The 72,089-nt window shown below is 36.5% G+C and overlaps 5 protein-coding genes and 1 long non-coding RNA gene across 6 annotated transcripts in view; 2 read left to right on the forward strand and 4 right to left on the reverse strand.

Moving 5' to 3' along the window:
• Nucleotides 1-1,459: 1,459 nt before the first annotated feature.
• LOC121383955 (snRNA-activating protein complex subunit 4-like) lies at nt 1,460-34,834 on the forward strand. The gene is made up of 20 exons (XM_041514069.1): nt 1,460-1,704; nt 2,623-2,672; nt 5,793-5,972; nt 6,335-6,442; nt 7,730-7,811; nt 8,451-8,532; nt 9,773-9,877; nt 10,626-10,701; nt 10,990-11,154; nt 14,545-14,615; nt 15,367-15,452; nt 18,613-18,716; nt 20,381-20,475; nt 21,768-21,862; nt 23,238-23,353; nt 24,861-25,005; nt 26,340-26,542; nt 30,752-30,992; nt 32,407-32,477; nt 34,250-34,834. The coding sequence occupies exons 1-20, from the start codon at nt 1,518-1,520 to the stop codon at nt 34,832-34,834; spliced, it is 2,847 nt and encodes a 948-aa protein (XP_041370003.1). The 5' UTR covers nt 1,460-1,517.
• A 53-nt stretch (nt 34,835-34,887) lies between these two features.
• Nucleotides 34,888-40,990, forward strand: LOC121383956. The gene is made up of 3 exons (XM_041514070.1): nt 34,888-35,927; nt 36,666-36,721; nt 39,257-40,990. The coding sequence occupies exons 1-3, from the start codon at nt 34,888-34,890 to the stop codon at nt 40,246-40,248; spliced, it is 2,088 nt and encodes a 695-aa protein (XP_041370004.1). The 3' UTR covers nt 40,249-40,990.
• A 449-nt stretch (nt 40,991-41,439) lies between these two features.
• Nucleotides 41,440-44,038, reverse strand: LOC121382581 (5-hydroxytryptamine receptor 3A-like). Its single transcript, XM_041512072.1, has 3 exons — nt 43,904-44,038; nt 43,029-43,386; nt 41,440-42,151 (listed from the first exon to the last, which is right to left on the reverse strand). The coding sequence occupies exons 1-3, from the start codon at nt 43,991-43,993 to the stop codon at nt 41,724-41,726; spliced, it is 876 nt and encodes a 291-aa protein (XP_041368006.1). The 5' UTR covers nt 43,994-44,038; the 3' UTR covers nt 41,440-41,723.
• Nucleotides 44,039-44,761: 723 nt separating this feature from the next.
• Nucleotides 44,762-51,722, reverse strand: LOC121383459. The gene is made up of 3 exons (XR_005959298.1): nt 51,611-51,722; nt 48,559-48,603; nt 44,762-44,871 (listed from the first exon to the last, which is right to left on the reverse strand). It is a non-coding gene; the product is annotated as an uncharacterized LOC121383459 (long non-coding RNA).
• A 7,390-nt stretch (nt 51,723-59,112) lies between these two features.
• Nucleotides 59,113-61,328, reverse strand: LOC121382594 (5-hydroxytryptamine receptor 3A-like). Its single transcript, XM_041512106.1, has 3 exons — nt 60,976-61,328; nt 60,147-60,504; nt 59,113-59,691 (listed from the first exon to the last, which is right to left on the reverse strand). Exons 1-3 carry the CDS (start codon nt 60,979-60,981, stop codon nt 59,252-59,254), a joined length of 804 nt encoding a protein of 267 aa, XP_041368040.1. The 5' UTR covers nt 60,982-61,328; the 3' UTR covers nt 59,113-59,251.
• A 6,442-nt stretch (nt 61,329-67,770) lies between these two features.
• The window catches only part of LOC121383663 (acetylcholine receptor subunit alpha-like 2), a 14,815-nt gene continuing 10,496 nt past the window's right edge, over nt 67,771-72,089 (reverse strand). The window contains exons 5-6 of the mRNA XM_041513757.1: nt 68,543-68,720; nt 67,771-67,848 (exon numbers count right to left, since the gene is read on the reverse strand). Coding sequence (XP_041369691.1) covers nt 67,771-67,848; nt 68,543-68,720 — 256 coding nt within the window. The remainder of the gene's footprint in view (nt 67,849-68,542; nt 68,721-72,089) is intronic.

Raw genomic sequence — 72,089 nt, forward strand, 5'->3', positions numbered from 1 at the left:
GGGATACCCAGAGGTTGGGCCCATGGTGGACGTGTCTGTCTGAACATTCAGTGGATATAGGCACGTTAATAAAGTTCAAGCAAAGTAGTCAAGGGGGTCAGCAGCACCTTGCGGATGTTTCTAAACGAAATTAATTTCCTACCCAATTTCAGCCGTCAATGAAAATATAGCGAAAACACAGAATGGCTGCCTACCACACGGTGGTAGTCCATGAGCCAGGCATAGATTCCCACTCCGATACAACAGAAATCCTATGTTTGACGTTAAATACCAGTTCGCCAATATAATAAGAAATATTTCACATAGTAACCACTACTACACACACTACAGGAAGAAACCCGACAGCACCCCCTTTCAACAATGTCTCGTTTAAATACGTGCGTGCTCACGTGTCTTCCTGTAGTGTATGTATTCATGATTAGGCCTACTATGTGAAATATTTGTCATGCCTCCCCTAATAACACCTTTCCCCTACCACATTTTATATTTACATGTCGCTCCAAACACGACTCATACACAGCTAGTGTCCCATCCCTCCCTATGCCAATGAACATGAATGCCAAAACTTTGTTTTATTTATTTATTTATTTTTAAAGACATTCGAAGGTAGTCACTTCCCATATATGATATACATAATTAATAGTACAGAACTAAGTTTCAACTAGAGGCGACATACGGTGTTTCTAGAAAGCCATTCATTCATTCATTCACTCATTCATTCATTTCCACTTATTTCCGTGCTTATATCCAATTAATGTTCAAGCACGCTACCCGGGGCACACACATCAACTATCTTGGACTACCATTGAGTCGTTAAACTCGCTCTGGGTGGAAACAGGTACCGGGATGCACACCCAGTATGTGTGTGTGTGTGGGGGGGGGGGGGGGGAGCCCAGTGGTAAAGCGTTCACCTGATGCGCGGTCGATTTGGGATCGATCCCCGTCCATTGGACTGTTTCTCGTTCGAGCCAGTGCACCACAACTTATATATCAAAGACCGCGGTATATGCTATCCTGTCTGTGGGATGGTGCATATAAAAGATCCCAAGGTTGCAACTAATGGAAAAATGTAGCCGGATTCCTTTCTAAGACTATACGTCAAAAATTACAAAATGTTTGACATCCCATAGCTAATGATTAATAAATCAATGTACTCTAGTGAGGTCGTTAAACAAAACAAACTTCTAAGACTATATAGGCCCCTATGTAAAAAATACCAAACATTTGACACTCAGTGACCGATAAATCAATGTGTTCTAGTGGTTTCGTAAACAAAACAAACTTTAGCAAACCCATGTAGTACTTTCCAGCCCAGTGCTTAACCAGGACACCACCGAAGCCGGTAGCAATGTACCTTTAAATGATGCTAAATATAACTTGCTCATCTAAGATCGGAAAACCTCGGCCGATTTCGGAATATCCGATGTTGAACGCGCATGGTTTGTTGCAAAATGGCGCACGTTGATGGTTTGCAAGACTTGAATACCAGCGTTTCTTTCTAGTTTTACAATTAGGCTATGGAAGGGCATGCTAAGTCTGATCATGAAGTTGAAAGAGTTCAACTTCAAGAAGATATTGAACGTCTGCAGGATACGCTACAGGTGCACAGCGACGACGAATATGTCTACGACAGCGATGATGATTATTTGTTGATCGACTTGGAACATAGCCAGACTCATGATTTAAATGCGGACGAAGCTGAAGGTTTAACTTTATTGTCATCGACAGTAAATTTACAATTAGATGTCATAAATGTATCTGATTCCAGCCCTTTACCGTAGATGACATACAATATTATTGATATACATAAAATGTTGCCTATGCCTTTGAGAAAATGCATAATAAAGACCCCTTACTGTTTTTTGGAACGAGTAGGCCTAGTTTATGCGGTGGCAACAGGTTTCTTCTCACTTTACTAAAAGTCAAAATAGCTGTTATAACTGTAGATTAAAGTGTGCTTTATTTTCATCAAGCAAATATTCCTTTATTTTCTTACATGTAGTCAATGACAGGGTTAGAACAAATATTTCTGTCAGTATTGGTATTAAATCAACATTTGTCATTTTATATTTATTTTTTAAATTCTTTGTCTATTTTATATTTATATCTTATGTTCAATGATTTTACGGACAGAAAGACAGCCAATCGCAAAGTAAAAGACTGTCAACAGGATGATTGTGCTTGATTTTTCATCTGTTGTCGTGAATTCCCAACCCCCCCCCAACCCGCACTTAATAATTCAATTTGTAATAATTTCACTCCTATTGAATCACTGATTATTTTATAGAAATAACAAAAGACATGCACTTTTTCTTTTCAATCGACCACTTTCAAAGCAACAAACTCCAGGTGGCCTTGTCATAAATTAAGGACCAATTGAAAGCCACGTCTGACTGAATACAAATTTTACCTGAAAGTATAATGTGCAAGATATTTCACTTAAAATTAGTAATTGACCCGTGTCAGTTGTTTGTGGTTATCAGTAAAAAATGTGAGGAATTTTCTTTACAGCTAATGTTGATAAATTGAACAATATATGTGTAAATTTGAAAATTAATGTGATTTAGGCTTATTTATTTATGACAGGGTGAGCCTTGAGTTAAATTTGTTTTTATTTTTCAGATGTATCAACTCGATCAAGTTTTGATGGAAAATCTCCATACACTATTCAGGTATTTTTGTGTTCCTCTCCTCTTTAAGGTTACACACCACCATTAATTACTTCATGCATTTCAATACAGTTTCTATGTCAGAATATATTCTGTGAAAAATACATCACTATCGAGAGGGTCATGTGACTACTCAATTTTTAGTGAATGCTATCAACTGACAAGTAGGGTCCTACCATGTAAAAAGTCAACATAAGTCGACCACAACATTTTTCAGTTAACAGCCCTCATGCCTGATAACTGCCACATGTTGCTGTTACACAAGTGGCACTATACAACTTGCACAGTTGTTATCAGTTAGCAGTGTTCTTGCTGGGTAAAAATTAAAGGAGGGTGGACATAAAAGAAAAATAGGACAGCTTGGTTACCATATATCGTTCTATGTTGCTCAACTTTGTGGAAAGACATACTCCTTATTGTACCCCTCAGTATCTGGTACAAAAAAGTTGGTATGAAATACAAACAGACTCATTTTTTATATTCCGTTAGTTGAACCGGAGATGTTGGTGTGATATTCACGGGCATTCGTTTTGCTGAACCGATCAAAGTTTTAATATTATTATTTTAATAAATATTTCATGATATTTGAAAATCTAAAGATTTTTGTAGTCACCCACCTAATGTGGGATAAAAATTTCCATTCATTTTATTTCCATCTTCATTGAATGAATCGATCGCTTTGATATTGCCAGCTGATAAAAAGTAGTTTAATTTTTGTAAAGGTGGTGTATATATTATCAGGGCTAGCTATGGGGAGCAAAATAATTCGCCAAATTATCTTTAAATATGCAAAATCCACTGTTATTTTTCAACAAAATACCAATTATTACATGAAATGTTTTCGCTAATCAAAATAAAATTTGCCAATTGTTCCTGAAATTCGCAATTGGCGAATTTGGCGAGTGGCAGAGCTAGCCCCGATTATTTGGCACTCAAGATAAATGATTTTAATGATGAACACTACCACTCCGTTGTTTTTGTAAGTGGTGATATCCTGCCCAAAATGAAAAGTTTCTAATATTTTATGAAGAATTGCCGAATAAACAAATGACAGAAAGTAAAAATCATCAGTTACAACCAGATAAATCGGCAATTGAAGACGAAATATCAGACGATAATTAGTGGACACAAAAGACAGATTGAGCGTTCTGAAAACGTGACAAATTTGGCGCCAAATAAGTGGTTTTTCAGTCGGAATAAAATATAACTTTTCTTGTTTGTATCAGTTTGTATCAAACATACAAATGGGACAAAACAGAGGCTGTCAAAAATGCTGTTAAATTACATTATGGTAACTGTCGTAAGCCACTGAAGTTTTTTGTCGGTTGCATTTTTGTACATACCGTGGCTTGTTTTCTTTGATGTTCAGTGTGTACAGACCAATCAATTTTTTTTCTGTGAAAAAGAGTGTGCATTTGGAAATAGCGGAGGTGGGTGCTGTAAAATATAGTATGGTGTGGAAAAATAAAAGTGGTGCAGAAAAATAAAGGAGGACGACAGCGAGAATATGGCTAGTACTACATATAACAAGTAACTTCAACCCAATGGGTTATTTACTAGTAAATACTACAGAGGTCAACCTACCGTTGTGTAAATATCAAAGAAATAGTTCAAAAAGTATATTTTTAATGAGATACTATTTCCTAAACCAGACTATATTAAGCTACTACAACATATAAAAACAGAACAAATGGTGGTGTGTTGCCTGAATATCTTTACAAATTAAAGCGAGACGGTGCCGAAGAATGATGCTTCACAGGGAGGACACTTGTCAGGGTGGATCCAGAATTGTGAAAATGGGGGTCACAAAATTCTGAAAATGGCAATTTGATTTTGTTGAGAGTGAATTAGCTCCTAAAGAAAGCGGGATCCCTAGGGACATTTTGAAATAAAGATGCTCAGAAATGCATTTACAGGGCAATAATAGTGTTTTATCAGGGGCGTAGCTGAAGCAAATGGTCCGCTTTCAGAACTAAAACATACGGGTTTATACATATAGAGTTTTTGGTGGTGCAAAAACAAAATAGAAAAAGGGTCCACTTGGTTCATATTCGAACCCCACCAGGTCCAGATCATGCTACGCCCCTTTTTATAATGTTGATGATGAATTTAAAAAAAAAGGTCATTGACAAGGGCACTTTAAAATGGTGTGTGGGGAGTGTCATATGACCCCTGTAACCCCTTTCTGGATCCACCAATGCTAGTAGTACATACGCTGTCCAACAGAATCTGATAGGCCTACCCAGTATAAAATTCTCTTCTCTGCTTAGAACAGGTAGTTGTGACCCATGTTGATCACATTTGTGCGACATTTAACATGTAAACTAACTGTTTTGTGTCAACTGTGTATGTGAGCACATTATTTTGCTATCTGTGGATTATAAAATGTTTATTGACTTTTTTAAAATATCCAACCAGTGCACCACAACTGGTCAAAGGCTGTGGTATGTGTTTTCCTGTCTGTGGAAAAGTGCATATAAAAGATCCCTTTCTGCTAATGGAAAAATGTAGCAGGTTTCCTCTGATGACTAAGTGTCAGAATTACCAAATGTTTGACATCCAATAGCCGATGATTAATTAATCAATGTGCTCTAGTAGTGTTGTTAAACAAAACAAACTATAATTTTTAAAAATACTTAACTACAATCCATTTAAGTTGTGAAAGTGAATACAGTATGTGTTGCTGACTAAATGGAGAGAAGCTGAATCTGATTGGTTATGTTTAAAAGCAACGAGCAATAAAAAAACAACTAAACTAAACTTTTTGTGAATAGGAAAATTTAAGTTAGCTATCTGAATGAAAAGTAATGGCAGCATTTATTCGCTTTCAGAACAAGAAAGGATCACAAATTAAACATTTTTAAAAATTAAATGAAATTGTCATATTGGTGCCGGAATATTTGCAGGAAAGTAACATTTGGTTGAACCAAAAAGGTGAGTTTGTGTGTTAAATATCGCACAAATGTGATGAAACAAAGTTGGTTAAAACAATAGAATTAAAGTAGTTTTGTACATTAAGTTCAAATAAAAACAATTGAAGCTGAGTCCAATAAAAATGCAGGATATTTTGGGTTGTTTCTGAAAATATAATGTTGAATGACATTTCTGTTTTTCTTCTTTTAGGGAAGTGTGACTCCTGTTAATGATGTGTGTAGCACATTAGAACACCTCAAAGAACTTGGAGGTGCTGATCTGCCCGTTTGTGTTGAAAGTGGGCTGGCATTGAATCGGGCCTACCAGGAAGTCATACTAAACTCACTTCACAAGATACAAGATGCTCTTGCTCAGAACAGACAAAAACAGGTTAACTTCACTTCTCAACAGATCTTTTCCCATTTTTTATAAATGGTGTCCTTAGTCATGATGGTTTAATTGTGTAAATAGAACAGCTCTAGATGCTGTTTCTAAGATTTGACCATAGATGATTTTATTTTATGTTGTCTATCATTGGGTGTTGTTGAGCTTTCGTTCATGTATTGTATGATATATAAACAATTTTTGATGATGAAATTAAAAGTAGGCCTAAATAATGCAAATATGTTGCCATCATGATTTATTTGAATAATTTCGTAATTTTATTAACAGAAGTATATAAATTATATATAATTGGTCTAATGCTATATCTGCAGTAGTTCTATCTTAAAATTATTTTAATATTTTTTTAGACTGCATTGGAAGAAGAGATGGAAGGAGGAGCCCCATCCAGGGGTCCAAAAACAACAAAAACACTCCGGGTTTTCATGACTCCATTTTTCAAAGACTCAAGTGGATCAGTAAGTGGTTACTTCACACGAAAAATATCTATTAAAACATTTTACTTTTTTTACTGTGTATTTTTTAGATTAGCATTGCGGGAAGAAAAAGTCATAGATATCTTATTCAAAGAAATATAACTATAAGTTCAATAATGAAAATATCTGTTTTGTGAAACAAATACACAGCACAAAAAATCATTTTGTTGGTGGTTCAATTCATTTAAGATTCAAAAGGTCACATAATCTATTTCTCTAAGTAGCCCCATTGTTTTGGGAGGGTTTTGGTTGCTTGACTATTATATACAAAAAATTGACATGCTGTCCTGTGTTAGAACATGTTTTAAAGTCTTCTTGCTGTTAATAAAACAGAACAGCACATCAGTATATAAAATGTTTGCGTTTTTCTCATTCACTAGGGTATGTGTGTCATAGTTAACACAACAGTTTTTAATTGGAATAAAAATAACAAATGAAAATGAGATGTATTTTATTGAAAGCACATCAAGTCTTAACCTGCTGGTCTAGCAAGCACATTTTAAGAAGACACCTTGCTGTTCTTTCAAATGATGTAATGTAGTATAAAATGACATACTAAACTGCTATCTGTCTTTGGTGGCTGGTTAATTCAAGAGTGAATGTAACTTATAAAATGAGACAAGTAAGTACAGGCATCGATATTAATTGAGAATAACCGGCCTCTGTGGTGTTGTGGTTAAGCTATCGGACATAAGACTGGTAGGCACAAGGTTCGCACCCTGTTACCAGCTCCCACCCAGAGCGAGTTTTAATGACTCAATGGGTAAGTGTAAGACCACTACACCCTCTTCTCTCTCACTAACAACTAACCCACTGTCCTGAACAGACAGCCCTCATAGCTGAGGTGTGTGCACAGGATAGCATGCTTGAACCTTAATTGGATATAAGCACGAAAATAAGTCCAAATGAAAATTAAGATCAGTTGTTCAGGTTAGCAGGTTACCACATACATGTCAAGAAAGTCGAGAACGGTACTTTGTTCTTCATAAAACCTACACAGACAAGTATCAGTACAGTGAAAAAAGTGATAAGAATGAATAACAAAGAATCAAGGAGTCTGCGAGGGAATTCTTTAAAACCATAATAAAGAATAGCAAGGTGTCTTTTAAAACCATAATAATAATAACGGGACTATACGTTACCATGTTTGTATTCTGTTGTAACCTGCACATGAGCTACCACATACATTGCCTATTTCAGTACCTGTATGTATACAATATTATGGTTGTAAATGCTAATACTATTTTAATTCTGTTTTAACTTTTGTAGTGTCCACGGAGTAATTCAGATGTGTATACGAAGGAAAAAGGCATAAAGGAGCCCAGGGTTGACCCACTGGCTCTGATTCCGTGTAAGTGGTTTACATGTCACTTCACAGAGTGTGTGGCTTATATCTCATTAAGCAGATCTAGTATTTGCATAACCCGAAAAATTATTATGCCAAAAACTGTTGCTTGACCTCTCTTTAGGTTACATAACTTTTTTTTAAACATAAAAAAAACTAAATATGAAATGCTCTGCTAGGCCTAATCATTCAGTAAATTTTACATGAATGGTAAAGGGGTTATGCCAAATAAAATTGCATAATGAAATGATCATTTATATAATATGTTTATTCCATATTGTAAGTATGATTAGTCATTCTTTGCAATACCTCATATGGTTTAATTACTTGAGCTACTGTAACATTAACTGTTGGTAGTTTCTTAGGTGATAATAGGTTTTGCTATACTACACACAGGACCGGATTTAGACCGGTGGGGGGGGGGGGGGGGGGGGGGGGCTGGGCACTTTAGGTTCAGGGACCCCTCATCATAGAAATTAAATTACATGACAAATAAAAAAATGAACTAATTTTATAATTATTAATTTTTTTTATCAAGGAAATCCTTAGTCTGGGGGGCCCCTCTGGCAGGGGGTCCCGGGAAAATTGCCCCCTTATAAATTCGGCACTGACTACACATGCTAAGCGATGAATGTCTTCTTGCAGGGCACAGTAACCACAAAAAGAATTTGATTAAAGGCATCAAAAGGGAGTGTTTGGAAAAAGCATTAAAACCACTGATGGCCAAGTAAGTGTTTGTCTGTGAGTACCAAGGGTAGACCTCAAACTTCCAAAGCAGTTAGTGATTCAGATCCTTTCAGGGATGCTAAATCTTTTTACATTATCATGTATTATGTGTGTTTTTCTCTACCCACCTTGTTTTGACAGGGGTAAAATAGAGGCATAAAATTATTATTACGATGACTCCTGCCCCTACGTACTAGTCTGCTACTGTCATCATTTTAATATTGGATAAAATATTTCATTGTTTCATGCAAAATAATTCAGTTTTAGTTGAGATTATTCTGCCACATATTTAGCTCAGTCTTCGCTTAATCAAACCAGAATACATTGAATTAACCAGAATAGGTCCATTTCTTAATTTGAAAAAAGTAAGTGTTCAGTTCGTCTTTTTTAAAGAACTCTGAGATGGTTCCCAATTAGATATTAGGAATCTTCTCTTACTTGGTTCCTCCTATCCTAATAGAAAGAAATCTTATATTAATTCCCCAAGAAAGTTTAAAGTTTGTTTTGTTTAACAACACCACTAGAGCATATTGATTTATTAATCATTGGCTATTGGATGTGAAACAACTAGGTGTAAGTAATGCTGTTTTGATAGAAAACTATGAAAAAAAGTTTAAAGTTTGTTTTGTTTAACGACATAACTAGAGCACATTGATTTATTAATCATTGGCTATTGGATGTCAAACATTTGGTAATTTTGACATATACTCTCAGAAAGTATATTTTTCCATTAGTAGCAAGATATCTTTTATGTGCACCATCCCCCAGTCAGGATAGTACATACCACTGCCTGTGATACACCAATCGTGGTGCACTTTCTGGAACGAGAAATAGCCTTATGGGAACTTAGTGATAAACTCTAATATTTTGTGTTCTGTATATGGACTGTGTATTATATTTATTTAGGTGATAATACCACTGTGTTTCATTGTTAACTAACAATTTAACACAAAATATGGATTTTGGGAACTGTCAAAATCTATGAGCTAAAGACAGCAGATCGAATGAGGTCTTAAAAATGTCTTGGAAATTAACCAGTGGAAAATACATGTAGGCTTATATGTTATATGCTAGTTGTATTAGAATATGCATTTGACATGAAGTTTTACAGTTTTGTAGTGTTTTACCAAACACATTCTCTTCAGCGTGGATCATTAATTGAGGACAAAGGATATACACACTGATATATCATCACCTTGATGATTAATGTACAATGTCATTCTTTCTTCTATTGTTTGCAGACGTGAGTCTCTAGAAATTCTTCTGAAAGATGGTGAGGGGGGAAAAGAAAAGAAATCGGTCCTTAAGGACATCCTTTCCATTGATTCAAAGATAAATTCTGTGAAGTAAGTACAATTCTGAACTGGCTACAGTTATTTAGTGGTTGATCTAGCAGACTAAGGCTGGTAGGTACTGGCTTTGTATTCAGGGCCCGTGCTTATAAAACTTAGTCCAGACTCAATCTCAAATGACGTCACATGCATGCAGTTTGTATGGCATTGCCATGACGTTGCTATGACGTTACTGTCTCAGACTCTATTAGAGTCTTGAGTCTAGACTCTAAAGATTTTATAAGCACCAGGCCTGGTACTAGCTCCAATCCAGAGCGACTTTTAATGGTTCTATGGGGAAGGTGTAAGGACCATACACCAATTTTTGAGATGTGTGCCAAGGACAGCGTGCTTGAATCTTAATTGGATATTAGCACAAAATTGAAGTTAAAATGAACCATTCTGAGAGACGGAGAATGTATTATTATGTATTTGTTTATCCTCTGCATATAGATATTTTTTTAGCTGTTTAGTAAATGATTAATAAAATAACTAAATATGTGACAAAAATGTTTAAATACTGTAAGATGAAATTGATGTTATCAAGTATGCAGCAAGTTTTACCATGAGTTATTTCTGAATCAATATGGATGGGCCAAAATAAATAAACAGATTCTTGATAACTTAGTTTGAATTTCTGATAGATGGGTTTATACATTGCAATTTCTATTTTTATATTAGCTATTCACTATGACATCTCATAATGTATGAGAGGATTTGAGTTTCATGCATTTCCACATGTTTTTTCTCTTTTTATTTTCAGGAAACTGCCACTGTCTGATTTAATTGACCTTGTTGATGAGAGTACCATTGACTGGATGAAAATCGCCATTCTTGATGTATATTGAAACATTCTTCTACTGTTTGGTGACAAATAATGATCAATTTGATTAAATATATTGCTTTTTTGTATACATATTTAATGTTATGAATATAATTAAATTTGTTCATTAATAGCCTGATTGGCATTCTATCCTGTCATGTGAGTTCTACTTTACTGATGTAAATGTTTCAACCTCCTAGCTGCCTTCATTATGGTTGGTCTTGGTCAATTTGAAAAGCTACTTGAATTTCCACCTTGGACTTTCTGGTTTAAATATCTATGACCTGTATATTTGTTTCCACAGCTGTCGGGAAACCGAAGTTTTGAGTCCTGTAAGCTGATGTGGCAAAATGTCCTTCATCCGAATATCAACCGATCTCCATGGGATAAGGAAGAAGAGAAAAAGCTGTTGAAGCTCGTTAAGACACACAACTTTAAAAACTGGGAGACCATTGCTAAACAACTAGGTGTAAGTCAGGCTGTTGGACTGAAAAGTCCTACAGTAATTGTTAGCTCAAGTCACTTGTAGCCCTCCCCTTATTGATATGTTGATGGGGAGGGCTAGAGGGGACTGTGTATAATACTTCGGCAAGCGCCGACCACCAAATGGTAGCCAGCTACTGTGTCTAACCAGTACCAATGTTACTCGAAGAATCCCGACGTCTCTATGCAAAACAAACCTGCGTGGTACTTACTTGTGGTGACGTAGAGCAAAGTGTGTGCCCAGATGGCACATTGTACTGGTTAACAACATTTAAGTTTAATTGGAATTTTGAGTTCAAAAAGTGTTTTTTGGCAAGTATTTTTGATTGACAACAATGGCGGTCATTTTCAGGGATCGATAGCTGATTGTGACAGCTAATTTGAAAATAAAAATGATCGTTTTATCAACAACGGAAATCACCAAATATTGAGATATGAATCATAGTTATTTTAAAACAAAAACATTTTGGTGAAAAACCCCACTGTTATTGGAACATAATACTGGACAGCTGGCCACAAATACCAGGAAGTAAATGCAACTTTTAAAGATTTTTTTGCCTAATTTTAATCAACATTAACTGATCTAAAATGTCATAAAAATGACAAAAACCCATGAAAATAATATTTACAGATTCAAATATGAACTTTATTTATGTATTTATAAAACATTTAAGTGAATATGTGTGAGTAAAAATTATAAACTTGTACCCACTCAGCTTGGTTTTTGTCAAAAATTAATCCAGTAGTCTAAAGATTAATGTCATGACCGGACTCGAGAATAATTAAACTAAAAGCTCTATGGCATCGGATTCATGAAAAAAATACTACAATTTGGTCGTTGACGATAGCCGATGTATTAAACACAGTCCCGTCTAGTCTATAGGACTACAACATATCAATAAGGGGAGGGGTTAGAGATGACGAGCTAAACAATACTACAATTTGGTCATTGACGATAGCCGATGTATTAAACACAGTCCCGTCTAGTCTATAGGACTACAACATATCAATAAGGGGAGGGGTTAGAGATGACGAGCTAAACAATACTACAATTTGGTCATTGACGATAGCCGATGTATTAAACACAGTCCCGTCTAGTCTATAGGACTACAACATATCAATAAGGGGAGGGGTTAGAGATGACGAGCTAAACAATACTACAATTTGGTCGTTGACGATAGCCGATGTATTAAACACGGTCCCGTCTAGTCTATAGGACTACAACATATCAATAAGGGGAGGGGTTAGAGATGACGAGCTAAACAATACTACAATTTGGTCGTTGACGATAGCCGATGTATTAAACACGGTCCCGTCTAGTCTATAGGACTACAACATATCAATAAGGGGAGGGGTTAGAGATGACGAGCTAAACAATACTACAATTTGGTCATTGACGATAGCCGATGTATTAAACACAGTCCCGTCTAGTCTATAGGACTACAACATATCAATAAGGGGAGGGGTTAGAGATGACGAGCTAAACAATACTACAATTTGGTCATTGACGATAGCCGATGTATTAAACACAGTCCCGTCTAGTCTATAGGACTACAACATATCAATAAGGGGAGGGGTTAGAGATGACGAGCTAAACAATACTACAATTTGGTCGTTGACGATAGCCGATGTATTAAACACGGTCCCGTCTAGTCAATAGGACTACAACATATCAATAAGGGGAGGGGTTAGAGATGACGAGCTAAACAATACTACAATTTGGTCGTTGACGATAGCCGATGTATTAAACACAGTCCCGTCTAGTCTATAGGACTACAACATATCAATAAGGGGAGGGGTTAGAGATGACGAGCTAAACAATACTACAATTTGGTCATTGACGATAGCCGATGTATTAAACACGGTCCCGTCTAGTCTATAGGACTACAACATATCAATAAGGGGAGGGGTTAGAGATGACGAGCTAAACAATACTACAATTTGGTCATTGACGATAGCCGATGTATTAAACACAGTCCCGTCTAGTCTATAGGACTACAACATATCAATAAGGGGAGGGGTTAGAGATGACGAGCTAAACAATACTACAATTTGGTCGTTGACGATAGCCGATGTATTAAACACGGTCCCGTCTAGTCTATAGGACTACAACATATCAATAAGGGGAGGGGTTAGAGATGACGAGCTAAACAATACTACAATTTGGTCGTTGACGATAGCCGATGTATTAAACACAGTCCCGTCTAGTCTATAGGACTACAACATATCAATAAGGGGAGGGGTTAGAGATGACGAGCTAAACAATACTACAATTTGGTCATTGACGATAGCCGATGTATTAAACACAGTCCCGTCTAGTCTATAGGACTACAACATATCAATAAGGGGAGGGGTTAGAGATGACGAGCTAAACAATACTACAATTTGGTCGTTGACGATAGCCGATGTATTAAACACAGTCCCGTCTAGTCTTTCACTACAACATATCAATAAGGGAAGGGGTTAGAGATGACTTAAGCTAAATATTTATTTGACAGTTTAATAAGTAAAACAGTTGTGTAAAACATGTAGAGTTGTATATCGGTAAAGCAATTGAACATTTGATTTTGGAGGAAAAGTGCTCGTGGTCTAGCTTTCAAAATGTGTAATGTCAATACTTCGCGCTCATTTGTATTTTGACATTGTAATCCTCACCAGAATAAAATATGCAGTGTATAATATCAGTATCTCTTACAATTGTTCAACTGCAAAGATTCACATGTGATTTATTACACTGTCCCGAGTTTGCAGCCATTGTAAAATGATTCCAAATAACCAAGCCTTTCTGGTGACTAAAATTGCATGTTAAATACATTTTCTTGTTTTGAATACCAGTGGCTGCATATCCAATGTGTTTGTGGTCATGTACTAAAAGTTGTAATATTTTTCTTTGTAACATATATTTTTGTGTGTGTACAAAATTATTGGAAGGTAAAATCTGGTTTGGGCTACTACAAACATTAGGATGACAACAAACATCTTGTTTGTACAGATACTGATATTCTAAATAGGAAAATATCTTTAATATGTAATTTTAGTCATCAAACTGGATTTGTTAGTCATAAACATATTACAGTGGAAGCAAACTCAGATCAGTCCCTTTAAGTAATTGTGGGTTTTTTTCTTGTCAAACATTAGTGAACTTAAAACAAAAGAAATTTTAGACTTGAATATTATACAAGCAATAATAATAACACTGACATAATTGTTTGTGTCAGTTTTAAATATTTTTTCATTTTAAAATATAGCTAGATCTTCGGAGTTAGGTTTATATAAATAATGTTAATAACTTTTTATATTAATCTCTATATTTTGCAATTAATTAAATATTAATTACAGTACGTAATTATTATTATTATTATTTTTTTTTTTTTAGACAAATCGATTACCTTTCCAGTGTCTTCAGCATTATCAAATTAATTTAAACAAGGAAAACAGAGGCAAAAGGTAAGTTGTTGTCATACACATAAATTTTCTCTACATTCAAAACCCATGTAAGCAAACAAATTGTGTGTTACGTCATCTCCAGTATTAGTGGACGGGACGTAGCCCAGTGGTAAAGCGTTCGCTTGATGCGCGGTCAGTCTAGGATCGATCCCCGTTGGTGGACCCATTGGGCTATTTCTCGTTCCAGCCAGTGTTTCACAACTGGTGTAACAGAGGCCGTGGTATGTACTATCCTGTCTGTGGGATGGTGCATATAAAAGATCCCTTGCTGCTAATCGGAAAGAGTAGTCCATGAAGTGGCGACAGCGGGTTTCCTCTCTCAATATATGTGTGGTCCTTAACCATATGTCGGACGCCATATAACCGCAAATAAAATGTGTTGAGTGCGTCGTTAAATAAAACATTTCCTTCTTTCCATCCCCAGTATTATTGTTAAAATGTGTCTTGACCATTAACTACAGAGAAAGGATATTGGTTTTCTTGTAATTAATCCGATATTGGTTTTCTTGTAATTAATCCAACTTATCTCTGTTTAACATTAATTTGAAACAAATATTGTAACTTTTCATAGTCTTTGTTTTCTTTTTTCTCCCCTCTCACCTAGAGCAAGACATGAGCAGTGTTAATGTTATATTTTGAAGGGATATTCCTGTTCAGTCTTCAAGAAACTGTTATTACTGGCACAATTTTGTTTACTGAGTTTTTTTCTCCAATGTGTAACCATGTTGTTTGTATTTCTTTGTACATCTAGTTCATGGACAAAAGAGGAAGATGCTATTCTTAGAGAGGTGGTTGAGGAAATAAAATCAAAAGGTTATAGACTCACATGGGAGAGAGGTAAGCAATGAAGCCTTATTTAATGTTCCGTTCCAACCAGTGGTCCACAACTGGTTCATCAAAGGTTGTGGTATGTGCTGCCCTGTCTGTGGGTGCATATAAAAGACTCCTTGGTGCTTATCGGAAAGAGTAGCCTATGTGGTGGCAGCAGGTTTCCTCTAAAGAAATATGTCAGAATGACCATATGTTTGACATCCAATAGCCGATGATAAGATAAAAATCAATGTGCTCTAGCGGCGTCGATAAGTGAAAAACAAACTTAAAACCTTATTTAAAGGCACTCCAATGTTGGTGAATATTGGGCCTAAATAAAATTTAAAAAACTTGGCAGTACTGATTGATTGAAACATATTTGTTTCTGCATTTAAATAAACAAATGGAATGAGCACACGTTTTCCAGTTTACTAAGTCTTCCTCATAATAAATACAATACCTGTGACATCTATAAATTTGTATTTTTAAATTATTCAGTATACAACTATAATTACACAGACTATTTTCCAGAGTTCGACAAATCCACTAGCCGACAACCGTGGCTTGTGGTTTTTAAGTTCGGGCTAGTGAGAAACGCAAAAACCACTAGCCCGCACCCCCTCCTTATCGCTTGATCGTGTTTTTTTCTTTCTTTTCTTTCTCTCTCGGCTGAAATTTCGTTTAATAAATTTGATTGTGATGTTTGTCATCGAATATATCAACAACACAAACAGTTTATAATAATAATCCACTTGAACTAGGTCTAGAAACCGCAGTAACATGCTATCTCTACATCGCCAGTTACAGCATGCATTGTTTACTTTTCCCTTTCAAGTTTCTGGCACAGGAAATAAGTCTAATGACATGCGTGTTTTGATTCGTTGGACACGTCACGTGGTAGTTAATCTCGCACATGTTTTAGGCTAAGAACTTGGAAATCACCAATTGTGACGACAGGTTAATCTCAATCAAGTAAACCCCAGTCATGCTTTGAATTTCAGTGTTTGTTTTATTTACCTATTGTTTTCTAATTTAACACTTCGCTGACAACAATTTACTTTAATGGTAACCGCACATGCAATGACTCTGCTTGGCCTATTAACGTGTAGCGGTCTGGATAATGTGTCGCAAGATGATACCTTTTTTGTTCATCAATTAACAACGGATTAGATATCGCCGTTATATTCTTTTAATATCGTTCTGACACGGGATAATGCCCTGTATTTGAGCAATTGACATCACCGTTCCTGGCGACATAAATAGTAGAGCCCTAAATGTAGGGCCCTACCGAATACACTGAACCATCTATAAATTTAATTATTTTGATAGTGGTTTTAGATATCAACCATGAGTTTGCTTAATTATTTTGTCCCCGGGGGAAGAGCAAAAGTGAAAACGGAACAATGACGATGGATCACACTTGACAAAAAACCAAACGTACAACACGACAAAAAACTGAAAGTTAAAACATGATTTAAGTGTTTGTTTTATTTTACTGTTATACTCGTAAATGTGTAATGTTAAAAAAGTTATATAAAAATCCAGTTATAAATTGATCAGGAATTTGGTCTAGTGCTTTATCTTGGTGGGCTACTGGTTTTCACAAACCCACTAGCCCTGTGGCTAGTGACTTTTCAACATAATTTTCACACTGGAACTGTTTAGAAAACTGAACAAAATCAGAGATTTTCATTGCAATGTGAACAATGGTTCACAGTCTGATACGACTCGGCTTTGTGATGGATCATTACAATGTCCCAGTCTACATTGCTCTTGGCAAAGTGGGAGTATTATGCAGTGTTCTCGCTGGGTGAAAATTAAAGGAGGGTGGCCGCACGGCACCACACCCTTCAAAAAAAACACCCACACCAATAAACGAAAAGCAAAAAATAAAAATAAAATAAAAAAAAAACAAGGGGGGGGGGGGACGGGGGGAGAGGAGTAGTTTGGTTACCATATTCTTTTGTTTTGGTAGACTTTGAGAAAAGACATACTCCTTATTTTGCCTACAAAAAAGTGCAAAGGGGTTTATAAAAAGACTCGTCTTTTAATTGAACCGAAGATGATATCGGTCTGACATTCACGGGAAGTTCCGGTTTTGCTGGACCGATCACAGTTTTAATATTATTATTTTTAATAAAGATTTCAAGATATACGAAAAACAATAAAGATGTTTGTAAAGTGATCTAATGTCAGATACATTTTTTTTTTTTCCATCTTAATCGAATGAATCGATCGCTGTGATAAAATATCGCCAGCTGATAAAAAGTAGTTTCGTTTTTGTAAAGACGGTGTATACATTATTTGGCACTCAAGATAAATGACTTTAATGATAAACACTACCACTTCCGTTGTTTTTATAAGCGTTCATATCCCCTCAAAATGAAACGTTTACAATATTTTATAAAGAACTACTGAATAAACAGAATAACAGAAAGTAAAAATCATCAGTTTCAAGCAATTATATCTGCAACTGAGGACAAAATATCAAACGATAGTTAGTGGAAACAAAAGACAGAATGACCGTTCTGATCACGTGACAAATTTGGCGCCAAATAAGAGGGTTTTTTTTCAATCGGAGATTGCCGAATCCGTAAAAAATAAAATGTTTTCATTGCTTACATAAAATATAACTTTTATTGTGTCTGTCAAACATACAAATAGATACAGATATTAGACAAAATTAAGGCTGTTAAAAATACTGTTAAATTATGTTACGGTAACTGTCGTAAATGTTTTGTAAATTGCTTTTTCGTGCACAACGCGGCTTGTTTCCTTTGATGTCCAGTGTCACAGTGTGCAGACTGATCGTTGTTTTTTGTGTGAAAAAAAAGTGCATTTGGAAATAGCAGAGATAGGTGCTGGAAAATAAAGAGGGGCGCTCAAAAATAAAGGAGGGCGCTCAAAAATAAAGGAGGGCGGGGAATGTGAAAGGAGGGCGGCAAAATGGAATAGCGGGGCGGGGCGCCCCGCTTAAATGGAGCAGCGAGAACACTGTTATGTTACAATTTGAGCACTAATGTGGTGTGATGTTGTCTTGATGTTGTCTTGATGTTAGATTGACAAACCCGACTCCAGACTTGAACATTTGTTCAAACTAAACACTACTATGGATAGTTCACTGACACAGAGCCTGGCAATATTGTTTGCATGTTGTTTTCCTGTCTGACTGTAATCCATCTTTCAGCTGCCATTTATATGGAGGGTCGAAGTGCTTTACAGTGTATGTCACGCTGGTACCAGATAGATCCAAGCCTAAATCGAGGAGCATGGACAGAAAAAGAAGATGCAGTGAGTTCTGTTAACCTAATGTAGATGTTGTATAGTGCATTAATCCTGTTGAAGGAGTGGGACGTAGTCCAGTGGTAGAGCGCTCACCTGATGCAGTCGGTCTAGGATTGATCCCTATCAGTGGAACCATTGTGCTATTTCTTGTCCCACAACTGGTATATCAAAGACTGTGATATGTTCTATCCTGTCTGTGAGATAGTAAAATATTTCCTTTCTAAGACTATTTGTGAAAATTACCAAATGTTTTACATCCAATAGCCGATGATTAATAAATCAGTGTGCTCTAGTAATGCTGTTAAACAAAACAAACTTCAATCCTCTTGAAATAATGACTTCTCCCTCTAGAAACAAGGGAATGGAATATCTGTTTAACAACACCTTAGCATTTTATAAATGTCTGTTTGGTGTCCAACATGTGATTATTTAAGGCTTGGTCTACCGAGAGAGAAAATGTCTACTATTGCTACATAAGCTAATATAAGCATATTAGACATGACAGCATATACCACAGCCTTTGATATACCAGTTATAGGGCATTGGTTAGGACAGGGATCTTTCACAAGCACATTAATGGGAAAGAACTGTATGGTTCTTAACAGAGGGCATTAGATCTTAATATACCGGTACTCTTTATTAACTGATCAGGGTGCAATTTCACAAGACATCATAAGCCTAGTTTTGCACGTAAACGTAAATCTACGACTAAACCATAGATCTTTTTACTATTAAAAATAAACAAAATATAGTTTAAATTATAAATATTTCGCTTTCTTTTGTCAATAAAATGTTCCATCTTCCTTAATCATGTCATTTTCTGCATGAAATAGATTCCAAACACATGTAAACGTATGACCGGTTTAACTGCAGACATAAATTTATGATGTTTTATGAAATTGGCTCCTGGCTTGCAGATTGTCATAACTGACATGCAGTGACCCACCTAAACAGTTTTAACTGAATTCATCTCTAAGTCTTATTTCAAATAGAATTATTTGACTATGTATTGACTATGTATGGATCCTTCAACTAAAATACAAAATCGTTAAGCATAAATTGTATTTATATTTGGTGCACCTTTAATATACATAATATCTAGAACATCTTGTAATTTGATAAATGGTCTGGTTGTAGTACATGTATATTCACATTGGTGGATTAAAGGGACAAACCCTAGTTTTTAAACACTACGGCATATTTTTCACTACTAAAGCCGTTTATGATCACTGAAATCAAACATAACTTATATTTTATTCTTTATATTATTAATTTCCATAGAACTGAAGTGTTTTTGGTCACCCTGGTGTTTATAATACCACAAAATGCATTTTTTATATTTTTAAAAACACACGTGCGTATGAGAAGTAGCAGTTTATAGATTTGAGTTCTAGTCTATTTTTAAGGATATTTCCTGTTTTAACATTACAGACTCTTCTTTCACTCTATTTATCCAAATGAGTTACAGGTTTGTAAATTAACAAAACTTGGTGTCCATTTTTTATGGGTTAAAACTAGAGTCTGCGCCTTTAACACACACGCAATTGACATGTGCCAAAAACCTTTCAGATGGGTTTTGGAAGAGATACTAGACATTTTTAAAACCCATACATTCACCATTGGTTTCTACTTTTTATTGTAAATAGTTGACAATTTAATTTATTTTTTAGATGCTCCTTACTGCAGTTGAGCTAATGGGGCCTTCGGACTGGGCCAAAATCCAACAGCTGGTGCCCACCAGATCTCCAGGCCAGTGCAGAGAAAGGTAGGTCCTTTACCATTGCAGTATCACTTGAAAACCACTTTCATTGCTTTTCATTGGTCTCTGACAGAGAGTATAGTCGTAATATGACTTCCTTACACACCCATCTATTGTAAAATGTATTGTATCACATTATCTTTTGGGATTGCAGAAGAAGAAGAAGAAGTAAACATATTATGATTGTTAGTATGTTTTGTTTAACAACACCACTAAAGCACATTGATTTATTAATCATCGGCACTTGGATGTCGGAGATTTGGTAATTTTGAAGTATAGTCTTAGAGAGAAACCTGCTAAATTTTTCCATTAGTAGCAAAAAATATTTTATATGCACGATCCCACAGACAGGATAGCACATAACACAGCCTTTGATATACCAGTCATGGTCCACTGGCTGGAATGAGAAATAGCCCAATGGGCCCACCTAGGCCGACTGTGTCAAGCAAGGGCTTTACCACTGAGCTACATCTCGCCCCTTTATGATTGTTAAAAATCAGTTTAAAGTCAGCTGATTGATCTTTGGTAATGGCTAAGATGTCAAATCCAACACTTCCACTGAAATTAACACCATTGATACTACTTACTGTTGGTGATGTGCACATTAAGTGTACAGGTGGAAGTGTCGTAAATTAATTAGTTGGAACAGATGTTTTCCAGAGCTCACACTGGAACAAATGTTTTAGCCAATTTTTAGATATGCAGGAACATGTCCTTCAAACTTATTCAATATTGGTTAATTAAAAATGCATTTTATTAGCCAAACACTAAATGTTGTAGTTACAATTGACTAATTTAGCAATGGACAGGGTGATCCCTGGTTTTTATTTTTAAACCTGGTTTTTGAGGATATGTTGAAAGTAGAATATTACACTGTTTATCTTTTAACTCATTTCAAAATGTATGCAACTCACTTTTGCTTATTTGATAATGTTTGAAACGGTTTGTTATAAGATTGTCTCCATTTTTAAAGTCAAATGTCCATTGGTAAGTTTAAAGAGTAGTTTAATTTCAAGAAAATATAAATGACCAATTCATTTTACACTACATGTGTATACAGCCTGTTGTAAACAGTTCTCCTCAGGTGAGATATCTTCCTACAGTACTGTGCAGAATATGTAGGAGATGACACTGGCTATTTTAAAAATGTTTTCTTAAATTTTGCAGATTTTAATGCAGTGCTGTACAGAATATGTAGGATGTGACACTGGCTATTTTTTAAATGCTTTCTTTACATTTTGCAAATTTTAAGGCAGTATTTAAACAAAATACTATAATAAAATGATATATTTTGCCAGGTACTGGAACTGTCTCGATCCAAGAATTAACTGGGGGCCTTGGCAGTACGAAGAAGACAAAAAACTGCTTCTCCTCGTTGACAAATACGGACATGGTACATAGCTCGTGTTTCAAGTATCAGTGTATTGTTTTGCACTAGTTACTACTAAACCTGAAAATAATAACTTTGGAAGTGATGATGTTATGTTTTTAAAGAATAAGAATATTTACATTCATTGAAAAACTGACGTTTGTATAGTGACTCATATACAAGTATGTTTGTAGCAGTTAGCCCAGCTGTTACATTTGAGTCAGTTTAGTTATTTAAACAGAATGATATGGGTCATGAAAGATATAAAGAAAAAAGTTTTTAAGATAGTTTAATAAGATGGCTTGTTTTGTTCAACAACATCACTAGAGCACATTGATTTATGAATCATCGGCTATTGGATGTCAAACATTTGGTAATTTTGACAATTATAGTCTTAGAGAGACAACCTGCTACATTTTTCCATTAGTAGCAAGGGATCTTGTATATGCACCATCCCACAAACATGATAGCACACACCACAACTTTTGAAATACCACTTGTGGTGCACTGACTGAAACGAGAAATGGGCCCACTGACATGGATTGATCCTAGTCCAACAGCGCCTCAGGCTATGTCCTGCCTCTATCTTTAAAATAAGGTTGTGTTAAAGTACTCGTATAGCGTGAGAAAACATCTCAGTACTGGCAGCCTTTTTGTAGTGCATTATATTTGCTACAGATTTTTGTTTCTCATACTTTAGGTAGCATATCAAATAAAGTAACACAATGTGATATTTTTCAGATCACATACTCTCAGAATTTGATATCTTTGCAAATTAGATGCAAATTAATCAGGTCACAGGACTGTTTTTATTGACATGTAAGCAAATGAACTACAGCAATGCTTCAAAATTAATGGATACATTAATAGTTGTCAAACAAAAACATTTAACAGTGGTGGGAATTCTCCTCGGATCAGTTTTCCTTTCATGGAACATTGCGTTTCCTCGCATTTTAATCTTCCTTTCCTCCAAAATGTGCACAGATTTTAACCTAGGATTTCAAGAATTTCCGGGACCCCTCTAGATTTCCTCTTTTTTTTACATTTCACAAATTCCCACCCCTGATTTAAGTAGCAGTTTTAAAACCAAAAACGTCTTGCACTAGTTTGTTATTATGCAAAATTACTTCATCAATATTAATGTCAGTCCCATTCAAAAAGACTGTGTCATATATTCATTTGAATATCGAGTAATGGTTGACTGAAATTATTGTTGAGTATATTGTTTACAAAAAAAGATGTATTAACTTTAAGATTATATGAAATGGAGATTATTACAGTTATGTTCCGGTATTGTCAGTATCATATATTAAGAGGCTTTGATAATATTCCTTATATATGATAATGACAATACTGAAACACACTCTGGTAATAAACCCAATACTTGTGTATTATGTAGGGAAATGGGCCAATGTGGTGAAAGAGCTGGAAGGGCGAACTGACAACCAGGCTCTGCAGAGATACAATCGCCTTCTCAAGTGGAAGCGTCTCACCGAGTGGTTTGATGTTTTGCCTGTAATTATTCGTTTTGTTTGTTTATTTACACATAATTTTAGTCAAAAGAAGATTTTATCTTGATAATTATTTTCTATAGAATTCTTTGGCTGTATATAGTAATCGAGACAATTTGACCGACTTCGGTGATAGGTTACGGAAGCCACTATTTAATTCAATTCCATTTTTTTTTATAACTATATGTACCAGGCCGCACGCGAGCTCAAAATCATAGAGCGTAGTCACTTCTCTTTCAAACTTTTGAGAGGGAGAAGTTTTTAACAGGAGGGAGACTTAATTTTTAATCTAAAATAATAAAATATGCAAAAAGAAGATATTGACCCAATACCGTCAAACATGTCTTAAGCGGCCACACATAATAGTAGTCAAAAGCAGTTGCTTAAGACAAGTGGCCACTGAATACAGGTGCAACTTTTACAGTCTGTAATTTGAAAAAATTTGTTTTTACCATTTGTACTGCCAATTCGTTGATGTGTGCTCAAAAGATTTCTAAAAAAAAAATCACCTTTCCACATGTCGCCGTCTTCAGAAGTAATTAAATGTGTAACTGAAAAGTACTAATTTAACTGGTTGTAATTCATTCTCTCACAAGTTTGTCTTCTCTTTTCATTTAATTACTACTCCAGGCAGAGTATTGTCCAAGTAGAAGTAGATTAATCTACCAGTGTGAATCTGTTTGTATGCTGAATTTATTAATTGTGAGAAAGTCTGCGTTAAACTACATTTGTAGTTAATCATGTGAAGGTCTGCTTTTACTCAAAATAGAAATTAGATGTAAATCTAGCGACTTTATTTCACATCCTATTTTCATGAAACTTCACATATAAGAATGGGAAGATGACATCTTTACTTCTCTTTGTCAAATATATAAATATAGAAATTAGAATGTAACTGCTCTGCTAACTTCATTTCTCATCCAATTTTCATGAAACTTCATATAGGAATATCTTGAATGAGTTCACATTTCACCTCTTTGCTTCAAAGGTTAAGGTCACTGTTATAAAAACAAAACAAATTATGACTTGACTGCTCTACCAGCTTCATTTCTTATCCAATTTTCTTGAAACTTTGTATAGAAATAGGATCATGAAATAGCTAAAGTATTTGCAGTGTTTTCCATGGAATAAATTTTTTGAGTCGTATTAAGTAATAGAAAATGATAATTGGTTAAACAAAATTCCCATTTTAAATAACATAAGAAGAGAGGCCATTTGTATAAAACATTGTAAATATTATGGATATGCTTAATAACAAAGTGTGTCCTTGTTATTTGATGAAAAGACCACAATAATCATCTATTTTTTAAATATACTGTTAAAAATTTACAGATTGTGTTTTGTCTATCATGCTGTTCTAACTAGAATCTTCATTCAAAGCCAGGTTACAATTTATTACCATGTGTGAGACTTGAAAAACACACTGAGGAGTAATATTTCTTTTCATATTCAAAAGAGCATGGACAAACTGTTATGATTATGGTTATGATTTAAACTCGGTTTGTTTGTAGGAATCAACAAAAAAAGCTATGTTGGGAAAGAATTTACCAACAAGAGAGTTCAAAAGGATGGAAAAGTTAACATGGGAGAAATTTCAGTCCCAGATGGGTGTCTTCAAAGAAGATTATCAAAAACAGCGAAACGATCAAGCTAATGGTATACAGATATTTATTTTATATAGTACTATCAAAAACAGCGAAACGATCAAGCTAATGGTATACAGATATTTATTTTATATAGTACTATCAAAAACAACGAAACGATCAAGCTAATGGTATACAGATATTTATTTTATATAGTACTATCAAAAACAACGAAACGATCAAGCTAATGGTATACAGATGTTTATTTTATATAGTACTATCAAAAACAGCGAAACGATCAAGCTAATGGTATACAGATGTTTATTTTATATAGTACTATCAAAAACAGCGAAACGATCAAGCTAATGGTATACAGATGTTTATTTTATATAGTACTATCAAAAACAGCGAAACGATCAAGCTAATGGTATACAGATGTTTATTTTATATAGTATTATCAAAAACAACGAAACGATCAAGCTAATGGTATACAGATATTTATATAGTATTATCAAAAACAACGAAACGATCAAGCTAATGGTATACAGATATTTATTTTATATAGTATTATCAAAAACAATGAAACGATCAAGCTAATTGTATACAGATATTTATTTTATATATTACTATAAATTTGTTTTTACAAACAACGAAACGATCAAGCTAATGGTATACAGATATTTATTTTATATAGTACTATAAATTTGTTTTTACAAACAACGAAACGATCAAGCTAATGGTATCCAGATATTTATTTTATATAGTACTATAAATTTGTTTTTACAAAAGAACTTGTAATAAAAAGTAGTCAGCATTGGAACAGTAGTAGCCACCAATTTGTGCCTGTTAATGAAAACCCTGTACTTTTATAATAATCTACTTTATGACATACACACTGCATCAGCTCATGCCTGTATTCGACTTCTCATTCAGTCTAATTTCTCAATACAGCTACCAAGGTACATAATTCAGCCAGATGAAAATCCTTCATGAACTTTTATCTATTCTATTAAAAAAGCCCACATGCATTTCGTTAATTTCGTGTTTTTTTGGTGTGTTTTTTTGGGGGGGGGTGGGGTTTGCAGCTAAATGGCTACTTTTTCACACACTAATATTTACCTTTTTTATTCTTATTTAAAATACTTATTGTCCCCTATTACAAATCGTACACAATTACCATTTCATAATACAGTGAAACTGCCTAAACTGAATCACGCTGGGGATTTAATATTTATCCGATTTAGACAGGATCCCGTGTTTAGAGGGTCGCTTTTTAGAATTTAGAAAATTAAAGACTATGAAACGTGACCGGTTTTGACAGGATTCCAGTTTCATCAGTGTCCAGTTTAGACAGGTTTCACTGTACCTTGTGTTAATATTATTATTATTATTTATTTTTGTTTAAAGGTGAAATAGTTGTTCCTCGACCCCCATGTGTCTTGGGTTACACAAAAAGCAGTGCTGCAGCCATCAAAATGTGGCGACGACGCGTAGCCTTGCAGACTGTGATCTCTCTGCATGTGAAGAAGATTCGAAGCCAACACATGTTCAATAACAGAGACCCAAAGGAACTAGCAACAATGATTGCTAAAATGTGCTCGGATGATGTGGTATGATATATATATAATGTTATATACATGTATATGTATATATATTATTAAGACATTTAAAAAAAATATATATTTGAGGTGATCAGAATTATTGGTATAAGATTCTGTGGTTTTCAATTTAATAAGTTGTTAGGATGTATCTCAGTGGTAGAGTGATCACCTGAGGTATGATAGGTTGTAAGATCAATCACCTTCGATGGACTAGAAAGAAAAAAAGAAATGTTTTATTTAACGACGCATTCAACACATTTTATTGACGGTTATATGGCGTCAGACATATGGTTATGGACCACACAGATTTTGAGAGGAAACCCGCTGTCGCCACTACATGGGCTACTCTTTCCGATTAGCAGCAAGGGATCTTTTATTTGCGCTTCCCACAGGCAGGATAGCACAAACCATGGCCTTTGTTGAACCAGTTATGGATCACTGGTCGGTGCAAGTGGTTTACACCTACCCATTGAGCCTTGCGAAGCACTCACTCAGGGTTTGGAGTCGGTATCTGGATTAAAAATCCCATGCCTCGACTGGTACCTACCAGCCTGTAGACCGATGGCCTAACCACGACGCCACCGAGGCCGGTCTCGATGGACTAGATGATTTTTCCATCCCAACCAAAGACCAGGGTACATGTATGTGCTGGTCTGCTTATGGGAAACTACATACACGATGTAACAGCAACAGGGCTGGTGCTTATAAAACTTTTAGAGTCCAGACTCAATCTCTAATGACGTCACACACATACAATTTGTAGGCATTGCTATGACATTCATGTCTCAGACTCTATTAGAGTCATGAGTCTAGACTATAAATGTTTTATAAGCACCAGGCCAGGTTGCCTTTCTGTCCCTCAACCAAGTGTAGAAATAACCATTTGTTAAACACCAAATAGCTGTACTTTAAAATCTGTTAATTTTTTATTAAATAATAATAATAATCAGTACATTGGTACAATGGTACCGTATGATAGTGATGTTCCAGTGGTCGATTATAATTGAACATTTACTGGTTTGGCTCTACCGATGTGATGATCAATTATAAAACTCCATAATCGATTGTGTGAGAAAATGTTAACTGTAATTGTTTCTCCAGTTCAGATGATAGAATTGATGTAAATATGATGGTGCTTGTTTTCATGTGTACATACTGAAAATAGATATTAGATAGTTATTAAAGGAAAAATTTGAAATTTGTATGGTCTAGATCCCATTGAAAATGACAGAAAGTACATGGTCTTTATAATTAAAATCCATCTTATGTTCATATAATTCTAATAGCTTGAGTAATCGAAAGTTGATCGACTGGTGCTAATCGATTATGCCTGATGATCGGTGATGAAATTCCAACCAGATTTCCAACACCACTGTATGAGTTTGTTATTTACGTCATCTTATACTGGTGTAACCAATTGTGTAATCGAAGTAAGCGATTATGACTGATGATCGGTAATAAAATTCCAACCAGATTACAACGCCACTGTAAGAGTTTGTTATTTACGTCATCTTATACTGGTGTAACCAATTGTGTAATTGAATTAAGCGATTATGCCTGATGATCGGTGATGAAATTCCAACCAGATTTCCAACACCACTGTATGAGTTTGTTATTTACGTCATCTTATACTGGTGTAACCAATTGTGTAATCGAAGTAAGCGATTATGACTGATGATCGGTAATAAAATTCCAACCAGATTACAACGCCACTGTAAGAGTTTGTTATTTACGTCATCTTATACTGGTGTAACCAATTGTGTAATTGAATTAAGCGATTATGACTGATGATCGGTGATGAAATTCCAACCAGATTTCCAACGCCACTGTATGAGTTTGTTATTTACGTCATCTTATACTGGTATAACCAATTGTGTAATTGAATTAAGCGATTATGACTGATGATCGGTGATAAAATTCCAACCAGATTACAACGCCACTGTAAGAGTTTGTTATTTACGTCATCTTATACTGGTGTAACCAATTGTGTAATCGAAGTAAGCGATTATGACTGATGATCGGTAATAAAATTCCAACCAGATTACAACGCCACTGTAAGAGTTTGTTATTTACGTCATCTTATACTGGTGTAACCAATTGTGTAATTGAATTAAGCGATTATGCCTGATGATCGGTGATGAAATTCCAACCAGATTTCCAACACCACTGTATGAGTTTGTTATTTACGTCATCTTATACTGGTGTAACCAATTGTGTAATCGAAGTAAGCGATTATGACTGATGATCGGTAATAAAATTCCAACCAGATTACAACGCCACTGTAAGAGTTTGTTATTTACGTCATCTTATACTGGTGTAACCAATTGTGTAATTGAATTAAGCGATTATGACTGATGATCGGTGATGAAATTCCAACCAGATTTCCAACGCCACTGTATGAGTTTGTTATTTACGTCATCTTATACTGGTATAACCAATTGTGTAATTGAATTAAGCGATTATGACTGATGATCGGTGATGAAATTCCAACCAGATTACAACGCCACTGTAAGAGTTTGTTATTTACGTCATCTTATACTGGTGTAACCAATTGTGTAATTGAATTAAGCGATTATGACTGATGATCGGTGATGAAATTCCAACCAGGGGGCGAGACGTAGTCCAGTGGTAATGCGTGGTCGGTTTGGGATCGATCCCCGTCAGTGGGCCCATTGAGCTATTTCTCACTCCAGCAGAGTTCGACAAATCCGCTAGCCCGACGCCCGTAGCTAGTGGTTTTTAAGTTCGGGCTAGTGAGAAACGCAAAACCACTAGCCCCTGCGGGCTAGTGGTTTCCCCCCTCCTCTCGTCATCGCTCGATCGTGGGTTGTTTTCTTTCTTTCTTTTTCTCTCGGCTGAAATTTCGTTTAATAAATTTGATTGTGACGTTTGTCATCGAATAATATCAACAACGCAATCAGTATATAATAATAATCCACTTGAGCTAGGTCTGCAAACTGCAGTAACATGCTATCTCTACATCGTCACAGTTACAGCATGCATTGTTTACCTTTCCCTTTCAAGTTTCTGGCACAGGAAATAAAGTCTAATGACATGCGTGTTTTGATTGGTTAGACACGTCACGTGGTAGTTAATCTCGCACATATGTTTTAGGCTAAGAACTTGGAAATCACCAATCGCGATGACAGGTTAATCTCAATCAAGTAAACCCCAGCCGTGCTTTGAATTTCAGTGTTTGTTTTATTTACCTATTGTTTTCTAATTTAACACTTCGCTAACATGTGGTTATCGGCAATCAGGAAAACAATTTACTTTAATGGTAACAGCATATGCAATGACTCGCCACTCTGCTTGGCCTATTACGTGTAGCGGTTTGGATACAGCTGCCGATACAAGATAATACCTTTTTTGTTCATCAATTAACAACGGATTAGATGTCGCCGTTATATTCTTTTGATATCGGTCTGACACGGGATAATGCCCTGTATTTGGCATCACCGTTCCTGGCGACATAAATAGTAGGCCCTAAATATATAACCAACTACCAAATACACTGAACCATCTATTACCGTGTGTCACACTGTCGTACCCTCATTTAACTTTAATTATTTTGATAGTTTGTTTAGATACCAACCAAGAGTTTGCTCAATTATTTTTCCCCGGGGGGAGGGCAAAAACGAAAACGGGACAATGACGATGGATCACACTTGACAAAAGACAAAACGTACGACACGACAAAAAACTGAAAGTTACAACATGATTTAACTTTTAAGTGTTTGTTTTATTTTACTGTTATACTCGTAAATGTGTAATGTTACAAAAATTATATAAAAATCCAGTTATAATTGATCAGGAATTTGGGCTAGTGCTTTATTTTGGTGGGCTAGTGGTTTTCACAAACCCACTAGCCCTGTGGCTAGTGACTTTTCAAAATATTTGTCATACTCTGACTCCAGCCAATGCACCCATGACTGGTACATCAAAGGACGTGGTATATGTTATCCTGTCTGTAAGATGGTGCATATAAAAGATCCCTTGCTGCTAATCGAAAAGAGTAGCCCATGAAGTGACGACAGCAGGTTTCCTCCCTCAATATCTGTGTGGTCCTTAACCATATGTCTGATGCTATATAACCGTAAATAAAATGTGTTGAGTGCTTTGTAAAATAAACCATTTCCTTCCTTCCTTCCTTCGAACCAGATTTCCAACACGACTGTATGAGTTTGTTATTTATGTCAACTTACTGGTGTATTTCAGCAAGAAGAAGTGGCTAGTCATGTTGTGAAGTCTCTGCCAGGCAGCATTACGGTGAAGTCTCTGATAGACGTGTCACGCAAGATGACTCAGTGGAACAAACCGGGCGTGAAGAAAAAATGCAGTGCTGCACGTGCCTCTGAGCGTAGCAGGGTGAACGAAGCTCTACGCAAAGTTCTGCAAACTTTGTCAACCTCAACAGCTAAAAGAGCCCGTAGACTTGGTCGAGCAAGAAAATATTTCTGTAAGATGTTTGTTTTGTGGTGTTTTATTCAAATAACTTCTACTTGTGCTGTCCGATAGCAGATGTATTTTGGCGTCCTGGGGTATTGTTAAGCATTAATTAATTCATTTATTTACTGTGATGCAGGTTTGGAAACATTCTGTTGTTTTTGTGAACATTTTGAAAACAGCACACATTCTCCCAGCATCTCAAAATTAGTAAAAAAAAATTAATACAGTCGAACCTCGTTAATCCGGACTCCGATTATCCGGAAACCCCACTTTCATGACAGATGAGTGACAAAATGAAATGGCTACTTTGCAAATTTATTCATTAGTCCGGATATTCATCTTCCGGATCCGGATGGTCATAATCCAAAACAAAGTGTCAAGAATAAAGGAAATTTGTTTCATTTAACCGGTTACTGCTAAAGCAACAAATCCCCTGCCTTTAATAAACGCGACCAGTTAAGACCAGTCAGGCAATCCACACGACTTTAATTGCTGCAAGGGGTTTCACACCTCTGTTTGTTATACACACTTATCGGTTCTATGCATTGTGTTAGATATACCGCTCTATGATCCTGTTGTGTTTTATAATCTTTAGAACAGTCAATTAAGGGTAATTAACTTAGAGTTACACAAAGGGAGACTACTCTGGACATGATTCAGTAGTCCGGAAATACGTTTATCCGGTCAGTTTGTGGGAAAACCATTCTGTCCGGAATAACGAGGTTCAACTGTATAAGCAATTGTGATAATGTTTTCAAGTCTAGATGTGTGTTTTTTTTAGTCTGGAATAAATTGTGCCGACAGTTCAGTACTATGGGGATTATTTGGGTGTGGTGCAATTACTTTGTTTACCACATCTCCATACACTGTTTCAGTGTTATGACCATATTTCATTTTGTACCCACCAGTAGGTAATAAATTTAATAGTTTATAATATTCAGAATTTCACAAAATATAGATGAAATAAAAATTGAGAGAGAGAGAGAGAGAGAGAGAGAGAGAGAGAGAGAGAGAGAGAGAGAGAGAGAGAGAGAGAGAGAGAGAGAGAGAGAGAGAGAGAGAGACAGACACAGACACAGAGAAAAAGACAGAGAGAAAAAGACAGAGAGAGAGAGAGAGAGAGAGAGAGAGAGAGAGAGAGAGTGTGTGTGAGGGAAGGAGGGAGAGAGAGAGAGAGTGTGTGTGTGTGTGTGTTTGGGTCCCTGTTTTCCTATGGTTTCAGTCTCTCTAAGATGGCAGGTTGAAAATGCATTGTCATATTTTGGAGATACGGTAGGAGTTAAGATGACACATCCCCAGGATCAGTGTCTGTAACAAATCACATGTGTTGAATATTCCTAGTTATCGTATGTATGTGTGGTTAATAGTTTAATTTTATAAAATGCTAATAAAATTGAAATAATAGTGTTGCATCTTCTCTACAGATGTTTCTGAACCGTTGTCCAAAGAACAAGAACATAAAATATCTGTGGGCACCATGTCCCTGTACTGTAAGGTAAGTGTAGCCCAACATATTTGTTGAAACACAGACTTTGAGTTCTCCAAAACTCAATTTGTTATTCCAATGATTTTGTTTTGGTACAAATATTTGAGTACAGTTTTAACTAATGATGTGATGAGGGTTTTTTTTATTCCAGAAATTTATCAAGAAAATAATGTGTAATATTAAATTGATATTTTTTGTTAATGCATCTGGTAAATGCAGACAGGGGAATTTTTTTTCTAAATCTTGGGTATGTGTGTGGGACTTTTTCTATGCTCATATACACCGAAGGTTTCGAGTAGGTCTGGATAGCCAGAAACCCAACCCGGGACAGAAAATCTTGGGTAACCAATATATGTGATTTTTACGTAGGTAACCAATTGCTTACATGAATTACATCTGTGTAATAGACCTCTGAGAATTGAAACTCAGCGTGATCAGTTACGCATAACCCATTTCCTTTTGGTGAAACCCATTATATCTATATAGATATAAATGATGCTAGAAATTTTACGCAAAAAAAATATAGGTTACACCAAATTAGATTTACGCGACAGAAATGTCCGTTCTCGCAATCAAGGTGTCACTCTCCTAGTGACACCAATAATAAAAGTTCTGACAAAGGTTTTTCTAAATAGTGAATTGCTATGACTGGATTGAGCTGCAGTTGGACACAGTGGGTGGTGGGGGGGGGGGGTGGAATGGGATGCCGGAGGTTATGGTGTTTTGGGCCCATAGGGCATAGGCATTTGGTCTTAGGTTTCTGTGTAGGGTCTGGCCTCCCCTCGCCCCTGCGATTTTCAAAGGCCTGTGTAACCCTTTCATTTCTAACAATCCACCTGTTATGTTGACATTTGTTTTATATTTTGTCGTTTTGTTTTATTTTCTATTCTTGTGAATGTTATTAATTAAACATTTTATGTATCGGATAATTACATAGAGGATAATAGACGAATTACCAGTTATTATCAAATTTATGTCCCTCGTGAAATAATTTTCAGTTGTCACGAGCTTTAGCGAGTGACAAATGAAAATTATTTCACAAGGGACATAAATTTGATAATAACTGGTACCGAGTTTGTTATTCTATTTATTACCTCAGCTATTTTTTCTCTAAAAGCCTTTATTTTCGACGCACATGCACGAAGGCCAACCTGTATAGGAACGATGTAAACCACTTTACGCACTGTTCTGAGAATTACTATAACATTGTAATTTAATCACGTTCATAGATAATTTTAAAAAGCACAAGTTCTTTTTATTCTGCTTCCAAATCTATAATGAATTGCATTAAAATTACATTTTGTTATTAATTTAACACCAAAAACAGAGACCCGTAAAGGCAAACTCTTTAAACTACATGATGTCATTTTGTGTGTTTGTCAAATCGTGATGACGTCATATTTAATACCGACAAAATCATTGGTTTGTAAGCGTCAAATTGTCCAATAGTATTGTTCGTTAGACCAATGCAGAATATTTCTCACTGAGAAAATATGAAAAATATTTTCCCTGTTATGAGTGACCGCCGGGGTAATAATGTGCGGATATATTGGTTGCATTTTTAAAATTACTATTTTGCTCATGTCTTTATTTTTTTAATAACTTTAAATCTTAGTTCAGATTTTAGAAGCTATCTTAGGGCTACGATATTGTAAAACTCAAGGTGAGGGGGAAATGACATGTGTCATAAGTTGTAGTTTATGATGGTTTTATGATATCATAGCACTAACTTAAAGATAGTTTTGAAAATCTATAGCCAGTATTGGGTATTATTTTGATAGGCTCTTGGAGTGAATGAAGAGCAGATTTTGAAAACAGCAGCTAATGTGGCTAATGAACAAAAGAAATCACAGAACCATTCTGACTTTGAAGTGACTAATGATGTGAGCATATTAACCAGTATTTGTCATGGCATCGGTGAACATACAGAAGGAAAAGCTGATGGTGAAGACAACGTTCGAGCCATTGATGTTGATGTTGACGATGGTGGCGATTGTGCTGATGGAGATAAATCTACATCGGAAAATAAAGTTCCATCCATTGACGTTGATTTTGACGATAGTGGTAATGAAAATAAATCAATATCGGAAGACAACGTTCCATCGGTTGATGTTGGCAGTGATGACAATTGTGGTGATGGAAATAAATCAGCATCGGAAAATAAAGATGGAAATGACACCCGAGTTGTGCAGAGGTCTGATGGCATAACTGTGGCTACAGACATTGTTGAAAGTAACCAACCAAACACTGTTGTTGAAAATTGTGTTGAAATGTTAACTATGAACAGGACTGTGGAAACTAGTAGTACAATCATTACATCCCCAAGAACACTAACGTTGCTACAACATCCTCCAGTACAGATGTAGCTGACTTGTCAGATGAAAACTATGTGACAAACACTCCTGATAGTGCTAAAGACATGTCCACTGTTCAGAATACTCAAAATGAAATCATGATTGACAGAGATAATGGAGAAACTGAAATGGTTGAAAGTGATTTGGAAAGTATGACTGTTGGTAGGAACAAAAACACAGATAGTATTGCAGTGACAACTGTTGATAATACCTTGCGTGAAACCATAATAACTAACGGACAAATGACCAAATTTCCAACTACTAACAGCAATGCGAAAAGTTCTGTAATTATTCTGACGTCTCTGAAGACCGGTGACAACACCAAACAAGCCACAGAATGTGCAGAAAACACAGACAGTAATCCTGTTGCTGGACCTCGCAAACAGCAAATCAACAAGCATGTCATCGTAGCCAACAGCATCAGACTCAGCCCACAGGCAAACAAAACCAGTGATGGTTTTCAGAAATCCTTCCTTCCCACGAAGACAATGAAGTTACAGGTTAATTGGGGTCTTCTCCCGAGGAGAAGTGGTCAAAAAATACTTAAGGACCCACAAAGACCTGTTCCCGTTGAGCAGACCTTGATGAATGCGAGATCACTGACCAACGGTCTGACTGCAACTGCTCAAGCAGGGCCCTCTGCTGATAGTATTGACAAAGATATTGCTAAAACAAAGCGTCCAAAGTGGGGAAGAGTTACCTGTCGAACACTTCCACCCAGTGTTTCCACGTTGAGAGGCTACCGAATGTTGTTACTGAAAAACAGACAGATGAAGCTGTTAGCCAATACATTTTACACTCAGTGCAATAGGGAACAGGAGGCTAAGAAGAGGAATGAGATTAGCCAAAGTTTGGAACTTAATGCAGACAGTTCAGCCCCAAAACAGGATGTAGATCCTCTGCAAGGTATTCGTAAAACTGATAAATTCCAGCGCCTGAAGTCACGTTTTGAGTCCATTTTCTTGTGGCCAGCGTTCATTGCTTCTACTTCTGTACCTCATATGGATGACACTGCTGAAACAGCTTCTTCAACAGCTGATGTCAATGCAGTGAATTCCAAAACACCGGTGTTTAAATCACCAAAAAAGACTGCGAAAAAAGGAAGGTAAGGATCAATTATTTACTTTGCCGGACACCTCATGGATATTCAGTGTTGCTGTGTCAAAGAACTATAAAACTACTAGTATGATTCATGCATGTGTGATTTGCTAACTTTTGAATTCTTTGCTTGAATTAAAACAAAAACTTAGCAAGTGTATATTATTTTGATGATGTAAAATATTTGTAAATGTGCTTTTTTTTCACATAAAACTGGAAAGTAATACAGCCAAAATCAGCTGGCAATTAATATAATTATGCATATTCTTTGATATTTTGTTTTCCATTTATTTTTACTTAACATCTATATTGACATCTTAACTGCGCCATATAAAAGGCATTTTCTTTAACACTCTTGTAAGTGTCAAATATTTATAGTCTCACAGATTTGTCATAATTTATATTCAGTGCTTCTCTAAGGTCACACTATTTCTGTTAGTGTAATAGATCGATTTGCTTATTTAATATGGTAACTTTATAAATAGGGTTTTAAATTTTTTTTGGTCAAGGTAAACATTAGAGTTGAGGTTGGAGAATTAATTTTATGTTAAATTTGTCAAACATTTTATTACAATATTTTTTTAAAATTAAAATAATTTTTTGTCAGCTTAAACTTTTTAGTTAGAGTAACTACATTTTACTTGTATAAATGAAACACTTTAAAAAGTTTCTATAATTATAAAAAAAAAAAATCAACACCCAGATTTGCTGTGTTTGTATATTTTTTGTGCGTTGTTTGTTGCAGACCTAAATTGAAAAAGAGAAAACATGATAGCGAGTCAGACCAGAGAGAGAATGAAGGTTTGTTCTACATGTGATCTGTATACACATAATCTAGATTCTTCTTAGAGAGAAATTATCCATGATGTTTTAAGAGTATGGTTAATTCATATTATTGTTAACTGAGCATGATAACTTGAATAATGAGAAACATTATTATGTTTTATGTGGACATCTTGGTTCTGTAACAATCATATGTTGCCCTTTAAAAGTGAGACAACAGGACTATGTGTTTAATGACACTTCAGAAATTCTTTAATGCACTGCTTTTGAGTGTTATACATAATAAAACTGCACCACTGTTTTCCGCAGACTGAATGGCACCGACTAGTGCCTGTGATGCACCTGTCATGGAACTGGGTTAAGTTCAGCCAGCCATTCGTCACCAATGCTTTCTAGACTGATTTTTATGCTTACACATTAATTAAACCAAATGACCACCTTGAGAACCTTTCATAATAGTTTGGAAACTATTTAGCGAAAAACTTTCAACACCTTCAACTAAACACTGAGTTACTTCCCATTCCCTCCTAAGATGTGTGATTAGTGAAGATGAAATTATAGGTGACTGTCTCAATGTTCAAGATTAATAGTATCCCAATATCCCAGGGATACCAGAATTTAATTTTGGATACCAGACTTCAAGAACCCAGTATCCCACCGGGATACCATATAATGTTGTTGATTTTTTTTTAATCCTGCATTTTATTTATGAATTTAATTTAAGTGGGATACTACATTTTCAGATGGGATACCAGATTTTGAAATGTTAATAACTAACTGGGATACTGCAAAACAAATTTAATCTCATAGTCTCCGTAGTCTATGAATGCCATGTGACAGTAACACAATTTTACTTGTGGATCTTAAATATGAACACCATACATTAACCACCAGCTAATATTAACCAGTCAGGGATGAGCTTTCAAATTTATATCACAAGGTTATAAACATGCACACATGAAAAAACCCATCATTTTGTTCTCCCAATAGGCATGTATGCTTTGTAATACAGTACTACAAATGATGAACATTTATTAAATAGGAGGCAGAATATCGCTGGCAGCTGCCTATTAATGATTTCTTTGAAAAAAAATGTTTATGACTAATAGTTCATAAACAATGTTAAAGTTTGTTTTGTTTAATGAAACCATTAGAACACATTAAGTTATTAATTATAGGCTATTGGGTGTCAAACATTTTGTATTTTTTTTTTGTGTCAGAGGAAAATCTGCTACATTTTTCCTTTAGCAGAAAAGGATCTTTTATATGTACTTTGCCACATACAAGTCAGCATGATATACTCATAAACAAAGATGATGAAAAATAAAAAGATTATATAAATAATAATAAAGAAACATCTATAGTTTAGAATTAATCCCTGTTGGTGGGCCCATTGGGCTATTTCTCGTTCCAGCAAGTCCACCACAACTGGTATATCAAAGGCCATGGTATGTGCAATCCTGTCTGTGGGATGGTACATATAAAAGATCCTTTGCTACGATAGGAAAAATGTAGCGGGTTTTCTTTCTAAAACTGTCAAAATGACCAAATGTTAGACATCCAATAGCCGATGATTAATAAAATAATGTGCACTAGTGATGTTGTTAAACAAAACAAACTTTAACTTTCTTGTTTTTATGACATTTATTTAAAAATAGCTTGGATATACAACAAAAGGCACACACAAGTATATATTTTGTTGAATTTTATCAGGTTCATGATTTTAACACAACACTGAAAAAGTATTACATAGTTATAATGTGTTTTTTATCTAATAAGAATATCATACACCTGTATCTTTCAAACTAGATTTGTAGACAGTATAAAATATACATCTCAGAAAAAGTTGAGCAAAGCTAAATTATTTAAAGATTTGCATGATCAAATGCTGATTATATTCAAATAATGGATCAAAAACTTGTGTACAAATCGGTTGACAAGCCACAAGAAGATAAAAATCACACAAAGAATTATTAGGGTTACTAAATTAATTAATTTGACAAGGATTGGGTATGTTTATTTTAACCATTTCATGAAGAAAATTTAACAAAGCTTCCACTTACTACAGTTTACTATTTTTACATTTCTTCAATAATTTGATCATATTTGGCGTGCTGTGATGTCACTACCGCAGAACTTCCATTTTTCATATCTTGTTTAAAGAGACTGTCCTGAGTTTGCTGCATTGTAAGATGTTTCGGACTAGTAGAATATTTTAATGACTAAAATTACATATTAAATATATTTTCTTGTTTAGAATATCAATATGTAGTACATATATTCAATGTGTTTCTGATCATCCTAATACTTGCAAGTAGCAAAACTGGATTTAGTCTTCCAATAATTTTGTACATATGAACAAATATGTATTGGGAAATAAAAGGACATATAATACAAACACTGGGATGATCAGAAAATTTACCTGACAGCCACTAATATTTTATCATTATGCTATGTAATTACACTTGTTAAAACATTTGTTAATCGGAAACATCTTAACAACTGCAGCAAACTTAGATAGTCCCTTTAACAATCTCAGGATTTTATTTTCAGATGTCCAATCGAAGAAACGTTTGGGGAGACCAGTTGGTTCAAAAAGCAATTCACAAAGACCGACTAGTCCAGTGCGTACCTCTGGACGTACACAAACTCAAGAGAAAAAAATATACTCGGACCGAATAAATGGACGTCGAACGACTGCAGACCGAAAAGCTTCAAAATCTAGCATCTTTGATCCAAAAAAGAGAAATTCTGTATTCAAGCTGATGAAAGAATATGTGCAATGCAAGAAAATTCATCAATCCCTGCATACAACGTCCTCACTGACCACAGATGATATTCCAGAAGAACAGATGGAAATTGAGACTCTTTCAGCAGGTCCTGATCCTGGTCTGATGGAAGAGCAGGACACACCAATGGCGGTGTCTTTTCAGCAACCAGCTCAGCAACTTTCTCAGATGGCAGACATCAGTGAAACAGGCTCTTGTGGTGTTGATGTGGATGCCGTGAATAGTCAGAATATAAATGAAGCCAAAATTGAATGTACTACGACCGTTTCAGCAGGCAGTCGGCCCATCCTTCCATGTCAGGCTTTCAATATGGAGTCACTCACAGCACCAGCTCAGAGTGTTGAAGGTTTGGTTCCTATGATACTGTCATTTGATAAAGACATCCATGGAAACATCATCCAGACACTGCGACTGCTAAATGATCCATCTCAGCTTCCACCAAATAGTTTTAAGGGCCCTATTGGAAATGCTACAGTTGGATCAAGTGATAACCTGAATAAAGCTAGTTTTGAGGGTCCTATTGGAAATGCTACAGTTGTATCAAGTGATAACCTGAATAAAGCTAGTTTTGAGGGCCCTGTTGGAAATGCTACAGTTGTATCAAGTGATAACCTGAATAAAGCTAGTTTTGAGGGTCCTATTGGAAATGCTACAGTTGTATCAAGTGATAACCTGAATAAAGCTAGTTTTGAGGGCCCTATTGGAAATGCTACAGTTGTATCAAGTGATAACCTGAATAAAGCAGCAAATGAATGATACACGTTGTTTTCAGTAAACAATATTGTGATAAAAGAACAGTTAACTACCAGTCTTGTGATTTGCTGGGAGTTTCACCAGAATGATCATAACAATATATTGTTCAGAATATTTTTATTTCTAAAGATTAAAGGGAAAAGCAGTCCTACAGACTATGTTTTCACATAATTTCCAACACCATTTCCGAGAGGAAAAAGCTAGTCCACGACATAAAAATATATCTCGTGTCTCTATTCTGTCTGTCTGAAAAGTAAAAACATGCTGGCTGTTGAAATGTATAGCTTATGTTCTAGATGTTGCATGCCCAGAAAATCATATTTTAACTGACTTGGTTATGAACAAATAGGCAAACGTATATCCAATACTTTTGATCAGTGCTTCTAGCTGATTCAGTATGTTTAAAAGGAGAAATCCAGAAAAGATTGTTACATTAAGCTGCATGAACTAACATTTCTATGCGTAATGCTAATTTCAATGCTGACATCTTTATTAATGTGATCCTAGTTATTTCGAAGTGGTGCATTGGAGAAAATCATGGAAACTTGAAAAAATAAAAGATGTTTGAAGTTGTTACCTTGTAGTTCTAATGAGCTAGAAACACTGCTTTAAAATGACCTTAAATTTGTTACTTAAATATTTATTTGTTAATTTGTGGAAATGTTGGCTCAGAATGTGGTGTTATTTGTGTTGCAGATATGATGGAAGTTTTTTTTTAATGTAAAAATTAAATGAACTAAAGGGAGTTTTATCTGATTTTTTAAGGATATTATATGCATTTTTAAATATAATCCAGTAAAATATATGAAATTTTGACTTAGTGTTGAGAACACACACTAAGGTAATTAGTGTGATCTGTACACTCACCAAGCCTTTTCAACACGTGGATTGGAAAACAGCTGCCATCAAAAAAATAGTTTTTGGTCGTAATATGACATTTTAAAAGCAAAGGAATGTTTGAAACATGTCTTGATTCACTAATGAAAGAAAGAAAGAAATGTTTTATTTAACGACGCACTCAACACATTTTATTTACGTTTATATGGCATCAGACATTAAGGACCACACGGATATTGAGAGAGGAAACCCGCTGTCACCACGTCATGGGCTACGCTTTTAAATTAGCAGCAAGGGATCTTTTATATGCACCATTCCACAGACAGGGTAGTACATACCTTTGATATAACAGTCGTGTTACACTGGTGGGAACGAGAAATAACCCAGTGGGCCCACCGATGTGGATCGATCCCAGACTGACGTGCACTGAGCGAGTGCTTTACCACTGGGCTACGTGCCGCCCCTAATAATTCACTGATGAAGTCTCCGAAATGCTTGATGAGGATGGCATGAGGGATGGAGTAACCTTGGTTAATCAAAACTACTCCAGTAATGTACCAAATAATATTGAAATCGATTAGTTGTATGTACTTAAGTGAATAGATTTTGAGAAATCCATCCTCTGTAAAATAATCCTAGGTTTAAGTTACCAAAAAAATCGTAATTGTCAGTGTAAGAAGGAACAAGCTAAACGCAGACACTCTAAAGAGGAAGATGTCGAGCACAATGGCAAATTCTCTGCATGACATTCTGTCGGCTTGTTCAGCACCCAAAACATTCTTTGTTGATGAGGGTATCCTTTGGGAACGTTCGTGATTTTTCATTATGTTTTCTTTATCATCGTTTCTAACAACCGTGTCTTGCAGTTTTATATCGCTGGAAGTAAGATCCGCGACAGTGTTTTTCTTTCGACAAGGTAGGCAAGTAATTGGCGCAATGACGTAGTCTGCAAATTTCTGTAACAAGAAATGTATTCGCTGTGTTTCATCTTTGTTGTAGAGAGTCAAGACCCAAATACTTAGCAGTGTTGTAACTGTGCCGAGAATCATCAGGAACGAGAGGTAGATCTCTGAAAAAACCCCAAAAACACCCACAAAGATTACCGATACCATTAATTTCTGACTAATCATAATAGAAGGGCTGAGATTGAGCATAACCGAGTTGATACATAGTAAAATGCTGGGCATGTACACAAAACAAAGCAGATTCTAAATGATACAAGAATTGCACTAAACGTCCCCATTAACATTTCAGCATTAATGTACATGCCTACAAAGCGCAATAAAGCGTAGTCATGAACTATTATTAATTACAGTCCACACATTCATACGTACGTGGAATGTTATACCTACAAAGCGCAATAAAAGCGTCATGAACTATTATTAATTACAGTCCACATATTCATACGTACGTGGAATGTTATACCTACAAAGCGCAATAAAAGCGTAGTCATGAACTATTATTAATTATAGTCCACATATTCATACGTATGCGAAATGTTATATCTACAAAGCGCAATAAAAGCGTTGTCCTGAACTATTATTAATTATAGTCCACGTATTCATATGTATGTGGAATGTTATACCTACAAAGCGCAATAAAAGCGTAGTCATGAACTACTATTAATTATAGTCCACATATTCATACGTATGTGGAATGTTGTACCTACAAAGCACAATAAAAGCGTAATCATCACGAAGTATAGTTCACATATTCTGATTCATACGCATGTGGAATGTTATACGTACAAAACACAATAAAACCGTAATCATCATACATTATTTTTAATTATAGTCCACATATTCATACGTATGTGACATTCTCCAAAAATTCTAAATTCGTATAAGTGAAACCGTTGACAATTGTGCTGGAAGTTGAATTGTTTCAATATTTTTTTTGTAAAATTCCGGTGGTGATAACCATGAAATAAAATAAGTAATTCTTACGCAGTACTGATGTCTTGGTAGAGATGGGAGGCAGGTTGTCTGTTACTATGGTGAGGAGAACCACGTAGGACAGCAGGACGGTCAAGGAGAAGCCCAGCTTCTCCCCCGAGTCTAGCGGCACGAGGAACACGGAGATCATCAGCACGGAGTTCATCATGATGGGAAGCAGAAGGTACTGGCTGTAGAACAACCAGCGACGCTCGAACTTGAGCTTGAACTGCACGGTGCGGTATGTGTTCATATCGTCCGTAATGTTGTTCAGGATGACCGAGAAGGACACGTAGATCCATTCGCCCGATTGAACATACAGTCGTGTATCTAATTGTGGATCATTTGGCACAATGAGATTTACCTCGTTCTGAAAAGTACAATGCAAGAAATGATTTACACTTTGGGTTCAAAACACACCAAAGCTGGGTCTAGCTATGGCTAGTATGGCAGAGACGTCCGTGTCCATAACTGTTTCATGTCAAATATCTCTAGATTTGTTCTCTTCTGTAAAAATAAACAATAATTATGAAAGAAAGAAAGAAATGTTTTATTTAACGACGCACTTAACACATTTTACAATAATTATGAGAATTCTACATTGATTACTATATACCTTCCACGTTGTGTATTTATGAATTTGAAAAAAGTGAAGGTTCAAAATTGTGCAGCTGTCAGCTGATAGTGTAAAAAATAATGAGTATGTTCTATGTGATATGTTGCCAGATCTGTAATTCGCCATGATGGTTGTCATGTTCGTAAGTAATCGAATTTTAACACTTCTTAAACAACTGTTTGAGCTATGTTCACAGACACATAAATAGCAACATGGGTCCTGTTTTCATAAACGTTGTGTATCTTAATGAACTTAAGGAGTTTGACCTTACCATTGCGTATCCCCATGTAGAGAGTTCCACCAAGCACTCCTGGTCGTCGAATGGGTATCTCTGAACATTCACCTCGCATATCGTGTTCATCGTGATGGGAGCAACCCAAATAACATAGCCGCTGTTGATAATTCTGAGAGGTACCACGGCTTTCGATACCATTCCAATTTTGTTCATTCTGTTAGAAAAAATAATTCGCGTTATCTTCAGTTAAATTCAGTTTGCTGTGCTTGTATCATTTGATGACTACTGAGCTATCTATAATACTTAACTAATCAAACGTGCAGAAAACCCACAATAGGTACATAATACATGTGATATCGGCGAGCAAGGTGACCTTTATGTAGAGAGTGTAAGCTATATATATTTATACATAGGATCTACATGTATAGGAAGTAAATGGTTTATTTAACGACGCGCTCAACACATTTTATTTACGGTTATATGGCGTCAGACATATGGTTGAGGACCACACAGATATTGAGAGACGAAACCCGCTGTCGCCACTTCAGGGGCTACTCTTTTTCGATTAGAAGCAAGGGATCTTTTATATGCACCATCCCATAGACAGGATAACACATACCACGGCCTTTGATGTATCAGTCGTGGTGCACTGGCTGGGCCCACTGACGGGGATCGATCCCAAACCGACCGCGCATCAAGCGAGCGTTGTGCCACTGGGCTACGCCTCGCAACTACGATTTATAATGTAAATTCACCTGTAATCAGCGGCCACCTAAATCGGATCCCAAATCGCTAAAATACCTGTATAAAGCGGCCACAGTAAATGTTTACTCCCATGTGTGACCGCTTAAGACGGGTTTGACTGTATATATAATAGATATATATGATACCCACTCATTTTTCACAATTAGTGGTGGCTTCCAAATCTTGTCTTGGTTTATAACAAGCTGAGTGATGCCACCGTAAGATGCTGGGTTCCACCCGAGACGGCTATCATTCCACGACTACAACATAAAGGTCAATAGTTAAACTATTGTATTACAATTATAATTGTTTTATATGTCATTGCACCAGTTAGTGTATGGTTTGTTTGCTTGGGGTTTTTCTTATAAGCTAAAAGACGAAAATTTATCGGTTAGGCTTTACTAATGTGATGGTCGATTATAAAAAGTCATAATCGATTGTGTGAGGAAATATTAACTACTTGTTCCACCAGTTTAGGTTATGAAATTTATGTCAATATGTTGCGGTTGTTGTTGATGTTGTTTTTCATGTGCACATAAAGAAAAAAGCAATTGAATAGTTTTCGCATGTAACATTTGCAATTTGTAGGGTCTGTCCCCATGGACATAACAGTAATAATGATTATAATAATTCAAATCCTTCGGTCCGTTTAGGATCGATCCCCGTCGGTGGGTCCATTAGGTTATTTCTCGTTTCAGCCAGTGCACCATGACTGGAATATCAAAGACCGTGGTATGTGCTATCCTGTCTGTGGGATGGTGCATATAAAAAAATCCCTTGCTACTAATGGAAAACTGTAGCGGATTTCCTCTCTAAAACTATATGTCAAAATCACCAAATGTTTGACATCAAATAGCTAATGATTAATAAGGTGTTCATATAATTTTAACCGAATCGAAAGTTAATCGGTTGGTGCAAATCGATTATGACTATTGATCGATGATGAAATTCCAATCGATTTCCAACACTTTTGTTTTATATATTTATTTTTTCAAGTTAAATTTTATTGATGTAATGTAATCAATAAGTATATCAGGGTCGTTTTCAATGTTGAAAAGAATTCAAAACCTTGTCCTATGACAAGCGCGTGTGCAAAGGTAGAGTTTTGAAGATCGGAAGCCTTTCCTCCTCCAAGCAAATTTTTCAGGTGTATACAATCTCCCTCCCCCCCCCCCCCCCACACACACACACACACACACAATTTCCTGTACATGCGCCTTTAAGTGAAGGGTTTTATGATTCTTTATTATAATTAGTTTAATGGAACGAAAACAAGTTGAATGTTTTCATATTATTCCAGGGCGACCAACCTAATGGAAATATTTTCCCGGAATTTTCTGATATTTTAATTTTTATGCACGCGAACGCCCTTTTCAAAACTATAATTTACAGTGTCATTTAAAACGTTATTTTCATAAAAGTAATTTTAAACAGTGCGAAAAATGTCATGTTTGAGAGAGAGAGAGAGAGAGAGAGTGAGTTCCTTTAATATGCCCCTATACCACTACGGTTTCAGACAGGTCTCTGGATAGCCAGTGGTCTGGTCCGGGACAGTCATGTTTGACATATATTTGCAAAACGACAATACAAATGAGTATATCGGTAGGTATATTAATGTCATGGATGCGTTATATAATTGATTAGTGGTGACCAAATGTTATTTAGTCAAATGTTGCATGTGAAAGCCAATGGAAAGAAGACGATTGTCTGTTCGTGTTTTTTTTGTTTTGTTTTTGTACGATCATAGCGTTCTTCATGCTTTCATCCACGGTGGCAAAATTGCATACATCGTCATAGAATCGATGCCTGCCCTGTAAGAACATAAGTCTATGATATTTAAAATATCTTTAAAATGAATACATAAACTATTCGAGTATAAAAAATAAGAAAGAAAGTTTCATAATAGAGAGAATTTAAGGGTCAGACGATATTTTCGACATTATTTTCTGAATGTCAATTATATTAGCTAGACCATACTGTCACGCATGGTATTGTTCCATTTTGACGAAAGTGGGTCTAAGCAACCCATAAATGAATTAAAATCCACTGTCATTGACACTGTCGACTAGTTCTAATGGCGAAAACATGCTTACATTTGCACGTAAATTAGGGTGAAAGCGAAAGGTCTGCTAAGTGCCCATAACTTGCTTTTTCACAAAGCGCTTCATTTGCACGCTTTGCACGTGTATTCCATGTTCCCAATGCTGAAATACCGTATAATTGGAGCTTGCGTTCGTGTACGGTGCACACTCCAAATTCGACAATGGTACGACTTCAACTGACTATCGAAGATCGAGGAAGGGCTATTGCTTGGTTTCAGGATGGCAATACGCAAAGAAATGTTGCTCTGAGATTTGGTGTCAGTCAGAGTGTCGTTGGCCGACTGTGGCAACGGTACCAAGCAACGAATTCTGTTCGAAATCGTCCACGTTCGGGAAGACCCCGAAGCACTACAAATAGAGAGGAACGCTACATCACCAATATGGCTCTACGTCAACGCACAACCACTGCACGCCGATTACGTGACAATCTGCAGACTGCGACTGGAACTCGAGTGTCTGATCAAACCATACGCAATCGTCTGAGAGCCAATAATCTACGCTGCCATCGCCAGGCTGTTCGACCACCACTCCTACCACGTCACAGAACGGCCAGACGTCACTGGTGCACGCTTCATCTGGGGTGGCAGCGTGTTCAGTGGGGTCGAGTGATGTTCACTGATGAGTCCAGCTTTAGTCTCCAGTTCAACGACGGTCGGGTTCATGTCTACAGACGTCCTGGGGAGCGCTTCGCTGACGTTAACGTTAGACAACGTCACCGGTTCGGTGGTGGCAGCGTCATGGTGTGGGGCGGCATCTCTATCCACCACAGGACCCCCCTCTATGTGGTGGATGGCAATCTGAATGGAATCCGCTATCTGAATGAGATTATCCGGTCGTTGGTTCTCCCAGGCCTTCAGCAGATTGGCGGCGGGGCAGTTCTGCAGGATGACAATGCCAGACCCCACCGCGCCAGGGTGGTAACGGACTTTCTCAGACAACAAGGTATCGCCAGGATGGATTGGCCAGCATATTCGCCTGACTTGGCCCCAATAGAGCACGCCTGGGACGAATTAGGCAGGAGAGTTCGGGATAACCATGCCCCTCCGGCCAACCTTCATGATCTGGGTCAACTTCTTATGGCAGAGTGGCAGGCCATTCCCCAAGAGTTCTTCAGACGTCTGATCAACAGCACGAGGCAACGATGTGTCGAGTGTATTCGCGCCAGGGGTGGATTCACACACTATTAAACGAATGTTCTAATGCTTAAAATCCATGTTTGACAACCTTCAACTTTGACAGCATGTCATGTGACTTTCTTGTATACAGTGACGTTTATTTGTGGTTTTTTGTAAATATGGAACAATAAATAAAAAAATTGGTGTAGTTTACATCATCAATCTAATACACTCTGAAACTTATTTGGTTATAAATTTTTGACCCTTAAATTCTTTTGAGTAGTATATATGGCTTCAGTTTACTCGACATTTTCATTGGTCGGCTGTTGACAATAGACTCACGCCCGCGGCCTTTGTAATGGCACACGACAAGAAAAAACGGAGCTCAGGTTGAAATGAATGAGAAAGATATTTACTTCTAAGAATGTAGAATTTAATAAGAATTAGTTGCTTAAAGAAATTTTTTCGAGTGAATTTGAAAAACAATCCGGATGTTTAGCATCAATTCCGGAATTCCCAGTACGTGATGAAAATTCCGGAAAGATGGTCGGCCTTTTATTCAGCATTAACAAGTTATTTATTGCAGTTTTGAGATTTTGTTTGAGGTAATATAAGATATTAAATGGAGGCGTATGCAACAGTGTGTGGATCTTGATCTTGAAAGGTTTTAGAAACCTCAGCAAAGTACGCTCCCGCACACATATACCACCATCATCGCCACCCTACTTACCGTGAACCAGAACGCTGTTAGTGACATCTTCTGTTCACCCATGTCCTAAAATATCGAGGAAAGAAAGAAATGTTTTATTTAACGACGCACTCAACACATTTTATTTACGGTTATATGGTTAAGGACCACACAGATTTTGAGAGGAAACCCGCTGTCGCCACTACATGAGCTACTCTTTCCGATTAGCAGCAAGGGATCTTTTATTTGCGCTTCCCACAGGCAGGATAGCACAAACCATGGCCTTTGTTTAACCAGTTATGGATCACTGGTCGGTGCAAGTGGTTTACACCTATCCACTGAGCCTTGCGGAGCACTCACTCAGAGTTTGGAGTCGGTATCTGGATTAAAAATCCCATGCCTCGACTGGGATCCGAACCCAGTACCTACTAGCCTGTATACCGATGGCCTAACCTGCATACCACCGAGGCCGGTAAAAAATATCGAGGAAACCGCATGCTATTAATTACATATTTTGTCATGTCAAATACGAGAAATATTAACTACGCGCAAGTAGAAAAAACCAAAAGTACCTCGAAAATGATGGTTACAGTTTTGTACAATGTGTGTTTGCCAAACCCTCATTTTTGACTGAACTGTTCTTTGTGGTTTTTGCACCACCCCAGAGGTGCAGACATGATACCCTTGAGCATTTTGAATTATTTTAGATGGCTGCCAAAAACACACCTTTCAATATATCGGATATTTTATCACCTATGACAAAACTATTGATGGTTGTTGTGGTGTTTTAGGGTCACGGGATGCTAATTAAGGCATCACAAAATCATTTAAATTCAAGATGGCTGCTACCATAGTAGTTAGAGCACTGAAATTGCAATTATCGCATTTTATGTTCACTGGGAAAATATTTTGATGTTAGCAATTGAGTTTTATGGTCTAATAAATTCATTTTTAATAACACTTTGCTAACTGAGATATTGCATTATCATTTAAATCCAAGATAACCACGAAAACGGCCACCAAGAGTAAAGAATGTCCACATCTTACATCCTCTTTTACCCAAACAATAATTTATACTTCAAATACAGGGTTTTAGTCTGAAAGGAATATAATTCTCATATTCACATTCTAATGCAGATATTTTTATAATTGCTTTAATCAAAGATGGTAACAGCAAAGAAACGTGAACATAGCGTTGGCTGGTCCACGCCGTTTTCAGGCTGTGATATTGCTGCTATGATATGAAGGGTTGCAGAAGCAAACGTCATTAAATTCTGCTTTAAGCGTCTAAACGTAAACATAAGCACTTGGATGCTGATGGCAATTAGTCACCAGAGATGCTACATAATTTGTTGTCGCATTCAGATTCCACAGACGCTGGTTAGTGAAAAAAGAAGCTTCACATTACTTCCACAAGTAATTACTCCATGTGGAGTGAAACCAGCACCGTCTGAAATCGTGCAACCTATTCAGTGCTGATATATTACCAGTGTTACTTCACTTTAAGGTGAAGTTTTTTTTATGGGTGTGCACTGTTTGACTATGTATCATAGCGTGGTGTATTTTAAAAACCGAATATTGTTTGCTGGGCAGCAATCCTTTTGTTAATATTTGCATTTTATGAATATATGTGTACACTTTTAGTGATATTATAGGTATAACCGGATACATATAAAAGTAATTGCAATGCTAAGGTGAAAAAAGTTGATGTTTGATTAATTACAGTGTTGGTGAGACAGTTTATGTTGGTCAACGAAATGCAATGATGAAGCATGTATATAAATTATCAAGAGACAGAAAATGGCAATGATTAAAAACTGATTCCACAGTCTTTGTTATAATATTAAATCATAGGTTGCAACTTGCCCAGTTCTAATAGTAATGTTAAAGATTGGTCTGTATGATGCAACATTATATCTAGATCGTTAAAAATAGATTGGCGCACCCCTAAAACAAAGTGATTGGCGTAAAAAATATTTTACAGGATGTTTCAGATAACTTGTAAATTTTAAAATATTAATGAATTAATCGAACACCCTCAAAACTTAGCAGTTGATTTAAAAATAATTGGTTCAGGTGATGCATATACTATGAACATTTATTTGTTTTTGCAGCCATTTTGGTAGCCATCGCGGATTCAAGCAATTTCTCTGCATTTGAAGTAAATATTATTGTTTGGGGTAAAATATAATGCAAGATAAGGCCACTTCTTACACTTGGCGGCCATTTTCATGACCATCTTGGATTTAAATGATGATACAACATCCCATTTAGCGAGATGCTATTACAAATGAATTCCTTGACCCATAAAACTCAATCAGTAACATCACAGTCGTGCCCTAGTTACTGTAAAATGCAATAAAGTACAACTTATGTTAATAGTGGCGGCAATCTTGTGATTAAATGATGTAGCGATGTGATGATTAGCTGAGGATAGTTCAAAATCGATTACTTGACCGTACAACACTGTAGACATCAACAGTTTCTTCATAAGTTGTAAAGTATCCCAGATATTGCCAGTTCTGTATTTTGGCAGCCGTCTTGAATATTTCAAAATGCCCAAGGGTACCAACTTAAATTTTGCTTATATAGGGAGCCTAGTGCAGGCAACGCAGGTATACAAATATTTTCATATGCAGTACCGTGTTATTGCAATGAACAGAAACATGTGTTTTTTGCTTCAAACATATTTTATTCCATTTTGTTCCGATTTGAACAATATTTGTTTTCATTTAAAATTGTTATCAATACATCATTTGCCCGCATGCTTAAAATATTTGATGCTAAGATATTCCTATAAGAAAATATTCCGTGAAATATACATTGCATTATTTATGTCACTTAGTATATGTTTTATTGTTAACTGATTCAAACACACGCATCCTCACCCATAAGAATTAAAAAATGATACCTTGGACACCCAACAGGCTATATTTTTCTTTTTGCATTCATTTAAAAAATAAGTTTTTAAAACATTTATACAGACATAATCATATATTGTTGATAATATAGTATCGTTAGGTTCAACAAGAGAAACAATTTTGAAAGCAGATGGTACCGTATTAAAATCTGATTGGTGGTTAAAACGTCTTACTAGCGTGTTTAAAGACATCAGACCCAGTATTGTTGTCACCGACGTTGTTGCATACGGGCGAATATCGGTGTCGTATCCAGTCAGAATTGCAGCTCGCAGGCTGGTTTCGCTTGTCACATACTGACACCGTACTTCTGCAAAATTAAACATACATCTGAACGACAGAACCATATTACGATTTCAAAGTCGTATTTCTGCACAAGGCTGAGTCGAAAGGATGTTGGGCAAAGTTGTGATTACTTCCACGATCCGCTATTTAGGTGCTCGTCCCTGGGAGGACCACCACTCCCCTAGGACATCCGTAACAGGATGTTTCATCCCTCCTGTACTGGAATGGCACGACCTCTAGTGGAGGGTGGCCCAGTCTTTAGTGGGTGGGCGTGGGGGTGAGGGTGGGGATGGCACAAGCCAACTTATAATCTTTATTTATACTAGTCACAACATTTATTCATTCATTTCAACTTATTTTTGTGCTTATATCCAATTAAGGTTCAAGCAGGCTGTCCTGGACACACACCTCAACTATCTGGGCTGTCTGTCCAAGCCACTGGGTTAGTTGTTGTTAGTGGTTAGTGGAAGAGAAGAGGGCGTAGTGGCTTTATTCTAAGCTTTCAATAAGAGATGTTATGTTAAGGGCTCAACACAGTACGCTCAGGTCGGTTTTTAATCAACCATTTGCCACGTACTAACATCCACTGAAGGTCCAAACACGTCTGTCTTGGGCACATCATCAACATTTCCCGGCTGATGTGTCCAGGGGCCTTATTCACAAAGGTCTTTTAGGCTCTGCTAGACAACAAAGCATCCTCTTTGCAAGTCTTTTAGCACTGCACTGCGAGATCGCAAAGTTGCGAGAGTTTAGTGAATTAGACCCCTGATCTGTTTTTGTGTTGGAGCGTAACTCCCATAAACGTACGGGGGGGGGGGGGGGGGGGGGGGGGGGGGCAGTCCCGGAGAAAATCCTCGAATTCAGGCAAAAACAATAGAGATATTCGGATATAAAATGAGCTGGCAGTCCCGGAGAAAATCCTCGAATTCAGGCAAAAAATGCGTGGCGGTTGCAATAGAGATATTCAAATAAAATGAGCTGGCCTGAACAATTTTCACTATTCTACCCAAAATATTAATTGTAACCCATGTAAAAATGCGTGGCGGTTGGTTTGCAACCCTATATTGCTGTTTGTCAGTCATGCTAATATGAATAATATGGGCAAAACCTGCAAAAAATAATACAGATATATTCGCGCATATTGTGCTAATAGACCTTTTTACCATGTATTTCCATCATTCTACCCTCAAAATTAGTTGTAATCCATGTAAAAATGTGTAGTGATTCGCTTAACCCTATATAGCTGTTTGGTAGCAATGTTAATATGATTAAATGTTGTTATCCAAATTCGGGCATTTCCGTTTAATTCGGGCAAAAGCCAGCCTGCCCGCTACGCCTATGTCTGTCAATGCCCGAGAACACCACCACAAGCCAGAAGCCCCACCGAATAACATTTTACAGTGCGTGGCTAGTGGTTTTGTAAATTCCACTAGCCCCCCAAAATAAAGCACTAGCCGAAGTTGTAACAAAGTGGTTTTGTAAATTAGCCCACCAAAAAAAAGCACTAGCCGAAGTTGTAACAAATTTATTATATAATTTTATCAAGTTTGATCCCTAGTCATTGTCCCGTTCTCCCTTTTGCCCTCCCCACTCACCCATCCATTCCCGAGAAAAAGGCGATCTGTTTTATTTCACTCCAACAGTTCTCAAGAATGTACATGTAGATCATAATTCTCCGTGTTATTAGAAACTGTTTTGAACCCCCACCAGAGTTGATTATGAACGTTCTAAATTGTTTTAAAACATGTATGTATGTATGTATGTATGTATGTATGTATGTATGTATATATGTATATATGTATATATATATATATATATATATATATATATATATATATATATATAACTATATATAACTCCATTTTATAATTACTGTTTTGTAATAGGCGTCTGGATTGGTTAAAATGCTATCACGTGATCTAAAAAAAAACCCCGTTCATTCTTCTATGAACGTGAAAACTGCACTTTTTTCGGGAAACAAATAAACACAGAATGTTATTACCGCAACTACTTTGTATCAATTATAATGAATCGGAGATTTGACGAAAAAACCCCAACGAATGTAACTTTCTAAGGGAATTCCCTTATTTGTGTATTGCTACAGTTGTAAATCATTGTGGAATAGAAGGAAGGAAGGACATTTTTATTTAACGACGCATTCAAACACATTTTATTTACGGTTATATGGCGTCGAACATATGGTTAAGGACCACACAGCTATTGAGAGAGAAAACCCGCTATCGCCACTTCATGGGATACTCTTTTTGATTAGCAGCAAGAGATCTTTTATATGCACCACCCCACAAACAGGATAGCACATACCACGGCCTTTGATTTACCAGTCGTGGTGCACTGGCTGGAGCGTGAAATAACCACATGGGCCCACTGACGGGGATCGATCCAAAACCGACCGCGCATCAAGCGAACGCTTTACCACTGGGATACGTCTCGCCCCATTTGTGGTATAGAGTTCGATTGGGTTTTTTAATATAGTTTTGTATAACGGCAACACTTTACACACAATATGAATGGCGTAGCGCGTTAGCGCGAAGCCGTTCATACACAAGTTCAATTCCTAAATATACACGAGTTCGATTGGGTTTTTTAATATAGTTTTGTATAACGGCAACACTTTACACACAATATGAATGGCGTAGCGCGTTAGCGCGAAGCCGTTCATACACAAGTTCAATTCTTAAATATACATGAACACGCACATACACATACATATAAATAATAGTGTGTGTGTGTGTGTGTGTGTGTGTGTGTGTGTGTGTGTGTGTGTGTGTGTGTTTGTAAAGTATATGTGTGTGTGTATGTATTGTATGTCAAGGTCACAATGACACGTGTGTGTGTGTGTGTGTGTGTGTGTGTGTGTGTGTGTATTGTGTCAAGGTCACAATGACACACCAAATTAAAAACCTATAATTATGGTAGACCATTTAAAGTAGTTGCTAGATCACTCTTTCTTTGGCATAAATATTCCACGATTGCAGAGTTATAAACATTAAAATAAAAATAGGTTATTCCCGTGGACCTTCGTATACACACACACACACACACAGACACAGACACAAACACACACACACACACACACACACACACACACACACACACACACACACACACACACACACATACATACATACATACATACATACATACATATATATATATATATATATATATATATATATATATATATATATATATATGACCTCAGATATATAATAACCTGTCCAGTGTGATAAAAGATATATAATAGATATTCATACATCTATACATACATAATTATATACATACATACATACAAATAAGTAGGCGCGCGCGCACACAATTTATAATTTGGTACACAGTAAAAATAATCACCTTTTTGAAGCGAGAAAAACAGTAACAACCACAAAATCATCTCCACGCTGTAACGTTACTTTTTACACTAGAGTAGTCGGCAAATCAACACTTAACACCACAATAACACATTTGGTCCAACTTGATCTGTTTATCAATCGTCAGTAACCGTAAATCGATTGGAAACTTTTTAATATAACTTGGCTGACCGAAACTGCATGAACAGAACTAACAGCGACTAACGGCGATGTAATGTAAAGGTACATTATACTTTTTTTTTTTGTTACATAGGTTGATAAATAGAAAATAGCTCCGCATTGACGTAGATTGTGAATTGGGTACACCGCGAGAGAAACCAAGCGGAATTCACCATTGATATGGACATGATATATGTCGTAGGCCTATCCTAAGTTATTGGTTAGTCATTCGTATTATTGTGAAGTCCAGCAAATAATATATATATCTAGTAGTATAGTAGTAGTAGTAGTAGTATTGCGCAGAATCGTTTCTTTAAGTGTGTGATGAGAAAAATCAACTATATCTGGTGATGATGTACAACGTCATTTATAGGCACGAATAGCACGAAACGTGAACCTTGTGGAATTCCCCATTGTTGCCACCACAGGACGAAACGAATTTAAAAAAAAGAAGTTTGTTAAAGTTTGTTTTGTTTAACAACACCACTAAAGCACATTGATAAACAATCATCGGTTACTGGATGTCAAACATTTGGTAATTTTGACATATAGTCTTTGTAGAGGAAGCCCGATACATTTTTCATTAGTAGCAAGGACGTCTTTTATATGCACCATCCCAGAGATAGGATAGCACATAGCACGGCCTTTGATATACCAGTCGTGGTGCAATGTTTGGAACGAAAAAAAAAATTAAAAGTCAAAGTATTGTAAAGGCTCAGTGGTCGTTGAAGGAGAAGCAACAATTGTTTAAAATTAACAGAACTAATGTTACCTTGTCCTTTCTTGTAACCAGGACTACGGCAGCGACTTGAAGATCGTGGAAACAGACTCAACACATTAACATTTGAGGTTAGAGGACTAGAAAGGTTGCCAATGCCCATCAGTTTGTCATTACATCCACATGGCACTGCAGTGCACAACAACTCTCTGATCCAAGGATGTTCTCTTGTCATATACTGAGAGGCATAAATAACGCAATGAGTATTTCACTGAATATTTTTTTATAGAAATGTCAAATCATAAATATTGAGTATGCGGACAAATGTCATATTTGTAACAACTGTAAGTGAAAGAGGATTTTGTTTAAATCAGAAAACTATTGAATAAAACGAGTTTTCAGTAAAAAGCATAACTTGTGTGTTTATTGCAACAACACAGCATTGCATATGAAAATCATTTTGCATGTGCATTGCTTGCTCTCGTCTTCCTATAAAAGCAACACTTTTTTGTGTTTTCTGCCTTTTAAAAAAAAAAAAAATATTGTACGGTAAATAATGTTAAAATATTACTATTTTATTGCCAAAAAACCAAGCTGTGTTTTTTTTTTTTTAAACCACATTTCATTTTTAAAAATTCCCAATTTGAACAATATCTTCTTTCAGTTACAGTTGTTACCAATATGTCATTTGTCTGCAACCTTAATATAGATTAAATAACATTTCTATAAGAAAATATCAGCGAAATACCCATTGCGTTATTTATGCCTCTCAGTACGATATGGTCTACTAAGTATAGGATTATTGGTTGTATGATATATCTTCTCCACTATCCTGACTTTCATGCAGAGGATTGAATGGTTTTCAACTTTTCACTATAGAAATGTTGGTAGACACAGGGTGCCCATTGGTATTTATTGTAAGATAGCTACCAGGTAATATGTTTACATATGACATCCCATACATTTTATCAAATAAACTACCGGTATATCAAGTGACATTGGCTTAAATTTCACAACAAAGTCTCAGTTACATACTACTGGAAAAAAGACTTGGGGTCATTTCTGATGAAGAAAATAAAGAGAGAGAACATGCATCTAAATGTTCTTCACGTTTGTAAACAAGTTACTATTGTCAACAAAACAAAATAAATTAGAATTAAAATGCAACAACAACATACTCTTGACGTTTGTAAACAAGTTGCCATTGTGAACAGAACAAATTAAAATAAAAAGGCAACGAAAAAACCCCCACCCAACAACAAAAAAACAAAACAAAACAAAACACCACAATGTATGTTTATAACGTATATATTTTACATATTAAACAAAGAAATACAATATGTTCGGTGAACAAAACAGTCCATCTCCACTATAATAATAAATTCACAACTATAATAATTTGCTTAAACCGTTTTTAATTTAATTTAATTTCGACTTCTTTTCGTGTTTATATCCAATTAAGGTTCAAGCACGCTATCCTGGGCACACACTAAGTCTTCAGCTGTCTGGGCTGTCTGTTCAGGACAGTGGGTTAATTGTTAGTTGTTAGTGGTTAGTGAGAGAGAAGAGGGTGTAGTGGTCTTACACATATCAATTAAGTCGTTAAAACTCGCCGGTACCGAGCTGCGAACTCTGTACCTACCAGCCTTATGTCCGATGATTTAACCACGACACCACCGAGGCCGTACCATTTTTAAATGACGTGATTGATGATGCATGAAACATTCATGCACGTTCTCTACTTGCAAACATTAATGCTAACACAAAACGGTGAAAGATATATGCGTCATTTTTCACTAGTCCACCAGATAAGTACATTTAGACATCTACTTGTCCACCCATAGTCTCACTTGATCAAATAAGTTGTTAATTGTATTCAAGTGCAAGGACAATGCATTTTATTGCTCAAAATAAAACCGCATTATAAATGTTTAATTGTGTACAGAGGCACAGTTTGCTAGTCAGAGCAAATTTTCACTTGTCAGGACAAAGGGACAAGTGCATAAAACTGTTCTGACTAGTCAAAATAGAACTGAAGCAAAAGTTGATCGTAATACACCAGATATGACTGCAACGGTAGATATTCCGGACGTCTTTTTCACTTCAAACTTTAAAAAACTGAGTGACACCCCTCCCAATCAACCGGACAGTCGCGTGAAAAGACAAACACCACGACCACCGAGTGATCGGTCTCAGCTGCCACCAACTATTTTACAGGGTCCTGAAAATGCCACAGTAATAGCTTTTTTTTTTTTTTTTTTACTTTATCCTGGTTATCGCTTTATAGTATATCAAGTGACAACCATAATAAAGTAGCAACACATATTTCAATAAACACTTTGCGAAATCAAACTTGATATAAGTGGATAATGTGACATTTCTACAGAAATTCATACTCTTAATTAATCAATCTTGGTGATCAGATAATTTACTTTTAAATATCAAAGGACATTTTCCAAACAGTCCACCAAACACACACACACATACACACACACAGAGAGAGAGAGAGAGAGAGAGAGAGAGAGAGAGAGAGAGAGAGAGAGAGAGAGAGAGAGAGAGAGAGAGAGAGAGAGAGAGAGAGAGAGAGAGAGAGAGAGAGAGAGAGAGAGGAGGGGAGGGGTCCTTGGAAATAAAGTAAAAACTACATAGTTTTTGTAGTTGGTATCTTATAGATATCATAGTTGTAAAATCATAGAAAACATTACACAAATGCCCTATGTAACAACAATAACAACATGTCTTAACACTACCCTTGAATACCTCATAAAAGTTTAACATTCATTCCGAAGAGCATAACGACGAGAGTACCTGCAGTCTGCCTAGATTAGATCTCTGGGACGACTAATTTAAATATATCAAAATAATACTGTATTCATTGGGAGGGGGGTGGGAGGGGACGTAGCCCATTAGCAAAGCGCTCGTTTGATGCCCGGTCAGTTTGGGATCGATCCCCGTCGGTGGGCCCATTGGGCTATTTCTCGTTCCAGTTAGTGCACCACGACTGGTATATGAAAAGCCGTGGCATGTGCTATCCTGTCTGTGAAATGCTGCACATAAAAGATCCCTTGCTACTAATGGAAAAATGTAGCGGGATTCCTCTCTAAGACTATATGTCAAAATTACCAAATGTTTGACATCCAATAACCGATGATTAATAATCAATGTGCTATAGTCGTGTCGTTAAACAAAAGAAATACACAGTATTCATTTACTTGGATACCGCTAACTGGACAAATTCAGAAGAATCCATCGCATGCTGCAAAATACTCCTAGGTTTTAATTACAAAGAATGAGATGGTGGTCAGTGTAAGAACAAACAAGCCAAACAAAGACACTCTGAAGAGGAATATGTCGAGAATAGTTGCAAATTCTTTGCACGATCGAGTCTTGTCTCTTTGTGGACTCCAAGCATCCTCTTTTAAAGGAGGAATTACTTGCGGACGTTCGTATTCAAATTTCATATTTTCTTTATCATCATTTCTGATAACATTGTCTTGCGGTTTTAAATCGTTAGGCGTACGATTTCCCACACTAGGCCTAATTTTGCTTTGACAAGACGTGCAAGTGATGGGTTCAATAACGTAGTCTGTAAATTTCTGTAAACAGAACGATATTCGCTGTGTTTCATCTTTGCTGTAGAGAGTCAATACCCAAATGCTTAGCAGTGTTGTAACTGTGCCGAGAATCATCAGGATTGAGAGGTAGATCTCTGAAAAACAGGGAAGTTTGATACTATCGATTTCTAGCTAATTACAATAGAAATGTTTACACAGAGTATTTTTAAAGTTATGGTAATTCAGCAGTATGCCTACCAGAAGATTAAATTTTTTTTTTACAAACCTTTCTGGAAGTCTTCGCTTGATATGAACACAAAATGTAATTCAAAATGCCACAACCCCAGTTTTAAAATGAGAAAAGGGTTTTCAAATAATCTAGTATGTCTCGTAATAATAATAATAATAATAATAATAAAATAAATATGAATAATATGCATAGTTATTAATATGAACATGAATAATATTAATAATCCCTTCTACATAGGTTGTGTGTGTAAATGAGACTGAAACAGTTTTTATTTACACCCCCCCCCAACCCCCCCCCCCCCCACCCCCCCACCCCAAAACAACATAAGAAAATAATTTAAATAATTATAATACTCCTTACGCAGTACTGATGTCTTGGTAGAGATGGGAGGCAGGTTGTCTGTTACTATGGTGAGGAGAACCACGTAGGACAGCAGAACGGTCAAAGAGAAGCCCAGCTTCTCCCCCGAGTCTAGCGGCACGAGGAACACGGAGATCATCAGCACGGAGTTCAACATGATGGGAAGCAGAAGGTACTGGCTGTAGAACAACCAGCGACGCTCGAACTTGAGCTTGAACTTCAGGGTGCGGTGTGTATTCACTGAATCCGAAATGTTGTTCAGAAGGACGGAGTGTGACACATAGCTCCATTCTCCCTGCGGAACATACAGCAATGGATTCACAGCCAACCCATCTTGTGGAAGAAGATCCAGTTCATCCTGGAAAACAACGGGAATGACTACAACTTGTGTAGAATAACCAGCTATTAGCACAGACAAATAATGCTATTTTAAATACACTACGGGATCATTTGAGTGTAAAGGCACAGATTTAACTGCCAGTAACGCGGTTAACCTTCGAACACTATGCAGTCACTTTTTGCCGTTAGTGTTTAGTGATCTCTTATTTTTTCCCCATCAATATACTCAATAAATGATCTTAATGGAGCATGCGTTCTATCATTTCATTTCAACTTATTTTCGTGCTTATATCCAATTCAGGTTCAAGCACGCTGTCCTGGGCACACACCTCAGCTATCTGGGCTGTCTGTCCAGGACAGTGGGTTAGTTGTTAGTTGGTGAATGGTTAATGAGAGAGAAGATGGTGTAGTGGCCTTACACCTACCAATTGAGCCCTTAAGAATTCGCTTTGGGTTGGAGCCTATACCAGGCTGCGAACCCTGTACCTACCAACATGTAGTCCGATGGCTTAACCACGATATCACCGAGGCCGGTCAACCTTTTTAGCTAATTGTTCAACATAACAATGCCATTGCCCATCATTCTGAAACGTTATACGAAGATGAGTGTCGTCTTTGACCTCTTGTTTTTGAACCATCTATTACCTAAATATAAATTTGAGTTTGAAGTTTCCTTTAAAAGGTAATTGAGTCTGTTTTACCAGGTGACGAAATTAATCTACCATTTGTCTACCTAACAGGAGTTAAGCCATAACGAAAATCAAGGCATTACTGATACATTATTACCAATATGGGCAGAGAGAAGTGGGGAAAGAAAAATTATCTTTCCCTAGAGAAAGAGCTGCCCCCCACCCCCCCCCCCAATCTCTTCCCCTAGATACATTTTGACGTCATAATTGACCCCTCCGTATGACGAGTTAACCACGCCCACCGTTACACGTGATGCAAGGTTAGACAAACATTCAATAATGGCTGCCAATTCGCAAAGGTCGATAGCAAAATCAACCTATCTGTCGATTACGTTTTTGCCTTAATTTATTTACAAATATCGTTGTTTAATTAAAACGCCGACAAGAGGAGACATTCAAGTATTTCACTACAGGGTACATTTACGATGACAACGTGATTTAAATCGACGAAACCAGTTTTACTTATTGTCCGAACCAAATTGTTAACAACTACGAAAAATTACTCTCCTACCTTTAATTGCCGTTAGATTTCCTCCAAAGTTTGTCCAGACACAAATCTTGAAAAAACCATTACAATGACACAGATTCCACATACCAGATGATAACCATGTCACCTGTATCGACTTCGCTGAGAGCGCATAGGGAAAAAAACATGTAATTTTGTATCAGCTGCCATTTTGACTTTTTATGGAATATTCTTCAAGAGGGGTGAAAGGATAGGACTTAATCTAACAACGTCATAACATGTTATGATATAAAAGCAAACGTGATGACGTCATATTATTTTTTATTATTATTATTATTATTTTAATGACACCACTAGAGATCATCGATTTCAGATTAATTGTGTCACATACTTTGGAGGCTTTCACCCCTCTTGAAGAGTATTCCATAAACAAGCAACATGGCAGACGGCAAAAAACTACATGTATTTTTCCCTATGCAATCTCAGCAAAGACAATATCGGCGACATCGTTGCAGTCTCGTGTGTGGAATCTGTATATTTGTAGTGGGTTTTTTTGCGATTTGTGTCTGGACAAACTTTGGAGGAAATCTAACGGCAATTAAAGGTAGGAGAGTAATTTTTTGTAGTTGTTAACAATTTGGTTCGGACAATAAGTAAATTTTATCGAAGCACAAGAACCCGGAAGTGAACGTCGAATGCAACCAAAAGAACATTTAAAACATCCTATGCTAGTTTTTCTTGTCAGAACTGATAAATTAAAATGTCTTGTTTCTTTCTTTTTTCTTCTTCTTTTTCATCTTAATTTTTGTTGTTGTTGTTCGACTTTTATATTAATGGAATCCCGATATGCCGAGGAAAGGGAGAATAGAATGCGCAGCGACGACCCGGCCTCGATCCGTTTAAAACCGTCTTTATTTTTGGTCGGGTTGCGTTAAATGTTTTGTTTAAAAAAAAAACTAAAGGGAGGGACGTGAGCAGTAACATTAAAATACAAGGCGTGTGGAAATGCTATCAGTGTACCATAATTTTATGCACGAAAGGTTACAAAACTATAGCAGGATACAGTCGCCTGTGCCAAAATTATGCAGGCAGTGGTTTAGATTGTGGGATTGCGATGTTTATGGGGGTGTATTCTTACATAGCTGCACTGCTTGAATCAACCGATATACGGCACCTTCCCTATTTATGAAACCAAAGCCATACACGAAAAAACCCACACAAAAACAAACAAATTAAAATCACAACTGGCCCTCCAGTTAAGTATACTGACATATTGGCCCGTCTCCGTTCTGACAAGACATATTAGGGCTGTTTACGTCTGGGTGCCCCATCCCTTTATAAAATCGGGCTGTCTAGCACACTCATTTGAAAAAGTTGGACACAATTAGGAATGAAAATAAAGAAAATGTAGGACGAAAGTAGGAAAACGTAGAACAAAAGTAGAAAAACTAAGTATTCTGAAGAAAAAGTAGGAAAAATAGGACGAAGACCAAAAAGTACGAAAAAGTAGCATAGCTGGACAGTCTGTAAAATATTTGCCAATTAAGCCAGTACAACAGTGTTTAAATAAATTATAAACTCGTGTTGTGGCAACAACTGTTGGGAATCAAACTTGAAGCTTCTGCCCCCCCCCCCCCCCCAATCTCACACACCCCGCCCATTAGTTATCCTACTGTCACACAAAATGTACTCACAAAGCTTTATCTGTTCTAGAGGCATAGGCAGATACAAAATAGTAATAAATATACTCTTCAAAAAAAGAAACGCAAAAGGGTACAAATGGGTTATAACTCCGATTTTATGTTTCCTACCGGTTCATGCTTTGTGAATATAAGGTCATTGCATGTCCCAAACACATTCCCACGGTTACATTCGATAAAACGCAGCTACTGTACAATAAAGTTCCAAAATGTGAATATTCGCAAAAACGCAGCCACGTGCAAACCATGTCACCACTGCACGTGCGTTGTCTGCACGTGCAACATGAACACCGACAGTATAAAAGTGCAGGGTGTTCGCTTGCCTGGCCTCTGTATCTGGCCGACAGTTGACAATCCAGGACATGCCACGTCTCAGTGAACCGCAGAGAAACAATGCCATCGGCCGACTAGACGCAGGCGAATCCAGAACGGCCGTTGCCAGGGCATTCCATGTGTCCCCAAGCACCATCTCCAGACTGTGGGACCGTTACCAGCAACATGGATCAACACGTGACCTCCCTAGATCCGGTCGACCACGGGTCACTACCCCCCCCGGCAGGACCGCTACATCCGGGTACGCCACCTTCGGGAACAATTGACTACTGCCACCTCCACAGCCGCAGCAATACCAGGTTTGCGCAGGATATCCGACCAGACCGTACGGAACCGCCTACGTGAGGTAGGAATTCGTGCCAGACGTCCAGTTCGAGGTGTCATCTTAACACCACAACACCGTGGACTCCGACTGCAGTGGTGCCAGATTCATCGACAATGGCCTCAACTGCGATGGAGACAGGCGTGGTTCAGTGACGAGTCCCGATTTCTGCTCCGACGTCATGATGGAAGATGTCGCGTGTATAGGCGTCGTGGTGAACGTTATGCGGCAAACTGCGTGCAGGAAGTGGACAGATTCGGCGGGGGTAGTGTCATGGTGTGGGCAGCCATCTCACACACTGGCAGAACTGACCTGGTCCACGTGCAGGGCAACCTGAATGCACAGGGCTACATTGACCAGATCCTCCGGCCACACATCGTTCCAGTTATGGCCAACGCCAACGCAGTGTTCCAACATGACAACGCCAGGCCTCACACAGCACGTCTCACAACGGCTTTCCTACAGAACAACAACATTAATGTCCTTCCTTGGCCATCGATATCACCGGATTTGAACCCAATTGAGCATCTATGGGACGAGTTGGACCGACGCCTCCGACAGCGACAACCACAGCCCCAGACCCTGCCCGAGCTGGCAGCAGCCTTGCAGGCCGAGTGGGCCACCATCCCCCGGGACGTCATCCGTACTCTGGTTGCTTCAATGGGCAGGCGGTGCCAGGCAGTTGTCAACACACGCGGAGGCCACACCCGGTATTGACTCCAGATGACCTTGACCTTGGTGGTGTGTCCTATCACTTACTCACAATGGACTAGAGTGAATTGTGAACAATCCTGCAACATTTGGTAATTATCGGACTCACCATTCAATAATTAAATCAATTCTCCAAATGTTACGACAATGTGGTTTTGCGTTTCTTCTTTTGAAGAGTATATTATAAGACAACCCATGCCTACAGAACAATAATAATAATACAAAATAAAAATTTAATAAAAAAAATGTATATATATATATATATATATATATATATATATATATATATATATATATATAATGAAACTAAACCACAGATATATATATATATATAATGAAACTAAACCACAGATTGCAGTTTGCACAATTTGTTTAATATTTATTATGAGAATACTTCCTAACATTTTCCTTTTTCTCAAAGAGAGGGTCTTTACATATTAATCCCCATGCAATCTGGTACAGGTAAATATAGGATTATCATTTGATGGGTGGTGTCAAACTGAATCCCAAGTCTTGGAAGTCTGAATTACTCCTTAGCAGCAATATGTCAAACACAAAAAACAAAAAAACAAAAAAACAAAAAAAATATTGTATTAAAGAAATTGTTGAAAGTGTTTAATTTTCAGCAGCAATTTCACCCCCTGCCCCAGTTTTTCTTTCACATATCAGTTGAAACTGTTCTATTATTTCTATCATTCTGTTCTCAATATCAAGATGCAATATAATTTGTTTAATGGTTTGTCTTCAGAATCTCATTTTCAACATCTAATCAATGACTACACATCCATTGGTCCAGTTGCTGAAATATATAAAAACAAACATGTTAAGTATTTCACATCCATTTGAAGAAGTATATTAGTCTGTAACTTAATTATATATCGTTGTATTAATTTAAAGTTTAATTTAATTTTAAGAAAACATTTTTTTAACAGGAAACAAAATCAATGTGACTAAACAAAGTATAAAATTAAAACGTATTGCAGTAAATTAAAAAAAGTAGTGAACAATGTATTTAACTTTGATGATGTTATTTGATTTCTATTAGAAAGTTGCACAAAGCTACATATAAGAATGACATGTGGAAGAAGAACAATGCCTATGCTTTGCTAAAATTTGGGGTATAAAATAATGATGAAAAACAAAACTACCGTCTCCAAAAGAAAATCATATTTAGGGTAGGTAATAAAAACAAAACAGATGTAAGTGCCTCATCTAGGTGGTTATGGGTTTGAAATGTTTTGAAATTAGGGTTAGGACATTATATTTCTAGCACATGACCATTTATAAACAGTAGTTCTTTTACTATCATTTATCTAAACATTAAGAAATATATCTATTAATTTCCAAGATTTTAGGGTATATAAGTTTAACCTCAGTAGCCTCTGGCAGAAACCATTAAGTTGAACATTCTAAGAATAACAATAAAGGAATAATAAAATGTCTTACCAGTATGTATTATAAATTACCCAAGATTGGTAATTGATCTGCTGTTAGGTGAGTAATTGTTTTAATATATATTATGGTAAAATTGGGTTGTTTTAATTGAGGGGTGGGGTGGAGGGGGACTAATGGATAAGTTAAAGTTTGTTTTGTTTAAAGACATCACTAGAGCATACGGAATTATTAATCATCAGCTATTGGATGTCAAACATTTTGTCCTTTTGACATGTATAGTCTAGAGTGCAAACCTACTACATTAGTAGCCAGGTATCTTTTATATATATACACCACCCAACAGACAGCCTTTGATATACTAGTCGTGATGCACTAGCTTAAATCGAATCAAACCGAGAAACCGTAACCGGCAGATCTGTTCCGATTGCAAAAAATCACAATTATAATTAAAAATGTTTTTGCTTCAAAACATTTCAGGGTCCCTACATAGAATTTGCCTAATTTATAACTTTCCAGACAATACTTCCTTATCCCCCTAAAGCTCACAACCATATAGGTTACTCACTCACTCCCCCCCCCCCCCCCCAAAAAAAAAATTATATACACACTATCACGCCTACACACATGCAAACAAAAAGAAAAGGAAAAAAAGCTAAGACTTCCAAACGTTCCAGCATGCTTGTTAATACTATCACTAACCCTAAACCTAACTTAAGCCTAAATTAACTGAATGCTGGAACGATCGGAAGTCTTGCCAAAACTTTTATTTTGGCCATTCGTCTGACTGTGCAGTTTAACGACGGATTCTTAACGACAATATATACATCGAGGACTGATTAAATGAGTCAGTAAATTCCATTACATTGGAGGTAAAGTGATTCTTAAACTCTTACCTTCGTAGAATTTATATATCAGTTGAATTTTGATGGATTTCGGCAAAACTTCACTTTCAATACCATGTGACGGTTTCGCAGAAAAACACTAATTTTACGTCAATCGTAGGCTCCGCATAGTTGTCATCGCTGTTAACACTTGTTAGCAGAAGTATATGTTTACTATGATTATAATTCTTTTGGAGGAGACAATTATTTTAACTAATTTTAATGCTAACTATACAAAAACGTTACACATGGAAACAAATTATGTTGTCTAACCTAATGGCGTCCAAGCAAATTTGGGCCCGCGGTTTTTGAACCGCGAAACATGATTGGTCCAGCGCGGTTGTCAATCATGCCGTACGGAGGGGTCAATTAGTGCTTAACTATGGGCTTTGACGTTACAACTGTTGGGCAACAACAAACAACCGTAACTCTTTTTTTTTATATATATATATTCATGTCAACCACTTACATCATCAGCGATACGTAGGTCACATCTATGACGCAACGCTGTCTCATGTTCTCAACTTAAAAACTTGTTTTCAATAACAGTATTGTTTAAACATATTTTATAAAATGATAAAGATTGATAATGGGTAATAAATAGAATACCCAACTCGCTACTCGGCAATACCGTTTATCTTACACTTGTGATTTTATGTTGTCCCTCCTGAGCCTTTGTCGAGGAAAGAACATCAATTCACGAGTATTGCCGAGTAGCTCGTTGAGTACCGGTATTCTCTAAATCACACAGTGGCATCAAAACCATATTTTCTTTTGCACAAGGCAGTCTAGGACTTTTTGATAAGGTCGTCACTGCTATTGGGATTCATTGCCAGATGCTTCATATCCACAGGAGGACGGTCACACTAAAACATAACGTAATTATATAGCAATGAAATATATAAATCTACGGAAACCATAACAGTGATATCCGGTGAAAAGTCATATTTTCACTGTATTTTGGCAACTGTGAAAAAAATAGAAATGTTATTTACTTAATGGTAAAAGTGCATGATTAAATTATCTCCCTTTGTCTCATTTCTTCGTTTAAGTTTAATGCTTACCAATGCATCTGATCGTATTTGAAAAAAAAAAAAAAAGTGCAATTATGAATACGAACTGAATACGAAGCTAAATAATGATGACACAATGTAGTGTCATTGAGTGTAAGTATAATAATTTATCGGCGTTTGATTCGTTTTGTTTTTGGAGGATCGCTTTGTCAAGTATGTTTGCACAGCAGTATTATTAAATAAATGTTAATTTTTATTCAAATTTATTTTAAAATGTCTATGGTCAAGTACAATTTCTGGAAAAGTTCCATAGGACGAAATATATCATGGCGTTACGTGTTTTCGATAGGATAAGCGAAAGATATTAACAAAAAGCGAAAGATATGGTCAAAATTTAGGAAAGATGTATATAATAAATAGACCATTTCTTGGTGTTTTTTCGAATATGGTTTTTTCGAATATGGTTTTTACACATAACGAGCTGATATAAAAATCGTATTCGAAACCCCCTCCCCCACCCCTCTATGGTTTGAACGTTTGACGTTACCGTAGAGTATCCCCACGGAGCGAGTTCCACCAAGCACTCCTGGCTGTCGAATGGGTAACTCTGAACATTCACCTCGCATATCGTGTTCATCGTGATGGGAGCAACCCAAATAACATAGCCGCTGCTGACAATTCTGAGAGGTACCACGGCTTCCGATAGCATACCAATCTTGTTCATTCTGACAGAAAAATTAATTACTATTATTATACAGATAGCAATGAAATAGGGGAGATTCAGGTAATTACGGACATCGGCAAAATGCGGACAGTCTCGACCATACTGCCGCTACATTCCATTTTCGTACATTAAACATTACATTTTATTGTCTGCAAATTGTAATGAGACTACAGATAGTTCTTGAAAATCCATGTTTCTATTTTATCTCGGGGTCACTTTAAAAACAAAAACAAACAACATTCACAAAAATAGTATCTTATGTCACATGTACACTGGCATCGGTCACGTGATATAATTTATTTCTTCAAACGTTTTCACTGGATAGGTCTACCAAAATTCGAGTAAAACATTTCAGAATGAGAGAATACATTTGTCTATTTTAAGAATCTTTTATAATAAGATACATAACTTAATTTAAAAAAACAAAAAACAATCGTATTAACAATATTAAAATTAACAGAATAAACTCGTCCGCAGTTGAACGACAACATAAACCGCAGTAGTTTAATTGCGGACAACATAGTAAGTACACTGCAAGGATGATCTATTCTAAATAAATATTTGTTTTATATAATAATAAACTCATTTTTATTTCATTTCCATTGTGTTTAAAATAGGAACATTTGGATCAATGCGGTTTGAATGGCACAAGAGACAAAAACGTGGTTTTACTCGGTTTGTTTCTTCAGAAGCTGATAAAAGATAATTTTACAGATTTACTAGTTTAGTTATTTATATTTTGTAACAAAATAAATGTTTAAAATGCTGTGGATCAAAAAAAAATTGTATCCATTGACCATGTCCGCACTTTGCCGACGTATGTCCGCATTTCGCCTCCTCTTACCATTCCTACTTTATTATAATTTACGGTAACAAAATAGAATCTTCCCAATGGCTGATTGTGATATATAGTGACAGGAAAAACTGCCAATCAAGTTCATTTAAATTTTAGATAGGCGTTATCGTGTAGTGTTCTGTTTCCATGTGGCAAATGCAGCGGAAGCCAGAGTGTCCGCAATTACCCGAATCTCCTCTATATAGATCTACGGAAACCATAAAAGTGATATCCGTTGAAAAGTTATATTTTCAATGTATTTTAGCTACAGTAAAAATATAGAAATCGTATTTACTTTTGTGTAAAAGTTCATGACTAAATTAGCCTATCTCCCTTTGTATCGTTTTTCGTATTTAAGTTTGCACGGCAGTATTATTAAATAAATGTTAATTTAATAATTAAATAAAGATAATTTTTATTCAAATTTCTTTTAAAAAGTCTATAGTCAAGTAAATTTTCTGGAAAGGTTCCATCAAAAGAAATATATCATGGCGTTACGTGTTTTTGATCGGAAAAGCGGAATTATATTGTCAAAAATTAGCAAAGATGTAGGCCTATATAATAAATAGACCATTTCATGGTGTTTTTCGAATACGATTTTTATGTCAACTCGTGATGTGTGAAAACCATATTTTCACTCATTGCTTCGTAATTCGTGAAAATATGTTTTTCACACATATGTTTTTCACACATAACTCATTGACATAAAAATCGTATTCGAAAACCCCCCAATGAACTAGCCTCTATTGTAAAATTCCTAAAGTATAGTGGTTATCATACCATGTGAAAACTGGTGTAGGGTCTACTACCTATAACATGAACTACAATCAAACTGGGCTTTTTGTGAAGGCTGTCCTAAGTGCATACTAAATGTGACCTTTATGGGCTGGTACCCTTTTCACATATGTGTTTTTTTTCGCGATTCACGTATGTCTGTTTTATGCGCCAAAACCTGTTATTATATTTTAAAAAGACGTAACTGGTTTTTATATGGTTAATTCATGTCATATATATGTATATATTTCAACACTTTTATCTCTACTGTGTATTTTATTATAATATGTGTTTATTTTAATAGTTTTTCCGTTTTAGTCTCTCGTAACTCCATAAGGAGTAACTTCTTTATTATTTTATTAAGAATATTTGTGTATTTATGTAATATTGTGGATGAGACTTTAATAAAATATCTGTCTGTCTGTCTGTCTGTCTGGATGCATTATCCAGTACAGGATCTTCTCGGTAGTGGTTGTCCTTTTATATATAGACGAGGCACTAGATAGAGATTCAAGGAATCAACCCTATTTTCCCAAATACCCATTCGACTCTGCATTGTGCAGAGATTAGGTTTTGACCATGCATATTGGAAGGAAGGAAGGAAATGTTTTATTTAACGACGCATTGAACACATTTTATTTACGGTTATATGGCGTCAGACATATGGTTAAGGACCACACAGATATTGAAAGAGGAAACCCGCTGTCGCCACTTCATGGGCTACTCTTTTCGATTAGCAGCAAGGGATCTTTTATATGCACCATCCCACAAACAGGGTAGTACATACCACGGCCTTTGATATACCAGTCGTGGTGCACTGGCTGGAACGAGAAATGGCCCAATGGGCCCACCGACGGGGGTCGATCTCAGACCGACTGCGCATCGAGCGAGTGCTTTATCACTGGGCTACGTCCGTGTTTTTTTTTCGTAAAGACAATAAACATCAAACTCTGATTCCTTGTGTACGTACGGGCTCCCATTGTGTGCGTGTGCGTGTGTGTGTGCGTGCGTGCGTGTGCGTGTGTGCGTGTGCGCGTGCGTGTGTGTGTGTGTGTGTATTTGGTAGTGGGGGGGGGAGGGGGGCGATTTTTGCCAGAATTAAACAAAAGTTCAAATCAAGATAACAATGTTTCTTCATATTTGCATTATTACCAAGCAAGCTATACATTGTATATGGTCTGGAACGAACCATATGAATTAAAGGGACATTCCTGAGTTTGCTGCATTGTAAGATGTTTCCGACTAATAGAATATATCTACGATTAAACTTACATATTAATTTTTTTTGTTTTTGTTTAGAATAGCAGTGTCTGTATATTGAATGTGTTTTTGGTCGTCTTAATATTTGTAAGAAGCCCAAACTGGATTTTGTCTTCAAATAATTTCGTACGTACGAAAAAACAACGATCAGAAACAAGTTTAATATAGGGACACTAACATTTTATGCAGAAAAATATATTTGATATGTAATTACAATCGTTAAAAAGTCTCTGTTAGTCGATAACATTTTAAAAAGTGTAGCAAACTCAGGAATGTCCCTTTAAAATTAATTTTGGGGTGGGGTGGGGGTGGGTGGGCTGGAATGATGGAAGTACACACTATGTTGTATGAACATTGGTATTGAATGAATGAATGTTTAACTACACCCCAGCACAAAAATACACATCGGCTATTGGGTGTCAAAACATTGGTACTACTGTGTCACAAAGGTAGTAAAGACAAGACAAACTATTCAACTCGGTCTTATACAGGGACACTAGA

Source organism: Gigantopelta aegis, chromosome 10 (assembly GCF_016097555.1).
Source record: "Gigantopelta aegis isolate Gae_Host chromosome 10, Gae_host_genome, whole genome shotgun sequence".
Classification (NCBI taxonomy): Eukaryota; Metazoa; Mollusca; class Gastropoda; order Neomphalida; family Peltospiridae; genus Gigantopelta; species Gigantopelta aegis.

Excerpts from the sequence above, each read along its gene's own strand:
- LOC121383955 (XM_041514069.1), top strand. The coding sequence starts at position 1,518 with ATGGAAGGGCATGCTAAGTCTGATCATGAAGTTGAAAGAGTTCAACTT. Across the intron at positions 6,443-7,729 it reads TCAAAGACTCAAGTGGATCA|TGTCCACGGAGTAATTCAGA; the intron begins GTAAGTGGTTAC and ends TAACTTTTGTAG. Across the intron at positions 11,155-14,544 it reads CCATTGCTAAACAACTAGGT|ACAAATCGATTACCTTTCCA; the intron begins GTAAGTCAGGCT and ends TTTTTTTTTTAG.
- LOC121383956 (XM_041514070.1), top strand. The coding sequence starts at position 34,888 with ATGTCCACTGTTCAGAATACTCAAAATGAAATCATGATTGACAGAGAT. Across the intron at positions 35,928-36,665 it reads AAGACTGCGAAAAAAGGAAG|ACCTAAATTGAAAAAGAGAA; the intron begins GTAAGGATCAAT and ends TGTTTGTTGCAG. Across the intron at positions 36,722-39,256 it reads AGACCAGAGAGAGAATGAAG|ATGTCCAATCGAAGAAACGT; the intron begins GTTTGTTCTACA and ends TTTTATTTTCAG.
- LOC121382581 (XM_041512072.1), bottom strand. The coding sequence starts at position 43,993 with ATGAACACGATATGCGAGGTGAATGTTCAGAGATACCCATTCGACGAC. Across the intron at positions 43,387-43,903 it reads CTACATGGGGATACGCAATG|AACGAGGTAAATCTCATTGT; the intron begins GTAAGGTCAAAC and ends TGTACTTTTCAG. Across the intron at positions 42,152-43,028 it reads TACCAAGACATCAGTACTGC|AGATCTACCTCTCGTTCCTG; the intron begins GTAAGAATTACT and ends GGGTTTTTTCAG.
- LOC121382594 (XM_041512106.1), bottom strand. Across the intron at positions 59,692-60,146 it reads TACCAAGACATCAGTACTGC|AGATCTACCTCTCAATCCTG; the intron begins GTAAGGAGTATT and ends CCTGTTTTTCAG.